The sequence below is a fragment of the Pelecanus crispus genome, chromosome 19 (assembly GCF_030463565.1).
Source record: "Pelecanus crispus isolate bPelCri1 chromosome 19, bPelCri1.pri, whole genome shotgun sequence".
NCBI lineage: Eukaryota > Metazoa > Chordata > Aves > Pelecaniformes > Pelecanidae > Pelecanus > Pelecanus crispus.
The window spans coordinates 4,008,283-4,074,658 of record NC_134661.1 but is presented as its reverse complement, the minus strand read 5'-3'; the positions used below and the strand labels follow the sequence as shown (position 1 = coordinate 4,074,658).

Sequence of the window (66,376 nt, the reverse complement as noted above, 5' to 3'; positions counted from 1 at the left end):
ATTCAATCCTTTATTTTACAGTCAATTCAAGTGCCTAAATGCCTAATTAGCTGAGAGGACAAGCTATACAGGCAGGCTGGAAGCCAACCTATTTATCATTTGCATTTAAGCAATTGCTTTCATATTTGCAGAGTGCTATGCAAATACCAATTACCGCCATGATGCAGCAGAGCTTATTAACACAAGCACAATGCTGATGTGATTATATTGCTTCCAGCTCTGGAGCTAGCTCATTTGCCAGCAGTCCAGCAGTCTCTGCTCTGCCTGCCTTCTGTTGCAGGGTACAGTTATGCTACGACACCCCCATCTCCCTCACACTGTCCTGGAAAGTGCCTGGAGTGAGAGTATCACAATACCTCAAAATTTGACTTCCAAAGCATGAAGCTCAGGTTGCACGCCCCCAATACTTGTGCTGCAGGGACAGCTCTGCAGACAGGCTACACAGCAGCAGGGAAGAAGTAATAAAGCTCATTTGACAGGATGTCCCAGTTATCCCCTGCTTTGTCCATCTTTTCACAAGGTTATCAAGAGCATGAGCGTACGTCGCACTTCACAGTCCTTTACCCTATTAAATTCAGAGCATCTCCTGTAACTGTGTTCACTTTGATTCCCCTCTTCTACTTCCAGAGAAAAACGTGGAGTACATGGCATTTGTCCCAGGAGAGGAGCAACCTCCTGCATCCAGGGAACCACTTGGGTCAGATCCACTACCGAAGGGACTCAATTTTTTTTTCCCTCTTGTCAAAAGCACAGGCTATCACCCTGCTATTTCAGCTCATTTGCTTGCTTATACTAACATTGTGCTTACCTGCATGTCACTTAAGATAGACCTCAGCCACCACCTACTTACTCATCATAAAACTTTACATACTGAGCATGGATTTGGTGACATAGGGAGCCTTTCACATTCATAGTTAGCTTTTTCACAAATCATCTCACCCCAGATGCATTCAAAATAATTGACTCTTGAAACAAAACTTAATGGCACTTGCAAGATCCTCTTTTGGTAAAAATCAGCATTAATAGCAAATATTTCTCCACGGCAAATCAGTGTGACTGACTGAAGCTCTACTCCCAGCAAAATATGTTAAAAGGAAGCCCAAGGACTACGCTTGCTCACATCTGTGACTAGTGCAGACATGCCTGTACACAAAAGCCAAATCCAAACAGGGCAAGCTTGGGAAATGCTTGTTTTAATATTTAAGCCATGTCACCTGGACTCATCTATATATGCATTTGTTCCTATGGACAGGACTCATCTCCCCTAAAAGCTAGGTATTTCATCTGAAGTATTCTTCCAGGCTGCTCCTTTATTCAGGCAGAGAACAGCATACCTCTACAGGGTAATTATTCTCTCGTATACGCCTAACACGAATGAGATGAATTGCTGTCTGGAGGTGCTTCTTTCTTCCTTTTGGCTATAAAGACAACCTGAGCGACTAGTGTAGCCTCAGAGTTCAATTAGATGAGCTGTATCCCATCCTAGGCAATTTTGTACTAGGAGATCTTATTATGTTTTGCAGCTATCAAGCAAGTTATGTGGGGAAGGGACACATGCAAATCAAGCAAGCAGAAAACTCAGGTCTTGTCCTTTCACTGGGACCTTACTGCTGCTATTGATTCTACTACAGAAGCACTCAGACTGTGGGGACCACCAGCTGTAAAAGCCCTGGAAAAGACTGATGCCCCCAGCAAACACTGGTCCCCTCTGCACCACTTCACACAGTAATGCAGCGAGTCCACCCTATTCCATCAGCGCTCGAGGTGGCAGTCAGAACACAGAATAGGCAGAACCCCTTAGGAGGGGGCTGTGGCACCGTACCAAGTTGGCACGACACTCAGCTAGGACCCCAGATTTACGGGTTGATCTTGTACAAGTCACTGCCTCTCTGTGACTCAGCTTCTCCACCTGTAAAGTGGAGATGATGCTCCTGACCTCCTTTGCCCATTATTATTACATCTACTGACGAAAAAACCCCAACCTGAACACATAGGTGTTATTACTCACTAACTAGGGGCATTTTACAAATGCCTTGAAGTATGATACCAAAAAGGCCCAGTTCTGTGACCTTCCTCGAGCTGAGCACAGTAAAAACAGATACCACAGACACGACTTCTAAAAGGAGAAGAGCTACAGGGAAAAATCTAAACTCGGCTAACATTTTCTATTTAAGATAGCATTTTGGAACTCTTAAATACAAATGCTTCACTAAAACAATACTACAAACCACTTAAGTAGATCTTGCATCTAACAAAACTTTGCATTTTTTGTGGATAGAATAGCTTTTTAAAACATTAACCATGCTATCCTGAGCCATTTCCAAAGTCAAACAGACTGTGAAAACTAGTGAATTTTTTGCTAGCCAAGCCCCAATCCTGTAACTTTCTATACTTCTTACTTAACTGACTTTATTCTAATTTGCATCGAACGAGCGGTTGGACTGGTTCTCAGCAGCAGCCAAACAATATCCAGTGTTTGAATCAAAGTCAAGGGCATTTTCCCAAAAGGAAAGTAGGTGAAAGGTAAGGCTGGATTTCCCTACAGCATTAACTGCCCCAAGACTGAAGGAGCAAGGTGAAAGCTGCTGACATCCAGGGACACGCTCAGCATTGGCGTACGGGGAGGTGATGGCAGCGGTGCAGGAAAAGCCCCACTCGTGCTGGCTTTGCGGAAGGCTGTGAAGAGAGTGCAAAGGCTCCTTCCTCTCTCTCTGGCCATTGCTCCCTTCAAGGCCACCACTCCACGCGTACAGACCTACAGCATATAAATCTTTCTCTTTCTCTGGATGGAGCAAAGTGGCAGGGGAGGTTTTTTCATCGTGATTTTCCGCATCATGGCAGAAGTACAAGTAACTTACGTTAGCACTGCAGAACCAAAATAGCTGGGCTTCTCGAAACTGGTGAGAATTGGCACTGTGACTTTCTTAGGCTCGTTATGCAGAGGCCCTACGTCATGGCACCGGTGCTTTCTCTAGTTCTGCATTTTACCCTTCAGATTGGTCATCTCCCACCCGCAACATCTCAGCCTGCCTGCGTGACTCTGAAGTGAGACAGAGCTACAAGTACAAAGGACGGTGTGGGACCAAAGCAGAGACACTGGCAGTGAGGGCATGGAGACTTGCCAAGCCCCTTCACGTGGCTTTGACAAATATGAAACAAGTTTTTCTTGACCCTAAGTATTTTCTGTACAAGGCCGAGTGCAAGGTCTGTACGGGTAAGATTTCACACTGCTCTGGGCTGTGTACAAACCCATGTGATTTTCAAATTCCACAGGTAAAATGCTGTTTGCAACTTCATATCACAACTCAAACATCCCAGTTGTGTAACACCTTGAACTATTTCAAGACCATTTTCTCTCACCCTAGAAGCCTTCTCTGAATTTTACTCAAGGACACAAATGTGACCATTCTTGCTAGAGGACAGAGTTTCAGAAGCAAATACAAATGAAAAATGAAATACATACAAATATCTCAAACGGTATGAGGAATTGAATAGAGAATGCTGTCCTTCCCTCCCCACCTTTAAAATGGCCAACAGGATTCCCCTGCAATGATACCACATGTCAATTGGGGGGGGAAGAAAACAGAAAAAAGAGGGGGACCCAGCATTCTCTATTAAATGCTTCAACAGATACCTACCACCCTGCCTGTTCTGGTAGCAGCTATATACAATCCACCCACTTTTCTGGGAATGCAGAAGTGTAAAGGCTAAATGAAAAAATAGTTTAAAACCAGTCATTTTTAAACATGGTTTACTCTTCCACTAAGCCACTGTAGCCCAGTTTTCAACATCCTTTTCAACTATTGGCCATTTAAACTTTGCCTCCTGCCTGCAAATCTGCTAGCGTTGTTACAGATGGGAATACCAAACACAGAGGTCAATCTGTATCAGAGCGATGGTCACTGGCTGTCAGCTCTTGTAAACCATGAGCCATCACTTTGTCAGTCTCAGCCTTCGGCTTTGCAAGCTGTGACTAAAGATCCTGACTTGCTCTGCTAGCAGCTGTTGCAAGCTGTGAGCCAGCATCTTGGCATTCTCAGCTGAAACACTCAGCGCTTCTGTGCTCACAAACTGTCATTTTCAGTTAGCAGAACCCTCAGGTGACACGGCAGCAATGCAAGGACATCACAGGGTAAAAAAAAGATCATCTGTTTGAACGACCCACATTCAACCGACTCATTTTTAATCACTTTCCAATAGAGGTCATCCAGACAGTAAACATCTGGCTGTGGCACCTCAGCCATCTATCCAATGAGAATTATCTTGCTCGTCAACATCTAGTCCCGCTGTATCAGTTGGCAATTACTCGTGCAGTCACATTAGTGCAATGACCTGCTTTTCATCATAAAAAACCCCAAAGGCCACAGGACCAAATTTTTCTAAACAAAAGAGCATCTTTGCCAAGTTAACACTTACTTTGTTTCCACGTGAAATTAGGAAATAATTCTTGCTCAAAGTGACTTTTGACAAATAATGGACAGCACCCTTCCAGAGGCTGTGTATGGAAACCTGTGCTGACCACAGACTGCTGTTTCCAGACAGCATTACTTACAAACATATAGCACACATACCATGTATTTTACAAGCGAGTCTACCCCAAAGCTTCCTTGCCTACATTTGCATAGGTGCTTTGGGGTAAACATACCTCTGCGTGACTGTCCATTTTCTCTTCCCATGTGTCTAGCTTTAGCTACACATAGGCCCATACTCACATTCCTCTTTTAACTGTCCCTTTTTCATCCTGAAGACTTAGCTTGCCTCTGATACTTGATAGGCTGCGATGTCTGTCAGGAATGAGGTTGGGTAGCTTGTTCCAGAGAAGTAGATTCAGGCTGCAAACTACAGGTTGGCTCTGCAAGTTGTAGATGAGCTGGTTTGGCACATTAACCGGCACATCAGACAACATTTTAAAAGGAAAAATGTATTGTTTTGCCTGAGAATGATGAAAGCATCAAGACAGCAGCTGTTTGAAAGAAAGACTAGAATTTACAAATGCGTATAAATCATTTATGATTGCAAATGAAATGTTGGAGATATCACCACGTCGAAAGAAAGTTATACTGTGTTTCCACACCAACTTCCAGTCCTGACTGTACCTTTGCACAGCCCCAGGAAGTTGCAAAGAGGAAGATGATCAATTTTCCTTACTGCTTTTATACCACATTCAATATGGATTCAGTAATGGTTCCTATTAATAGCACTAGGAAACAGGAAGATAGAATGACAAGATGAATAAGAAAGTCCTAGATGCTGTGTCTTGCTTGCGGCTTCTGTTTTCTTCTTCAGAGACAGAAGATTTCAATGAAGGATTGCTTCTAAGTAATATCCCCCCACAAGAAACGTCCAAGTTTTGTTTCTTATATTTTTGAACTTTCTTTAGGCAGAGAGCAGCTAGCTCGGCAGTTGATAGAACGCCCTGACAGACACACCTCTGTAGCTCACTATTTCAAGTACCCCAGGATTACTTCAGATATATTAGAGACAGTCACAGCCTCTTGATGACCCACGTGAAAATGTTTTGAATAAGCTCTCCCCATCAGTAAGTGACAGCATAACAAATACAGACCGTATTGGTGTAGAAATCTAAGTAGAAACTCTGTAAACAAGGACTAAAGATGAAAAGACCAGGCACTTCCCCCACGCCTAACTAGCTCTTCTTCAGATGATGTGAAGAAATAAATGATATATTAAAATATATATATGAAATGATACATTTCATCCATGTTACCTCTTTGTGGATATATAAAACTCACCTCATCAGCACCCTTCGAAAGGGTGAGGGTAGGCCAAATCCTTTTGTAAAACTGAGATAAAACTTCCGCTGAAACAGACTACAGCTGCAGTGACTGTGCCAAGTCCCTAGGGATAGCAAGTCAGTATGGTACTTATAGCGAGGCACACTATAGCTCACCACTTAAAATGCTGTTTTAAAGGCTAGGAACTAAGCCTATTGCTCCTCATAATTTCCTACTCACCTTTGGTTAACCAGAAATGTTAACCATAAAGGTTTTGTTAACAAAAACCCAAAAAATTAGAAAAAAACCACATAAATACAGCTTTCCATGAACTCTGTACAGTACCAGGTAAAACAGAATGTGCAATTCTCCGATCACGGGAAGGTGAATGCTGTAGGTACTCAGACAAGGAGTGGTTTACAACCAATGCCTAAATTACCAGTGTCAAAATACCGCCTAAGCTTTTGTTTTAATTTGGCTCCTGAGAGCTCTATACAAGTGCTTGGTTCATCACTTGCGGGCTGCAAATTATGGTTTAACATCTTTGGGTTAAATTAAGAAGGGAAAAAAGGTAAAACTTAGCACTAGTTTTTCCTCCTTCTGCTGAGAGGGGACTTTCTCCTCTCCACTGAGTAAGGAAACAAGGAATCCTCAAAACTTCCCACCTTTGCTAAGGGACGGACCCAGAAGACATTCTCAGCACCTTCTACTTGCTGTCACCAACAGGTTGAGATAGCTGGAGATAGCTGGCTGCAAAGCCGTGTTTTAAAGGCTACTTAAAGCACAAGGAAATCATACAGCTCATGTACATACCTGCCAGTACATGCCCAGCTCATCTGCCGTTCTATCCCACCTTTGCAAGATGATTTCAGCACCACAAAACTATCACCTGAAGTTCAGGTTTTGTTTTACACTTGGCCTCAAAGGAAGAAAAAACAAAACACTTCTTTATCGCTGGAGATGGGGCTGTGCTAGGACACCAAGACAGACACACAGTCTGCTCTCTGAAATCTTATTTTTGCTGGTGTGAAAGCAATGAATGAACAAGGAAAGCACTAAGCAGAGAGGCTTCTGTGCTCCCTCTGCCGGCTCCCCCTGAGGAAAGGCAGCAAGCCTGCACCACGCCTTGTAAAAGCAAATTTAAGCACAGGTCTACCACCCACTCCTGCATCCTCAGGTACTTCTACAGCTGCATGCTGCCATTTTTGCTAATTCAGGCCCCACTTCATGCAAGATAGAAGGCATATAAATAACAGCAAGTTCAACAGGCAAATTGCAGGCAAATGCATTACGTTCTCCTTAGCCCAAAACCCCTTACAAACATTTACACCCTTCCTTCACAACCTGAACAAATTTGAGAACCTGAGCACAGGTATCGGCACCTGCAGCCTTCACACGCTGCAAGTTAAGAAACGTGGTCTCTGTGTGTTAAACAACAGCAAAGCAAAGCGTTCTCTGGCTGTCTGGCTGTCCAACCATGGTACGTGGTTCATGGGGAACGAGATTTGTCTTTTTACAGTGCTTCTCATCTTTACTTTGTAAGTCACAGGAAAACAATCCCTTCAGTGGACAAAATTAATGAAAGTTCTGCCACAGAACTTTTTAACCATCAGTTTTGCACTTTGAACTTGGCAGTTCAATACAGATAATTTGTCAGCAGCAAACCCAGCTCAATACTTTGTAAATGTTGTTAAGCTATAGTCCTGTCTATAGGGCTTTCCCAGTTTAATTGACTTGCTACAAAACATACCCTTAAGAAGACAGATGCGTCAGTGTAAATATCGCATGTAGACCAGGGTGTATGGGGTACTTTGTTACCAAACAATTTTCTGATTTGCATTTCTAACATTTGTCCCCAGGCAAAAGAATTCATGATTTAAAGATGACAAATATGAAAACTGGCCAAATGACCCAGATAACATTCTAAATCACAAACCATTACTACAAAGTACAGAGTAGCTGTTTTTACAAATCTGTGAATAGCAGGATATAATGGTACACATTCTTGTTTTCCATCTATCAGCTATTTCTTGTCACTGGATTAGAAAACCCAGTTCCCAGTAAAAATTGTAAATGAGCAGAATAAAGTATGGTAGCCCTGTTTTCGCATTTTCCAGCCCACTGTCTTACCATCAGATCTGATGGACAACATTAACTGCATTCCTGGAAGGCATTTCCCTATTTCCAAGTCCATGTTTCCTTTCACATGGCTTCCAGCCTCAGTAGGCTAGTTTGAAGTCAAATACATTCACTGCACCTCTTGATCTTACTGCTCTAGTATCTTTTCCAGCAAGAGAGGACAATCTCAGTAATGGGTAAGACATGACACAGGCAGATTCACTGGATACAGTCAATATGTTACTGCTCTTGCATATGCCACATATTGTGAAATCCCCAATACTTATATACATATGAAAAGGTTTTATATTCAAGCCCCAGGACACAATCCAGTTCTTAATACAACAGCAGAAACTGAATGCAAAACCTTTCCAGATACACTTCTGTATCTTGCATAACATTCTAAGATTTAAGAATGCCATGGAAAAAGACCAATACACATAAACTGAGAAGTGGAAACGGCTTCGCTTTTTAATATAAGCAATGTTTAAGGAGGTATGATACTCGAATCACTGGAAACCTGTCCGTGATTTGAACATGAATTTATTCATGCTCCTGTTGTAGTAGTAAAGGCTGTTTCTTGGTTGTCTTCCCTACTCTAACAGCTTATACATATGGCTTGAAACGGGCAACAGTAGTTATCTCCATTAACACGTCGTATCTCACCACAATTTGAGTCATCTGCTAGCGACTGTGGTACCTCACAGCATCTCAAATGATGCAATTTGAAGCTCATGAATTATATAATGTAAAAGACCAACTGCTGAAACGCTATGTTGTTCAGGGAGACCAGTTCTGTCACACAGATGAAAGACAGTCTTCCCCCAAATAATGTTAAATTAGAAAATCTTTCACTATATTTGACTTAGTTTTTCTCAGTTAAATTTCAGAGGTAAAGAAGTTAACTTCAGTTCTAAGCAATGAGATACAGCAGATATTAAAAGTGTCATAAATCTCATTCTCACTCCAGTATGGAAGCTGGTAATTGGTGTAAGACAAACAATTTAAATAATCTGTTCAGGTAAGTGCTCTTGCTGAAAATGCACTGTGAAGTGCTTTTTTCAGCTAAGCATGAAGGTTAAAGCAATGCAACAATTAAAAGTGAAGTCCAAGCTAAGAGGCTTGAAGGAGCACCACTCCACTAAATCCCTACCAGTACCTAAACAGGGCAAGGATCTGAGTTTTAGTGACCCTAGGCAGGCAAACAAAACATCATGTAAACTAGCAAGACAAAACGTGCACAGACTTCCTTTACCCCACCATACGTTGCCACGATAGCTGGAAATCATAAAGGGAGTCCAGTGCTGGAAAGTCTCTGGAGGAAACTCTTTGCTTCTAGCAAGATGAATAATACACCTGTTCCCTAGTTGTGAGCAAACACTACAAAGGAATAATTAGAAACTATCTGACCTGAAACCCACATGCCCATTACTGCGGTATTTTTCCACCTACTACAGGTGAAACAGAAGATGGGCTGGACCTGGAAGGGGAGGGGTGGAGTAGCAGCACAAGATGCTGATTTATAAAGCACTAGCAAACAGTGCTCTTTCTCCACAGGCTTTGGACAACCAACTCGTCCTGCCTGAAGGATGCCAAAGTGCAAGCAGGATTCCAGCTAACGTCTGCTTGCCAGCTGAGAGGGAACTACAACCTCTGTGAGCGTTTACACGCCAATAGCCAAAACTGCTCTGAGCCACTTTATTCTCCAGTTGGGCTTTTGCTTTTCATCCAGAGACTTTAGCTTGGCTGTTTCACTCCATCAGAAAAGGAATAAACTCACCAAGATGGTAAAGGTGAGTACACTGTTCATGGAATTGCTGCTACTGCATATGTGCTTCTTCTTAAGAACAAGCATTAATTTGTTTTAATATACTAAGAACAAGCATTAATTTAAGTTTTAATATACATATGTATATTATAAATACAAGCTAAGTGAAAAATAGAACTAATACTAGACACTGTTGGGCATCCAGTGTAATGACTAGAATTTTCACTGTAGATAGTTATGCCCCTCTAACCCTAAAAAGTAAAGAGATCAGATTGGACAGGGAAGAATTCCAGGACTGGCTAGTTTCACAATCAACAGTTTCATCAACACTATCCCTTCTGCAAATGCCAAAATCTGAGATTTTATGAAAATTTGCAGGTTAAAGGTTAAACATAGATCATGCATAGAAGTGATCAATAGTTTTTACTAAATTCATTAAGTTTCTTTATTATTCTCCTCCATCTGCTAAGTTCTCACAATAGATAGCTGTTTTCTTTCTCTCCTGGTCTCTCTGCTTCATGGGGATTTGAAAAGCTGAACAGATTTTTGGGTGGGATAGTTAAAGAGAGGAGGAGGAGGAGAAGGATGCTGAAGGAAAAATCCCAATAGATAAACCAGATTGTGAATCTTCAGTAAGGTAGAAAAAATAGAACTTCTTGTAACAGACATATCCTTTATCTGGGATATGTACCACCAAGCAAATTCAAGTGCTTTAGGAAAAGGATTTCTGACTTTTAACTCCCCAAACAACTCACCAGCTCTTAGCTTTTTCCCTTCCTCAAGATACAATGTCAAGACTTCAACATTCCTCTAATTAAAGGGCATCTAAGGATAAGATGCCACTTTTGAGTTCAGCATAGCATTAAGATGTCCCAGTCCTTATTTTTTTTCCTTGTTGTTTCCGTTACTTGAGCTCTCTGGTTTAGTTGGTAAGATGGCTACTCTCAACTCATCTGAGATACTGCCTCTGCAGGAGTCCAAACATGGACAAACGCCCTGCAGAGTGTGTATGTACTCATTAGACAGACAACCGCAGCAGCACCCTACAAGCTCATCTGTCCCACTAGCAAAGCTCACCATCAGATAAGATCCAGTATGACTCTCATGAAGCTCTGCTGGTTAATGTGTAAGGAAGCCTCTGAAATGGGGTCAACCAATAGTTCTTCCAAGGCATGGCATGTAGTTTACAAGATAATTAGGATCTGGAACGTTATGATTATAGAGGCTGGTAAGTTAGCAACACAGGAAGTCTGCCCTTCAGACTACAGTATTAACTTAAAGTTAGGAAACAGCACAACCCCCAAGTTATCAATAAAAGCAAAACATTGTCAGAGGTTTAGCAGCTTCCCTAGGTTAACAGTTTCCTGTACCTGATACTAGATTGGCAAAAATGAGTGAGGAGTTTGCTAACTCCCTGTCCGTTCTGAGCTCTATGTGAAAAGAAAGGCTTGCTTTACCTTGGCTACCAGCATGGTGTTTGCCCCCATTTCTCACTACATGATTGAGTGTAAATGTGTAAATATGAATGTGCAAATGGTAATTTTAATTAAAAAAGAAAAGTAAATCTTGGAGTCATGTATTTAAAAAGTTCCAGGAACAGGCAAGTTCTCAATGAATATTTTTTCCCTCCCCTTTCCTTTTAAAAATCTTTGCTTTTACACTGATCTCTTCTTGGAGCTGATAAATGACTTAATGGTTTTCACTAGCAATGCTGAGATCCTGGGCAGTATTCCTACACTTTGTTTAGACCATAAACTACTGGAAGTGTTGCACATCTCTAAAGAAAGCACTGTAATTTACATATGCTGAAGACCCGACCATCATTACTGTAACACACACTGGAGAGATCTCACGATAAGACAGGAACTAGCACTATAAGTTGCCAGGAGAAAGAGACAGTAGCAATCTGTAGCTTGTCTAAAAAAAAAAGTAGATTTGTCAGAGTTTGACTTGTTTGTGGTGTTTTTTCCTGCTTCCTTCAAGTCCCAGCAGATGTTCACAACAATGCCAAAACCTTATTTCTTTTACAGAAAAAGTCTGATGTTTACTCAGTTGAGATCTATGGGACAAAAGATCTAGAAAAAACAGATACTGAAGATGAAGGGGAGAAGTACAAAGACTTGAAAGGCAACAAGAAAAAAAAGAAGACAGAAGACCTTAAGAAAGAACTGGACCTGGTAAGTGTTGCTAAGCTCCCATTACACCTGGCAGGACAGCCTCTACCCACAGTCTGAAGTCCGGTGAAGGGGCGTGAAATGCTGATGCACTATCATTTTAACAGAAGACCTGCTGCACTGGAAATCCTAACACAGGGAAGGATTCGCTTCCTCACGCTCCCAAAGTGTGCCAGAAAAAAAGTTGTGCAGGATTAATACCTATAATCAAAGAATGATTCTGGCTTAATTAAGCTACCAATGGTACGGAACTTTATCTCCCCAAAGAGGAGTTATGCCCTAGATGGAATAACTGCAATCAGTATTTGCTCTGAACTGCCACTTGCACAGTCAGCCAGGAAAGAGAGGGAAAAGTAGAAGCACAACAGTTGCTCCACAGATTTCTAAGTAGATCTAAAAGCATGCCTCAGCTTTGAGCACAGTTTTTTTTTTCCCCAAACTAACTGCACTGTACTTCAAGGACAGCGTGCTAAGCTCAAGAAACCTGTACTTTACTTCTGGCTTGCTACTGACCTGCTGGCTGACCTTGGAAAAGTTACTTCCTCTCTATACGTTTCAGTTTCCCAATCTGAAAAATGAAGGTAATTATACTGACCTCTTTTCTGAATTGCTCCAAGAGCAACTCAAAGGAGAGGCTATTTATGGGCTAGATGATATTTCAAAAGCAAGGAAACCCCAAAATGGGCCATCAGTTTACCCATCACGTTTCCCAGATCTACCCAGTACCAGTTAAAAAATTCTCAATGTATCTTATCTTTGCCACCAGGGGATGTAACATTACTCCCTTGTTTCTAAAGAGAAACCAAAGCACAGACAAGTTAATTGACTCATCCAAGTACCAGTGAATCATTCTGTGAAAACAATTGTGAGATCTCTCAAATTCTTGGCTTCCAAATCTCAGTTCAGCACAAGATATAATTAGGTCAATGATACCACAGAAGTGTCACTGCAGGAAAAGGAAAAGAGCTTTCAGATTTCCCTCTCCCACACCCTTTTTAACTGTGGTTAGAACCTGCTGCTTCTTTCTACAAGACTGTGGTGAATAATTTTACATACCCTACCTTGTCAATCAAGTGTCAAGATTGTTGTCACACATATTCTGACACCACACCCTTTCTTCTATCAACATATTGCCTATGGTACTGAATGCTCGAGTCCTCTAGTGTGTAAAGAGGAACTATTTATCTAAAAGAGCACAGACATTTGTGGCAAACAGGATTAACATGACATCACCATTCTGTTCTTGTGACAGATTTGCTGTAGGAGGGAGCTATTTACAAAAGTACTCTCAAAATCAAAAGAAAATACCATCTTCCAGTGGAAGATGTTTTGCTTATCAATATGCAAATTACATGTTGTCTATTCATGAAGATGGGATGTCATACTAGCAACTGGATCCATGGTCCCAGATGCAGGCTGTTTGAACATTCTCCAGATCCTGAAATAAAAATTTCCAACAGTGTGACATTCTACTCACTATTATTTTCTCTTTCTTTTGAAATCCAGGATGACCACAAACTCAGCACTTCAGAACTGGAGGAAAAGTATGGTACAAGCGTTGATAAAGTAAGTCCATAGGGCATCATTAAGAAACTGCCTGAATCAACTGCCTTACTTTGCCTCTGACTTAGCCAAGGCTTCCTAGAAGCAGTGGGAAAACATTTAAATCAACAGGTTCATACATATGTATGTGTGGATGCATGCATGCATGCACGAGTATGATGCACTAACTCCCAATAAAGCCTAAACCAGCAAGCCAACATGCAGCACCAACCTGGATTTAGACTGGAGCTTCTCTCAAATCTGAAGAAGTCTGATCTACGGCTTTGAAATCAAAATCCCTGCATAAAACGTGACCTCAAAGTTTGCACGAGGACCTCAGCTTTTCTGAAGTTTTTATCTGAAATTACAATTCCACTAGAATTCATTTTTCACTGGCAGGGTCCGTAACAATCTATAGCAAGAAAGTGCACTGAAACTGATTTTATCTTGAAGAAAACACTAGATTTGAGAAACTATACACCCAAGACCCTTTGACACCGAACATTCAAACATCAAAGCATTGCAACATGGCCAGAGTAGAGACAAGAATTTCAGGGAAAACATCTTGGTGGAAATGCAGAAACAGCAGCAAAAGAACCAATGTCTGTTTTTCCCCAGCTTTCCAAACACTTAGTACAGGTATACTTGACAGATAACTGACAAAATGAAAACTCCTAATGGACACAGCCCCAGATTCAATGCTCCAGTAAAGAAATACCTGTCTCTTTATAGCAGATAACTAGTAGTAGCCAACCTGGAATCAGAAAATTTGGAAATCAAAGATTCAGGTTACTGCAGCTGATCTGTGACACAAACAAAGTTTAAGGAAAAAACAGCATGTGAATTTTGTTCCGAGTTGAGACAAAAATCTGTTTTCTCTGACTTTATTTTAAACATGGCATCTACTTTTCCAGGGTCTCTCCAGTGCAAGAGCAGCAGAGATTTTGGCTCGGGATGGTCCCAACGCACTCACTCCTCCCAAAGCCACTCCTGAAATTGTTAAGTTACTCAAGCAGATGGTGGGAGGGTTTTCCATCCTCTTATGGATAGGAGCTGTCTTCTCCTGGATTTCATTTGGCATTCAGCTTGCTCAGGGAGCTGAATCACCCTTTGACAATGTAAGTATTTGAATAACCACAAAGTGACTATTTGACCCTTTGACAATCTAAGTAATTTAAATACTACTTCACAGTTATTCAGTAACTACAAGGAGGCCTTTTATTCTTTCAGAACTCTCCTCTGCTACCAAACGTTTCTGAAAAATGCTCAAATACCTGACATACCACTTCTGTCTAAGAGCGCCTATCCAAAGGTTTTATAACCAATACGCATAATTGTAATACTTGAATACTCGTAAGAGCAATATTGAAGTCCACAAAGTACTCCGGAGTCTTTGTCTCCCATTCCCTTATGAGTTACATTCTGCTAGGAATATAATTCGTTCGGGTTTGTGTCAGGTTTATTTAGAGAAGGCTTTTAGAAAGATGGGAAACTTGCCATTAAAAGCCCTTTCCATACCCCAAAAGCTTTACTAGATCATTAGCAGGGCAAAACTTGAAAGCTCTTTTCTTAAACTGTCTTTTAACCTGACCAATATCTCATTTAAGAGTCTCCTGAAACAATACAGAACTATGATTTAATCTAGCAGAGGAATTGCTGAATGCATGTCTTAAATTAACCAGATTATGTCTTTTATTGATTAGCTGTACCTTGGAGTAGTCCTGGCACTGGTTGTCATCCTTACTGGTATCTTTGCTTACTATCAAGAAGCTAAAAGCACAAACATCATGGCCAGCTTCAGTAAAATGATTCCACAGGTGAGAATAACCAAGGCATTTCATTGGAGACGAAAGTTCATTCTAGTAATGCACCTCAAAATGACAAAAGCACAATAAAGCCCATCTTGAATTTACCTCTTGCTAGGAGATTTAGAAGATGGCGCAATGCTAATTTTTATCTCACCTCTGTCTTTCAGCATGCCCTTGTCATCAGAGATGCAAAAAGGAAGGAACTGCCAGCAGACCAGCTGGTGGTCGGAGACATTGTGGAAATAAAGGGCGGAGACAGGATCCCAGCGGACGTTCGTCTGATCTTTACTCAGGGTTGTAAGGTAAACAGTACTTTGCAGAGCACAGGCAAAAAGGAAAAACATGGCTTAGAGACTCTTATTACATATAAAGAATTTCTGCGCACCCAATATGAGTTATTAGAGCTTTAATTAGACATATTCTAATTCAATCACAGAGTGCACAAGCTATACTGTGATGCTCAGCTCATCTAGGACTAACATGTCTGCTCCCTGAACATCAAAAGAAGCCATTAGGTCCACACCATGTTCTAGCAATGCTCTTTGCCAGGACAGGGGCAGAAATACCAACACAGTATATTAAGAGTTTCCACAGACCTGCAGGCAGATCTTCAAACCATGTTTTCTTTCAGGCTGCTACTGAAAATGCCACTGACAGACACACGACGTTGACTGAACTGAATTCCCACAGAAACAGATTCTCTCAGTGACAACAGCAACTCTCTCAGAGAAAAGGCACCGAGAGATTATGGCCCTGTCACAGATTATTAAATGTGCTTCCGCCTTACCTTCTGGGCTAGACATAACTGCATATTACTAACTTTAATATGGGCATGTCTCCGTTTCATTAAAGGTGGACAATTCTTCACTCACAGGGGAATCAGAACCACAGTCTCGTTCCTGCGACTTCACCCATGATAATCCCTTGGAGACCAAGAACATCGCATTCTACTCCACCACCTGTGTGGAAGGTGTGTACAGACAGAGAGAAGGGCCTCCAGAAACGGCACCTGTACAAGGTGCTACGTAATACTGCTAACTCATTTTAAACAATTCTGCTTTGAGGAATTTCAGAAAGGTTTAGTTGCTCACAAGAAACTATTGTCCCAAGCACACCAAAATAAAGCCTTAAGCACTAGGCTGGTCATACTTAGTATCAACCAGTGAGACGTTTGTTTCAACACCTAGCCTGGTTATGGGTGCAACAATCTGGTTTCCTTGTGGTCTTTCTGTCACTATCTTTAGGAATACCAAGTTGCAGATGCCTTTAAGTACTTGTGGATGCTTCTGTGTAAGGGCTCTGCACACCTAAAGGTGGTGTTCCTATTCTCAGGGCTAAAAGGTATGTTTGTCATACCTAACAGACTGTTTGCTATGAGACTGTACAGCGCACAGGACAATACTACATTCCTACCGCAATGCAATCAAAAAAGACTAATTAATGAAACTAGCTTACGTCTTTCTTCCCCTTCGCTGACAGAGCTATAAGATTTCTAAGGGGAAGAATGTAATTCTGGGGTGAAGTCTCAGTCACATTAAGGCTGAGCAGGGTCTTCAATCAGTACCGGGGTACAGAAGACAGGGTTAGTCTCTCCTGGAGCTGACAGTCTTTTATTTCTTTGCAGGCACTGCTACTGGCATTGTAATCAACACTGGGGATCGCACCGTCATCGGGCGGATTGCCTCTCTCGCATCAGGAGTAGGAAATGAGAAAACACCCATTGCTATTGAGATAGAACATTTCGTCTACCTGGTGGCAGGAGTGGCCATTTCCATCGGTGTTATCTTCTTCATTATATCTGTTTCTATGCGATACAAGATTCTGGACTCCCTCATCTTTCTCATTGGCATCATTGTGGCAAATGTGCCAGAGGGACTGCTAGCCACAGTAACGGTGAGTCTATATTCTATGTTTGAATTCACTGGTGGCCACTGTAGCTCTTCAGTCATTACCAAAATTCATCACTCACAAGTTCATTACAGTGTGACACTAACCAGTGAAGAACAGATTATCTATTACATACTTGGCTGAGTTGAGTTTTAAATAGGGGTGTTTTTTTCCATGAAGCTGAAAGGGCAAACATTTCATTTGGGAATTCTGGCATAACTGAGCCATTAATCTTAAAAGCTTCAGCACAATAATCCAATTTGAAATAAGGTTCTTCAAGTACTGTTCTCCCTCAATTGCTAACCAGGAGAATGATGTGACTCATTTCCCCACAACCTGTTCCTATTTGGAAATGAGGATATTGTACCCTAAAACTTGCATCAAAATTCCACTTAATAAGACGTATAAAGCATCACTAAAATCCCTGGCTGAGAAGCAGCACACCTGCTAAGCCCTGTTAGCCCTAAAGTACACCACCAACAAACAACCAGCAGTACTGCAATAATGAAGAGAATCATTTCAGGATCCATTAAGTTGGAGATTAGGAGCTCCCTCCCCGCCCCCCCCCCCCCCCCCCCTTGTAGGTTTTTCCATCTAAAACATGCTCTTAACTGATACGACATTCTTACTTCTATCAGCAGGAAAGCAGGTTCCCCTCAGCAGCAAATGTACTTGTGCTAGTTACAGCCAAACCTCTGACCTTAGTAATGTTCTTAAAAAAAAGAAAGCACTGCAGTCAACCAAAAGATAATTTTTTAAAAATGTTCTCTTCCTAAAAAAACAAACCAAAACAACAAACCCACAAAAAAATTAGCGGAAGTATGTGACCTCACTGCATCATTCTGTAACTGTACCTCACTAACAGTGAGCTGAACTTCTTTACTTTTGCCAGGTGAGTCTGTCTCTGACAGCCAAGCGGATGGCGAAGAAGAACTGTTTGGTGAAGAACTTGGAAGCTGTAGAAACACTCGGTTCTACCTCCATCATCTGTTCCGACAAGACAGGGACCCTCACACAAAACAGGATGACTGTTGCTCACCTCTGGTTTGATAATCAGATCTACTCAGCGGACACCAGCGAAGATCAAACAAGTAAATAAGGCAAATGGGGGAATCTGGGAAGGGGCAACTATTTGGATCAAACCTGTGGTGTTTCACACCTACTGGCTGCCAAACTGATGTCGATGGGAGTATCTTTTGATAGTGAACACAGACGTGTTTTCCTTCCACACAGAAGTGTCACGTGCAACAGAAAAGTCCCTTCTTAGCCATGTAGGGATGTGTGGGGGGGGAAGATTAATATTTGAACTCCACTCAAAGAAAATAAGTCTGGAGGAGGTTCTAATCCAGGTCCTTTTGCTGACAGTAAACTTAGTAGGGAAACAAATAGAGAAATATCATCTAAGCAACTTTGCCAGAACTGCTAACTGATGGATACAATGGTTTGTGTCAAATTGTTTTTATGTAACAGAACCTCTCAAAAGAGCAATCTTCTTCTGCAAATAATTCAATCCTGTTGTTTCAAACTTAAACTTCCACTTCCATCATGTAATATACTAAGGGATGCAATATTTATTGTGCTTTCACTCAGCCCAGCCTTTTGATCAAAGCTCTCCGTCATGGACAGCATTATCAAAAATTGTAACTCTCTGCAACCGGGCAGAATTCAGACCAGGACAGGAGAACCTCCCAATAATGAAGGTACTGCCTACTTCATATCAGCTTATTTCTCTTCCTCTGAAAAAAAGTTGTTCTGTTCAGCTTTAGTAATCTCCTTTATTTTACCGCATCAATCTAAGTGACTATTTATAGTAGCATTACTGCTATACACTCGCGAAAAGTTTAAGACGGGGGAAAAAAACCCACCACAAAGCCAAGAGCAACTGTCCCTATAAGGAAAAATACAATTCAGGTAGCAAAAATTTCTACACTAGTAATTACTACACTATTCATTTAATATAGCAAGCTAGAAAAGGTAAACAAGCAAGCTAGAAAAGGTAAACATGCCTTAACTAATATCTTTACACATGACTGCTGAAGGTAGTAAATTCTGGTGACTAGACTGCCAGAACGAATCCCCAATTTCTACTGTTTACTTCATCAATGCCTTCTTCAAAGTCACTTGATTTCGTGCATCAGTTAGCTCACCCATATATGCCTGCTGCTACCCTAGAACTGCATTACAAAGCTTCCACACAAACCTGAAAGTGATCATAAATCTTGCACTTTCGCAGAATCAAGCACTAATTTAATCTCTTTGCTGTAGCTTAGTTCTATCAGCAAGTGCAAAACAGAGGTCCCACGTTTTTACTGTAATAATTTTCCAGGACAACCAGGATGTAGCAATGTAGATTCATTGCTGCTTAAGCACACAACATGTTCTAGAAGCATGCAAGCTCTCCTGATGGAAGTGCAGAAGTGTATGTGCTATAAACTGTTTCTTCTTTTGTGCATACAGAGAGTTGTGGTAGGTGATGCCTCTGAAACAGCTCTGCTAAAATTCGCAGAAGTCATTTTGGGTGACGTCATGAGTATTAGAGCGCGGAACAAGAAAGTGGCTGAAATTCCTTTCAACTCTACCAACAAATTCCAGGTATATTTCATTTGTGGAAATTTTGCCAGACTGTTTCCAACTTAGACCCAGCGATAGAAATGGTTTAACGTGACTGTTTGTGACCTCAAAGTCTTAATAGGGTAATTCAGTGACAGAGGAAATCTAAGCTGTAATAAATGTAGTACATTCCATTTGATGTAATGTATGATATCCTCATGGAAAAGAAGAACCGTTACTTCCATGCAAAGTGATCAAATCTAGAAATAAATGAGGATCACGTATGCTCTTTCAAACCACTTCCTATTTGTGGCACACAGCTTTCCATTCATGAGACTGAGGATCCCAACGACAAACGCTTTCTGCTGGTGATGAAAGGTGCCCCAGAGAGGATTTTAGAGAGATGCAGCACCATCATGATCAACGGCAAAGAAGAACCACTGGACAGTGAAAAGGCAGAAGCTTTCCAAACAGCATACATGGAGCTGGGGGGCATGGGGGAGAGAGTGCTGGGTGAGTCCAACCACAGGGACTATCAGAGAACCGTGGATTTAAATCTTGGTACAATCCAGTGTGTCTGGGCTTCATTCCTCTTGCAGTGGAGGGGAAAAAAAGAAAAGTCTCCTATGCAGAGCGTTAAAACCACCCTGATGTGCTGTAAGCTCTCTGTGGCAGGGATGCCCTTACTGCTCTATGCTGATGTTGATCTGCCACACTGTGCAGCCAAAAAAACCCCATAAGCAATCCACAAAGTTCCCTGCTGGCAGTATCACTAGCTTTGCCACGTGAAACACTGACTCTATACGAACTTTGATGTGAAGGTTACAATGGCAGGTTAAAAAATCCTCCATGAAAAGCTAATGGTTAAATGCATTGGAGTTCTATGGACAAGAGCAAAGCCTGATGCTATATAGCAAGTTCTCTTCTTTCTCCCACTATTTCCTCTACATTACATCAACTTAAGTTTCTTTTCAGGTTTCTGTCATTTGTACCTGCCTGAAAACGATTTTCCAGACACCTACCCATTTGACACAGATTCCATGAACTTCCCAACCTCCAACCTGTGCTTTGTTGGGCTCTTATCTATGATTGACCCACCGCGTTCCACAGTGCCAGATGCTGTCTCAAAATGCCGCAGTGCTGGGATCAAGGTAGGGATTTTACAATTAAAAAAATACAGTGATTCTACAGAAAGACTCATGATAATGTAACTTTTAAGACCTTACACCACACTGTCATTAAGTATCTTTCTAGCAACAACTACCAAATGTTCATTAATACCATTCTACAACTGTAACTTAAAGAAACTACCTGAAGGCCCTGAGAAGCAAAACAGCTTAATTTATGTGGGAATTGGACTATAGGAAGTGCACAGAACCCCAAAACTGGAAATCCAAATTTGGAAAAGCTCAGATACTACCTGATCAGAGCCATTTCTAGAATATAGAAACCATGCCAGCTATGATTGCTTGCTTGTAAACAGTGTAATGTAACAGAAGCAATTCTTGAGGAGGCATTAGGACACAGGGCTACACCTGTTACGAACTCCTATGCACAGGAATCACTAATCTCAAAACTGTTCAAGTTGAACCTGAAGCAGTAATTTTCCTAATTCCACTCCCAGGGGACCCACAAGTAAACTTGCAGCTCTAGGCAGAGAGGCAATATAGCTAAAGAAAGGAAAATCAGTATTTGGAATTACTGATCTCAGATGAGATTAATCCCAAGTCCCAGCCCTGATGAAATTTTCTGTAGTCTGAAGACAGATCTGGCAACTTTTCTTCAAGGAAAACAAGAGAAAACAGTGTCTTATCTGTCAGGACACCTCAGTCACAAGGATCCATTTTAAGGTGCAACATTCTAATTGAACTCTCACCTTTAAGTATATCTGATATAAGTTTTTGTATAAAGGCTTCTTTATTCTGCAATATTGTAACCTTGCTGCCTGTGACAAGTTCTTCCTTTACAGCCCTGATAAAATAACACCAATAACAAGAGGTAGAGACCAGATGTCAATTAGAGCTAATTAGTCATAATCTGTCGTTATGTACATAGCACAGTTTTCCAAGTCCAGATTCTAAACTGCTTCCTGATCTACAACAATAGATACCTCACCTTATCTCACTGCAGCCATTGCATACACATTTGTCACTCACGCCGAGTGGTGTCCCTTCCTCAGGTTATCATGGTCACTGGCGATCATCCAATCACGGCGAAGGCCATTGCCAAGAGTGTCGGCATCATTTCAGCCACCAGCGAGACTGTGGAAGATATCGCTAAGCGCCTCAACATTCCTGTTGAGCAAGTCAACAGACGGTAAGAGCAAAGAGAGTATAGGGGATACCTACGGGTTCGTTTTCTGAAAGCTACGCCTTCTCCCTCCACAATGCTTTTACAGCCTATTTCTACATCACAGCTGCTTTTTGCTTTTCTGTTTCTTGATGCATTCCCAGCCATTGTGCCCATCCAGTGTGTCATCTCTACCTACATAACTATGTATCTAGGTCAGTGGCTCTCATCTGCACTGGCCCTTAAAAAAGAACTAGCAAATTATACTTTGCAGATCATGGTGGACTTTTCTGTCACTGCCCATTTGACAAAACACACTCATCGGAAAAGCAAAATTCAGAATCGCATGACCTACGGACTATCAGTCCAAATTCCTCTTTCACCCATTAAATGTGAAAAAAATGTCGTAAGAGAAAGATAAAAGCTCTTTACAGAAAAGATGTCTTCCTCCTCCACTGTCCCACCCTCCCACTCAGAGGCCTCTTTAAAATGCATTTTCTGCTGTTATGTCTGCTCAGGAGGAAGCTTCAATTACTCCCCTCTGTATCTAGGTAAGCATAATTCACTCTGAATTTCTACAGTGGCTTTCATTCAACACCGGCTGATTTACAACTAATGCTTTTGAAATTAACTCAATTTGCTGCTTGCCTTACTATCAAGCCTCATACATTCTATGAGTGCACTATTTTTATCTAAGCCTTTTGATTTGAAAATTTACCCAGCTTTCCAATGGCTCTTACAGAGAAGCAACAGCAGCAGTAGTTAATGGGATGGAGCTGAAGGATATGAGCTTGCAGCAGCTGGATGAAATCTTGTGTAACCACTCAGAGATAGTCTTTGCTCGGACGTCACCCCAACAGAAACTGATTATAGTTGAAGGCTGCCAAAGGCAGGTGAGTGAGAGGTGTAAAAAGTTATACACAGATATGGCTATAGGGCTTTCATGAGGCAGCAGCTTTCTACAGATATCATCCCCGAGGTGACAGGGTGAAAGCCAATTTCCAATGCTCTCTAGGCTCTGTTTATACTCTTTTCACTGTGCAAGAACGTTATCTAACAGATTGCCACAAACACCGTCTGGACAGAATCCAAGCTACTCAAATCCCTGTGTAACTCTGAACTCGTATTGACAAAATGAGCGTTTCCTAAGTTCGACTGGCTTGGGGCTGGACCGAGGGTCTGTCTTTTGCATGTAATTCTGAGAAGCTGCAGCTGAGCTGCACATAAAGCCTCCTGGGCAGAGACTGTACACTGTTCAGGAAGGAGCCTTCCCTCAGGAATTCTTTAAACCCAGATAAAAGCAACATGTTACCACATCCTCTCGTCTTATCTCTTGTGGCCATTTAGATCTATGCACTTCCTGCCCACAGGAATGTTTAAAAGTGAAACAAGGTACGAATCCCGCGAAGTGTCATAGCATGATTTATGTAGGACCGAGCCTTATCTATGCTACCTTCAAAGCCTGTAAAACAACCACAGAAAGCAGGTTTTAAAGGGAGTTTGTCCCATCCACAGGCAATACTATGTAAAGGAGCAGGGAGTGCAGCCCGCACAAGAGGCAGAAGGGAAAGACATGACATGTACAGAGCTCTGAAAAAGACACAAATTGTCATCAAAAGATTCTCCCCTCAGATAAGACACCTTCCAAGCAGCTGCTGCAAATTGAAAGGCACACTACTGCTGTGCCCGAACTTTGCAGGGAAGGACATGCGGCACAAGCCATTATTTTATTTTTGCAATTATGGCAGAGCTAAGCTTTCCAATCAGTATTATCAGCTCTTCAGGTTTAAGCCTGAACTGCTTTCAGGAGGTTGTGTTGGGTTTTATTTAAAAAAAAAAAAAAAAAGGATAATTAATTTTTTATTTTCTTTTTGAATGGCCTTTGGCAGACAGGGGATAAATGTATTCTGCACTGCTCAGACACCCACACTCTTAGTAGATTTGGCTCTTTAAAGGATGAAAAGGAACACCCTCCCCGCCCCAACTCAAGCCAGCTAGTCTACATGCTATGTTTAGTACTTAGAGCTCATAAGCCCTTCTGTACATGGCATTATTTATAGGTAGTGACACTGTGCTAAATCCTCACAGGGACAGGACATTCAGTATTTGTATTAATCGGTTTTTCAGGCTTTTTCCCCACTCGGAACACTCTGTATTGCTATCAAGCCATGAACTTTTGCATCAACTAGAACAGGACCTTTATTGCAGTAGATGGGTTTCATTAGAAGATAACAAAGAAGCTGAATTGAATAATCACGAGTTTTCCATCTTTTGGATTACTAGAGCAATTCTAGCATAGACTGGCAATGACCAGAAGTTGTTGGGATAGGATGAGAATGGTCGCTAACTGAGCAGTTACGTAATTCAGCATTAAGATGAAAACTGACTGATTCTATAAGCACTTTGCAAACAAAAAAAAGACAAGGACAGAACATGTTGTGTCAAGTGAATCTCCCACAGATGAGCCTGGGTCTGCTCAGACAGGGATAGACCGTATACATATAGACAGATGTCCAAATTTCTAAGCCCCCTTATATTCCACAGAAAGAAATGATCGGATTAATTGCATTGTAAGTGCATCTAATTTAGTTGTCTACTCTTTAAGATGTAGTAAGTCATATCCCTGAATTTCCTGTTTCTCTCTACTACGAGGGGAGTCTAGATGACAAACTCAGATACAGTTGCATTATTAATCCTACCTAGTGTCTTGCTGATCACTGGCTATGTTTTGTGTGGGTACAAAGAAGATTCAGAACTTCATATCAGCATCTTTCTTCTAGAGATTTAAAGACAGGGAGTGTGCTGAGAGCAGACTATCCTTAGGGGAAGATAGCACCATCTCCTCAAAAAACCCACATCTGGATCCTTTTGTGTGTTTCAGGGAGCAGTTGTTGCCGTGACTGGAGATGGAGTCAATGACTCCCCCGCTCTTAAAAAAGCAGATATTGGAATTGCTATGGGTATTGCTGGTTCTGATGCAGCTAAAAATGCAGCCGATATGGTACTGCTGGATGATAATTTTGCTTCTATTGTCACAGGAGTGGAGGAAGGTAAAAACAATGCTGCTATCCACTTTCTTAGCTGAAAGCTGCTGACAGCCAAACAGCACCGGCAGGTCCTCCTGATCCTTCCCTCCTGCGCTCACCCCCTGCTTTTTTTTTTTCTGGATTTGGAAATGTGATTTTGATTATTTAGAAATAAAAAAAACCCCAACAGGGAATTTAATTCCATTTATAGACACACGACAAACAGACAATAAGGAGATCATCCCCCTCTCTCACACACAGCATCAGTCTGCTATCGCTGCTTGTTCAAACTCAAGACAAAAGCACTTCCCATCTTGTTCCTATGCAGTTCTGAGCCTCACAAAGATACAAATTGTTTTCTCTACGTTTTCACTCTATTACTTGCTCACACATCACCTTCACCTTGCTCCACCTATGACAGTAACACACATTCCACTCTTCTTTCACCATAAAGAGGTTGTGGTTTCCATTAAAACTACAGCGTATTGTAGAATGGGACTTTTTCCTCAACCTTTGTCGTTGAAAGAGATTTTTTATTTTTACTTGAATTTTCAGAAGGCTCTAAGGGAAGGTAAGTTAGTAGTTTTAAAAAAAACCCCAAATGCATGAGGAAACGTACGAGGAAAATAGACATAAGCAATAAATGTTTTCATTTAGTTAAAAATTGAACTTTTTTCTGGAAAACACTGTTGATAATTAGCTTTTACAGAAGTGTTTCCTTTTCCTGCAGGCCGCCTGATCTTTGACAACCTAAAGAAAACAATTGCCTACACCCTGACTAAGAATATTGCTGAGCTCTGTCCCTTTCTCATCTACATTATTGCCAGCATTCCAATGCCCATTGGCACTATCACCATCCTATTCATTGACCTGGGCACAGACATTGTAAGTTGGGGTCTTTTAAGTTATTTCCTGCTGAAATATGACAAGTGAGAGGGGCTGGGTGCAAAGGGACATGCAGAACTCTGGAGGATTTAGTTGTCTTGCCCTGCAGTTGAATAACAAGCTAGTGAAAGAGTAGAGGGCTAGATTAAAAGCAGTCAGGTACAGAGAAAGAAGAGTAGAAAAAAAAACCTGCAGAGGGGGAGCGGAAAGAAAAGACTTCTGATCCATGCTGACAAGCAAAACTCAGCAGTGTGCAAAGTAACAGTGTGTTTCAGTCAAGAGATCATACAGATTGCTGCAGTTACTACAGGGGATGAATACCAGATGCTTCATCAGAGCCCAGTCCAAGGGATGCGAAAGACCCTTTAGTGTTTTCAGTATCCTCTAGCCCTTTGTATTGTCATATGGTCATCAGACCTATCAAACAGTTTCAGACTTCCCTCAAATCCTTTATACATGTCAAGAGAATGCTACACGGATCCTTCTTCCATTTGCTCTGTGTATACTGAAAAGGCATGTCAACAGAACCATTTGAGAACCCAAACTTTTCTGATAAGCATCTGAGAAGCAGACAAATGTTGCCACCACGACTCTGATGTTTATTTCTGTTATAGATCCCTTCTGTTGCATTAGCCTACGAAAAAGCTGAAAGCGATATTATGAACAGGAGACCTCGTAACAAAAGGAAAGACAGGCTGGTGAACGAGCAGCTCGCTGTATACTCCTATCTGCAGATTGGTAGGTTGGCCTGGTCTCTGAGACACTATCTTGTATCAGCAAACCAAGACAGAGTCACGTTGATTCATTTTTTAGAAAAGGGGGAGCTGAAACGCAACTTCTTCCTCTGCCTTCCTAGGCAAGCTTACTAACTCTCTTCTGTTGCTCATTATTGAACAATACAACATTTTTTTTATCTACAGAGGTCGAGAACCTTAGAGCACTAAGTGCTCTAAAACTACCTTTAGACTCATGGCAAGTTTCATGCCATAAGAGATAGATCAACACTGATATGCAGCACATTCCCCAGTGCGCCTAAGTTTTGCTTCTTCCTCATTTCTACCTCTTTGATTTTGCAGGTATCATGCAGTCAGTGGGAGCCTTTGTAACCTATTTCACCGTGTACGCTGAACAAGGCTTCCTCCCTTCCACGCTGCTTGGCGTGCGAGTCGACTGGGAAAACAATGCCATTAATGACTTTGAGGATTCATATGGACAGGAATGGGTAAAGAAGCACTGAAACATCCTTGCACTGTCTCTCACCCAATGGTTTCTTAAAAATTCTATACTCTCCTCCAAAATAAAGGATTAGGGAAAGAGAGAGATTGAAATGCAAAAATAACTAGTTTTCCTCTAATGGTCCCTCAGGATAGACTCTTCAGAGCTTCCCGCCACCTAGCTCTTTCATTCAGACTCCATTCTTTCATTCATTCTTCTACAATTTGCCGCCTTCTGATTCAATGCCTCTGGAGATGCACCTTCTTGTCTGGACTTTATGTTTAGACCCATCATAATCTCTGAGCCCTGCTTCTGAACAGCACTACTGTAAAGCACTTTGCAGACTCTCCCTCCCTCTTTCACTCTTCACTCCCCCTCACTCATTCTGCAGAAATCACAAGACACAGAAGACGTTAATAAATCAATATAAAAACCTCCTTACACCAAGCTCGTGCTTCAGCCTCATGACTCATCCACAGTAACTAGCGGACTAGAACAACTGGCCAAAATCTGATCATTATGTATCTAAATCTGCAGTAACTCTGCATTTACACCTTAGTGACTGAAATCCTACTATCAAGGCTTGCAGTCACTTGCACAGGATGAGTGCCTGATCTAACAGTATTTGATTTTTCTTTCACTTTGCAGACCAAATACCAGAGGATGTACCTACAGTGGACAGGCTATACTGCCTTTTTTGTCAGCATCACAATTCAGCAAGTTGCTGATTTGATCATCAGGAAAACACGAAGAAATTCCATTTTCCAGCAGGGTCTTTTCAGGTAAGTTTTGCAGATTCTTTACCTGACACATGAGAGGATAAGTTAGCCTACTACTAATTTTAGAAGAAGGTTAGCTCAGTGACTTAGCCCACTCACATTCAGTCTTTAAACAAAGACTAAACCTGGCTTCAAGCAATCGGAAATCTCAGACAAACATTTTATTACACCTTCCCTCACCCCCCTTCCTACTTCATGACAGGGGTTTTCTTTAAAAAAAGACGTTGTACTCTGAAAATGCATCAGCTTAAAACAAACTCTCCGTTCGTTAAAATGTCTACTACAAAGAAAGGGAGTTTCCTCTCCAGATTATTTTGTTAAGCTCTTTATGCAGTTATCAATAGATAGCACGTTTGGACTTCTCTGAGATAACTCTAGCCTCTGAGAAGGGGAGATACCAGCTGGTCAAGCTGCCCTCTGCAGCCTTCAATCCCATGGAAGCCAGGGATGGAGACCGCATGTAAAACCTGGCATTTAGTCAGAGTATTTCCGATAGGAAAGCAAATTGTTTTCCTTTCTTTATCTGCAGGTACAGAGCCTACACCTATGTATATTTCCTGCTTACATTTGAGTCACAATGCGCACATTCACAGTGCAACAGGAAGACATGACTAATGCACGCCGCATGTCTACCTAAAGCTTGCTTTAATCTAGGGAGGTCAGGAATGCTACCAGGAAAGACACAGGAGTATGCAATCTAAGCCAGTGCTACCGTCTACCTCTTGCCTCATGCTGCTGTGTCTGCAGCGCTCATCATCTGATGCAGATCATTCAAGCTAGCTACCAGAGCACGACCACAACTCTGACAGGGGCCCAGCCTTTGCATTATGCTGCGGCATCAGGTTTTTTATACATGGACAGAGGCATGTAACCCTTCCTCTTTGCTTTTCTTCTAGAAACAAAGTCATCTGGGTGGGTATATTTTCCCAGATAGGAATTGCTCTGATTCTTAGCTATGGTCTTGGACATGTTACAGCCCTGAACTTCACACCGCTGAGGTGAGTTTTGATGCTAGTGTACCTCCCTTGCCGTCCACATATAAACAGACATGGACTTGCCGTTCTGCCAGAAACAGACAAATGGGAGCAGGATGCCCATGCAGCACAATTCAAGGATAAATATTTAAGAATATGCATTATGAAGAACAGGGTGGACCATTTCTTGACCAAAAAGGGCATTATTTTCATAGTTTCCACAAAAAAAGCACGACTTTTTTACTAGATTTACTACCAAGGATCCAGAAACTTACTTGTGTAGAACAAACATTTTAATGTTTTTCCCAGGATCCCCAATATTTTGGTGAGATTAGATAGCATTTTGCTTAATTTTATGCAAGCATTTTTTATTTTAAATATATCACTGTCAGAAATGTTCCATTTTTCTGCCATCTTCAGAGACTGTAATACTACCAGGCAACACTTCCTTCTGAATAGTATCTGGAATAAATTAATTTAGTAACTACTTAAGACTGGGAGGCTTGCACGCACATCATCTTATTTCTAACCATGTAAGTGCTTAAATTACGAGGCGGAGGGGAAGCCAAAAAGGCCAGATTCTCTTCTAGTGACATCAAACAGCATAGACAGAGACCCCAGAAATTCAGCTGAGTGGTTAGATGCTTCCTGAATGAGAACCTCTCCTCCCACCCCAGGTTTCAATATTGGTTTGTGGCTGTACCATTTGCCATCCTGATATGGGTCTACGATGAAGTCCGCAAGCTGCTTATCAGGAGATACCCAGGAAGTAAGTAGATTTTTCCAGTTTAGTATTTTAATATAAGGTGTCCTTTCCTACCCTTTCCCTCATACACCTACCTCAGCTGCCGCTGACAGGTGGACTGCTTAAAAATGGACCATTTGTTCCCAATGATTACTTTTTCTTTCTGAGGAAAAAATAACTGATTCCCCTCCCCCCCGCCTTCTCCTACTGCAGGCTGGTGGGACAAGAACATGTATTACTGAAACAGTCCTCATCACTGGTTGTCTTCCTCCTCTGGAGAGCTCCTTCCCCACCTGACACAGCCTCTGCTGCTTTAAGGTCTTGTCTGTGCAATATCAAGCATGGGTTCGCCCCAGGAAGGGGTGAAGAAATTTCATGAATTTCATGAAGAAATGAGGACTTTAGAGGTTGATAAATTACCTCCCACTGTACTGTAAAGCTGACACTTGTCTAGAAATTGAAATGCTACCTATTTTTGTAACAAGCACAATTTTCCCTCATTCAAAGATGAACCTGGAGAGCACTCTGAGAGGAAAACATGCATGAAGAAAAAAAAAAAAAAAAGACAGAAAATCCACATAATCTAAGGCATTAATTTGCACTAAAGGTGGTGTTTGCCGATTTTCTTGTTTTGGTGGAACCGAATTCCAAGCGAGTGCATACGTAGATCTGTATTACCTTACCAAGGGTAAAAATGCTGTATACAAGTAATTTGATAATAAAACTTTTTCCAGAAAACAGTTCTCCATCTTATTTTCTTATAAAGACTAAGAGAAACTGAGTGGAACAGGAAAGGACCTAACCTCTGCCAGGTCAAAGAGCGAAGTAGTGCACACCCGCTTTTTTTGCCCCCCATTAACAGGCTATCATACTTCAAATACCTGTTCAGTTTTGATAAATGTATCTTGAAAACAAAAGGCACAACCAGTCGATTTGAACACTTTGAGATACCAAATTCAATACTTACTTTCCAAAGGCCACAACCTCTGGCAAAACAGACCTTAGTATGCATTAGATAGGAACAGTTAAAGTTCACATCTTTAATAAGGTCATTTTAGCAAGAACCAGTAGGTACCACATCTTGTTTAGACAAAGGCTTTACCAATGTTAAAGCAAACGATAAATAATGTAGGTTGATAATTCACATTCAAATACAAGTCTAGACAAGCTTTAGAGAAGAAAGAGGGGTAGAAAGAGAACTCCCGTTGCAGCAAACGTCAATAGGGATTACCAACGAGAAAGAAACCAAGAGAAAAACTGAGGGAGGGGAAAAAGAAGCGCGTTTTCCAGCCTAAAGCCTGCCTGTTCCCAAAAGTCCACACCCTTACGTGCTAGAAGCTACTTTGCATTTTGTGAGCCTCCCTCCTCAAAACTCCTCTCCTTAATACCTGGCTGGGTATTACAGTGAGTATCAATTATACTAGATACCAGTGTTTTTCACATATAGACACAAAGAACAGGAATTACAAAGGAAGAACAACAAAAAATAAGCATATAAACAATGGGTGAGTCCAAATTCCAGATACATGTGCTGCCTATCACTTGGTAATGCAACCCTGTAACACACCAATGACAAGTATGTGAGGTGCCAAGCTGACTCATTTCAACACCTTGTCATTTGTCAGTAGTCAGGACTGATTTGTTTTGTCTTCTGCTTAAAACACAGGAAAAATATGAGGAGAAGCTATATGGGCGAGGCAACATAACCTGCTTTCCACCATCTATAGATCCGCAGTACTTGGCCAAAATGACATGTTCGAATACAGACAGGAAGAGGAAAGAAAAAGGGGGGCAGGTTTTGCACAATGTGGGGGCAGTTCCCGCACAGAACCAGGAAAGAATATAGCTACGTTTGTTTTCCTTCAAAAACAAAACACATTTTCTTGAAAAAAGCTTGTGGGAAAGATAACAGGTTGTTCACTCAGAGAATATACAAGACTCTAAAAGCACTGAGAAATGCAGCGGTTGCTCTGCAAAACCATCTAAAGAGTGAAGAGTCTGTTTCCTCCCGCTGGTCGAAGACCAAATCTACAACAAATTCTTACAAAAAGAAATTTATCTTTTTGTGCTCCAACTTGTGGTAGTTACCACCTCATAAACACATCACTCTGGAAGAACAGGAGAGTACTATCTCTAAACACTGCCAGCAACAGGGCAGTTTTGTTTCTGGCCTCCCTTTGTTACTCCGAGTACTTCAGCACCTCTGACTACATTCACAGCCAACATACCATTTTGCTGCTAATGCAAAACAAAAACATACTCATGAAATTGTATACAGAGAATCTCAGAATCTCCCAACACAGCAAAAGAGACTGACGAAAGCACAGAGCTACAGAAGAGGAATCTTCCAGGATTTCAAGGCCAAGTGACAGTTTTACAACATAGGAACATTCTTCTTTTGCTGTATTACAAACCATTTAATCCTCCCCAGTACCAGAGAGAACTCTGACACATTGATGCCTCTGGCTTGAAGAAGAGTCAAACAAAGAAATCAGGAGGAAACAAAGTAATGCAAGTTGGAAAAAAAAAATCAAGGGGGGGGGAGAGGAGAGGAAGTGTTTTAATAGGAAAACTTAAAAGATGGATGTGATGCATCCATTTTAGCATCCACATATACTCGTGAAAGAAGAGCAAAAGAATTCTGTCATATCTGGAAAACTAGCAAATGTATGTCTCCATATCCCCTCTGTGAAAAAGTGAGTGGGGAGGAACTGCGGCATCACACTTCCTGCATGTATAACAATTTTAGGGAAAAATACCCACCTAGACGATCAGTTACAGAAAAAAAAAACCCAAAACCAAAAAACCAGCTGATGGTCTGGAGCAAAAACCTCAAAATCAGCAAATGATTCTGAAATAGTTTGCTCTCGTACTTGTAGAGTCAGTTTTGCTTTTAACAAGAGCTGCCAACAAATGCTCCTTTACATTTCAAATGTTGCTTTAGTTCAAAGCCCTTTTCAGAGGCTAAGAGTAGTAGGCAAACTAACAGCTCTATAGTTCAGCTGCCTATGACTCCATCACACCAACGTTTTGTTGAGAGGACAAGATGTACTTTGCAATCTGTTTTACTGTATCAATGCCTGAGCAGAAAGTCCAAATTGAAGGTTTGCAAAGCAACTGAAAAGACAAGTTAAGAAATCAGAAGATTAACATCATTTCCAAGAAGGGCAAAGCCCACAAACGCCTAAAGACAGATTCACCATTTCTAAATCTAAGAGACTTTCCAGTATTACAAAAGATCTCAAAAACATTAAGGCAAAACAGACAAAGAAGCCATAGGCGTGGAAAGAATGAATCCCACATTCACTCACTGGCATGCAAAATGTGTGTTAGAACTCGTAAGTCTGGGAATTACTGCACAAGACAAGACAGGCCATTGCATAACAGCATGTGCGGGGAAACAGCAGGTAGGACCTCCTGGTCCAGTATAACCATCCTCTGCTGACATTAACTAAGGCATGAGGTTATGGTATCTGATGCAAGCGAATGTGGAACTGTCCTCAAACACAGGCCTCCTTTAACCCAATAAACTCAGAGAACATTGCTGTACCCAACAATGTTAAGACTGTTCACAAGGAAAAGTGCCAAGAAGGTGGTAAAATCCAGTTGCAAACCGAAGCAACTCAGATACACACACAGGCATCCTCCCTCCAATCTCATAATGGGTTTTTAAGTGGCAATATCACACATCAATTCTTACACTTACTACTGCATCATTTATTCTATTTAATCTGGTTTGTATCCCATTTGTGAGCAGGTTAAAGATATTCACCACAGCATGACATAGCATCTTCATGTTCTAGTACCTCCCAAATCAAAAACGTTATAGACATTCAGTTAAATTCAAAATCTGGGCAGAATACACACTCTGTAATCCAGAATCTGAAAAACTAAGCTGGCAGGATCTTTATATTATAGCTGGGAAGGAAGATAATTTACTTTCCTGCTCAGGACTATGTACTGCTTTTTCATTTAGCCTTGCACCATCTTTATCACAAGGAGCCTTCAATCTTGCATAGGTTTCTTACTACTACATGCACACCATTATTATTATTATTATCATCGAGGGGTGAGAAAACATGTAGGAACCATAACCAGGGACCATGAGAAATACTCCTGTGCTAAACACTAAAACAAAAAGAAAATGCAAATCCTCCACTCAGTTCTTGTAAATTCCTTTAGTCAGTTCTGCAGCCTCAACAGGAATAAACATTGCTCTACCTCAGTCAAGTAGCAATAACTCAAAGATATACAATAGAGAAAAGCAGATTTTGAACTGTAAGTTAATATACCTTCAAGCAGGCTGTTTCTTTTCTGCCTACAACTATGTTGCAAGCATGCCAAGAGTTAATTTACTTAGCTCATAAACTGAGAAATTTTTCTTTAACACAAAACTGTGCTTTCTTGCTCCAGCCTCAGCCAGACTAGACAGGTCAGATGTCCCTACTGATTACACTGAACTTCATAGCTTTCCTTTACCTCCTTTTTTTGCTTCTTTTAACAACAGCTTCTTGGCACGGTTTTCTCTAGTTTAAACTAGCTCTCACCATCGCACCCTCACACCTCCAAGAAACCCAACTACCTTTCCCCTTTCACCTGCTATGTTACTAGACAGTTCCTGCATTCTGGTCAAGAAGCAAGCAAGATGAAAAGGGAGAGCTGGCTTACAGCAAAGTGCTACTCTGCAGCAAAGGAGAAAGGAATTTAAGGATGGCAAAAGCTGCTGTGCAATGTAGTACGTAAAAAGCTACACAGGCAGGCAAACTGTACTAGTTTCTCTGTCGTGAGGTCTGTCTCTTGGCCCTGTTAGTACGTTGCTCAAAAATTTATTCATAACTAGGCTCCGTACTAGAGTTAGACAGTGGAATTTTATATTATACTTCCTAACACACAGATTTTGAACAAGTCAGAGTTATGAGCAATTTATCTTGGGGTTAGTCAAGCTTCAGGACGGTAACAAATAGTAATACTTACCTTCCACCACAACTGTGTAAGAGCTAAAGTCCTTATGCATGGCAGGTCTGAATTCTCCCTTCTGCTCAAATGCAAAACTGATTTTGGCAGTAGCAGAAGAGACACATGTAACATCTAAGTGTAGTATGCAGACTTTTCAGTGATGACTATACGTGGAGCACATTCCCTTCCCTGTAAATCAGTTTTGTAGACCTCATGTAGGATACTCATCCCCTCTCAAAATAATTAACAACTAGGAAATCAAAGTATTAAATTTTTAACCACATAATACAATGCAAGAGCTGAGGAATTGTTTGAGATTTCAACACACGATGTTGAGGTTTCAGTGAAGACTGGAGGGATACAGTGCAGACTTGTATTCCTATGAGGTGGAGAGTGCCTTCGCTGTCGTTAATTCATAGGCAGGTTCACATTTTGAAACAAAAACTGTAGCCAAATTATACAGTGAAAGTTGTTCTTACTACCTTTTCTGGCAGCACCACCTCTAGAGTGCAAGGAACCTCTTCAGCAGACACCATGACACTGCTGGCCCACATGTATCTCCACTAGAAGAGGAAGGAAAACACAGAAATTAATCTTCTCCTGCAAACATTTGCAGCCCACTACTGTTCTCACTACAGTATCAACACTTACTGAAAACAGAAATGATCACAATGATGCTAGAAAGACACACCCAACTCACAGTCCATTTACTCTTGTAATTCAAGAGACTACTGCTGGTGCACCACCACACAAAGAACTCTGGGCTGGCTACTCATGAGGGTTAACAAATTCTCAAGGGCCTTACTGCAGATCTGTGATGTAGCAAAGTAAATTCACGTAAACATGCACGTAAGCCAAAAGGAAAGAGACAACATTGCACTTACAGAGTATGATTATGGTGCCACTCTTGGGCCTTGACGTAGCGTCTGAAATTTCTTTAGCATTACACAGTCTAGGGCATCCTGACTTACAGAGACCCCGATGATTTGTTCCAGCCCCATCCTCTGACAAAAACTCTCAGACATTGTTAAGCTGGCTGCATTAATTTCTTCAGATACTAGAGATTTTCGCAGATGAAAAACACCTTCTCCTAAGTCATGCCTTATTACACCTGCTTTAACCAGGTCAGTTCATGAACTTTTTCCAAAACATTATTTTGCAATGACTGAAAAACTAGTCCAGTGTGAAAGACCCCCCGGGAACAGATATTTTCTGGCAGTACTGCACACCCCATAATCACTCAATCCATCTAATTCCAGGTAACAGAACCAGAAAGCACAATGTAGTTTGCATTTATAATGACACTCAATTTCTTGCTCAGACTGTAGTTGAGTTTCCTTCAACTCCACATTGTGAAGTTTATTTTTAGGCTGAAAGATGAGTTTTAACTTGAAGGTGCAAAATTTGAGGCCATAAGTGAAAACAAAATAAACACAGAAATACTAGATGCAAAGGTATTTACCCCCAGCACTTGTCTACCTGGCAGATTCTCTGACTAACCATAATCACCGCATCAACATGACCTACCATTTGTTACCTGCAAGATGCTATCTTCAAAGCTCATTTGGCATCATTTAAATGCTCACATTACTAAGCATGCTATTTGGGAAACAAAGCTCAACTGGAATCAACTTTAGCTGGTTTGGTGCTGCTAAACCCTTGAAGTGTTTTGCTAGGAATTTCAAGCGGAAAGCCCACTAGCCCAGTCAGGGCAACACATTGGATTTAAGGACAAACATGGATTTTCTAGCAGACCTGTACAGCAAAGCAGCAATCCCCCCAAACAGTCCAGAACTATGTCTTTTATTTAACAACCTACTCTGAAACACCACCGTGTTTTTCAACTAATGCCACTTTAATTGGAAAATGAATTGCAACAGGCAATGATTCTTTCTGAAAAGACTAGAAGACTAATTCTTTCTGTCCTGTGTTTCATAAAAATTTCAAGCAAAAATCTGAAACAAACAATAAAAAGCACTGTTCTATTTCTTGAAAAAACAGAATGATAACAAGATGTCTGTGAAAGAGAGCTGGAAAGTGTTAACTGCTGAGGGTTTAAGAACAGCAAGGTAGCCCGCCTCTAGGACCTGAGCCTGGGGCTGCCTGTGCCTCCGGGAGCCGCTGGGGAGCCTGGCAAAGCCACGGCTCTTCCAAGGAAGATATCCCGACCTCAGGATCGCCACAGGTACAGCTGGCTGGTGGCTGCCCACGGCTGCTGTTAGTCATGGGTGAAGACAACTCGCGCTCCATTTCTCCTAAGCTGCACGGCCAGGCGGTGAAAGAAGGGCCCCAAGCTCACAGGAACCACGGCCGGCCCCTCACCAAGCCCTCCCTGAGGTGAAGGGCAGCCTCAGGTCACCACAGGAGGCTCTGCCACCGGCCCCCCCAAACCCTGCCTGAGGACTTACCACAACCACAGCCCAGAAAGCACAAGTGCAGCAGCACGGCCAAATATTCCTTGCCCGCTGAGACATACAGCAGGAGCGAATCCATCCAGGGCACTGCGGGTGCCTGGACAACAGCGCTGCACAGCTGTGCCCAATGCCCGCCAAGGAGTGGTGGGCTCGGGTGGGCTGCCCTGCCCGCCCGCCCCAGCCCGGGAGGCACCTGCGTGCACCACCTGTGCGCTCCCGCCCTTTCTCAGGGATGTGTTTTGCTAAATAAATACACTTTGGAACAGATACATTGCAGTATTTATACTCCTAAAGCATCCAGGTTATTAACTGAAGAAAGATAGACTTTTATATCTAGTATGAACAAGGAACTTCCAGAAGGAGGGAGCAGTACACCAAAGCCCGTTCCGATCAGCAGCAAGATGTGCAAATGCAGCAGAGATGGGCAATAAGCAAATGCAGCCTCCAATTCTGCGGGGGATGTGTTTAACTCCCTGCAGGCAGACAGCCCTGCTGAAACTGCAAGCACAAAACCAGACTGTGCACCAGCAAGACTTACAGCCATGAAGTAGAAGCTTTTCTCTGTGCCCAAGAGCTTCCAAGATGAATGTGATAAACATTCTTCAGGACAAGAAACATGCGCTTAGGTGTAAAATAGGCAGAAAAGATAAAAAAAAAAAAATCAGTAAAAATGGTAACAGATTTCTCTGCTGAACGAAGCGAGTTTGACAACTATGAAATCTCTCCCCTGCAAGTCAACAAACCCATGTGCTGTCATGGTACCTGAGGTCTGTTCAACTTAACAGATCATTTTTTAACGTGAAGAAAAATAGTGATTTTATAACAACTATGATACCAATAGCGTGGCTTTGAAGCTTCGCACACAAATCAACTACTGCTAAGCCTCTGTTCCTCCAAATTTCACCCCAAGAAAGAGTCTGTAACTGGCCCTTTTTGTACACTGTAGTGTAACCCCACTGTTAGATTAAAACCCATTTGGCCCAATCTCATTCCAATCTCAGCGGGAAAAGCAAAAGGTATTTTATCAGTCACCTACTGTCAGCAGGCAAGAAATGCCCTAACCTGAAACTATCTCACCAATAAAAATATTGGAAGTGATTGCATTATTTATTTTTCCAACCTATGAATTCTTCATTTATTCAGCACTTCTGTTCTGTCCCACTGTTCCAGCCCCACATAGTCTCCATACTTCTCCAGCCACCACTCTCGTAAAACGGGAAAACAGACAACTTTTTGGGCTACACAACTGAGAAACTACAAGAAAAACCACATTTTTCTGTACAAGCCTAGCCTCTCGGGCAGACATTCCTATGCTGTGCGTTTGCCAGGTCTGAAGCCCTGTATGACTGCCTCACCATCCTAGACCAGGCTTTCCAATGGAGCAGCTGCTACCCACACACATTGCTTCCTACAGTGCTGCATCTCTGCTGCTGGCCTTATTTAGACCAGTACAAGTTTGTTTTACATACTCAGAAACTATTCCAATTTTCTTTCATAGGTAGCACTAACACTTTCAGGGCCACTTCCCTCTGGAATCTCTGCTTGCCCTCACACGAAGCATCACTGTATGCTGTTCTGTGGACTCAAGAAGATACCTGAAAACTGTCAAGCTCTACCACAGATCTGCAGTTTGATGGCAAAATGTTGCACAGCAGAGTTTTGAAAATGTTGCATGAGTACAATACCTAATATTGTACCAATACAATACAACAACCAATACAAGTTGTCTGTCTTGAACAAATGATTTACAGGATCAGGGTGCTACACAAGTGATTGACTAGGAAGAAAATACACCATATCTATCTTTGTGAAAAGATCTGAACACATAGAATAGTCCCTGGCTGAAAGGGACTTCCAAACAAGAATTCCTTCTCTAGATATGAAACTTATTTTTACACAAGAATCTCTCACTTAGCTCCTCTTTCCCCTAGATACACTGGCCTTCTGTTAAGTCCGCATTATGTCAGGCAGGCTTGTCTCAATAATGCCACCGGTCAACAGCATACTGGAAGACTCCCCTTAACTGTCCCTTCTGGCCTTTCTGTGACAGGGACAGAAAGGGGACACAGCTCAAAGCCATGCCTTTGAAAAGGCTCCCACTAACAGGTGTCCTTCAGCTGCAGGAACTGGTGTGACCTTTAACTGTGTGGGAAAACAGATTATTTCATGCAAAACAACAACAAAAAACCCACAAACAAACAAACAAAAAAACCCCCAAAACCAAACCAAAACAAACAAAAAAACAACCCCCCCCTCACACACACACACCCCCCCCAAAAAAAAAGAAGAAGAAGAAGAAGAAAAAATTCTGGCACCAGCCTGAACCTGACTAAGGAGAATGTGCTGGTACCAGCAGGGGAGGGGGAGAGACTGCATGCACAGATAGCCTGGGCTCTCTCTCCTCCCCAGTACCAGCAGATCCTCTCACCTCCATGTACCACTGCTGCCCCAGGCTCTGACAGCTCTCTGGTCCCTCCCTGTCATGCAGGCTGAGTCAGCAGAGATGAAGTTCCAGCAGCATAGAAAAATCCTTCACAACTACAGCTGGCAGACATGAAGACTTTGTGCACTCAGCAGGGAAGTAAATGAAGCAAAATGGCTCAGGTAAGTCTATGACACTTAACTGTCTGCCTCCTATATTACAATCAGAGGCTTAGGGCGAGAATATGGAACTCAGTTTTATCACACCGAACTGACGCTAACAATTCACAGATTTTAAATGCCAGAGAGAATCACTCAGAAACCAAGATAACTACAACAAGAAGCTGAAAAACAGAAATGAATTAGGAAAATACAGAACAAAGGAGGGAGACACGAACACACGGCAAGCGACATGAACTGCAGGGAGACGGAAGAAAATGAAAGAAAGTAAGGAGAGAATTGAGTTATCTTTCTGTAACTTCTCTGAAGGGTTCTCTGCTGATGAAAATCCCACGAACAGTCCTATTTATCATGTGAGTAAACTTACTTCTGGTAGAATTCCTGGCATATCTCACCCAGTCTCTAGGCCCGTTTTCCAGGTGTTAAGTCAAAATCTCAATGAATTCCCTGGCAGTCTGAGTGGTCTGCAAATTTCAAAGAGCATGCACTTAAACAGGAACAGTCCTGATCCGTGAATCCTAACCAAAGTGTAGAAATGCGCTTAGCAGAGTCATGAGAGCGATAAGGATGGGGAGAAAGATGGACAGAGGGAGGAATGCAAAGGTGTGTTGAATGGATGGACTATATCAAACAGCTCAGCAGTGTATCAGTTCTGCACAAATAAAAAACAGAATATGTTGAGTAAGAGAGTAGATAAGATCCACAAGACAAAGTGTAGGAAATTCCCCCAAAGCAGAAAGCCCAACAGCCTGAAGAAGCTACCTTTACTTCTCCTGGGGGCAAAAGTGGTGCCACAGAGTCGGGGAAGGGGAAGAGTTAAAGTTCAGAGACCATTCACAGCAGTGCTTTGTATCTGTTTGATTTTGAGCTTGGTTCTGCTACCTGCCTGCAGGAAGGGCTGGGAGGAAGAAGCAGCCATGCAGAAACACTACAGTTATGTGACAGAAAGAGGAAGAAAAATACACATACAGCTATTTTTAATTTTAAAGATGCCTACAGCATTAGTTCCCTGTAGCCTTCTCCTTTCTTAAAGAAAAAAGAAAAGGCTGGTTTGTGAGAGGAGAATTTCAGTTTGTAAGTACTGCCTTATCAAGACAAGAAAAGGACAAGACTATGCAGACCTGAACAAGGGCAAGAGCCAAAGCAATGGCAAACTAGGCCAAGAGGTGCACAGCAACAGATCACAAAGATCACAATAAAACCTTGCAGAGAACAGCTTGGAGACAGCGAAAGCTTTTGCAAACTCCCTTGGTCAAAAAGAGTGCTAATGGGAGGGTCAGGTTATTACTTTCAACAACAGAATACTGAGACAGCCCAAAAAAGACAGTGCAGGGACATTCTCTCAGATTATTCCAGTCTCCAGGTGCCAGTTCCTAAATTGCAGCAGTTTAGTAACTTCCCTTGGATCTAATGTGATCACTTTGTTTGACCATCTTTGATGTCCCTAGTAAACAAAACCTCTTATCCATGAAGACCTCCCTTTTCCCCCTGCAGGGTTTTGATTTGGTAGGGTATTTTCCCCAAAAAATAAAGTCACTCCAAAAGAGTGACTTAAAGGCAAAGTACATTTCAAATGTAATTTCCTATGGGATTGTAACAGACAGTAACTGAAGTCCAGGCAGGGATTTTGTCCCAGGAAAATGGATCTGTTTCTTCCTAGTATATAATAAGGTGCCTGTGATCAGAAAGGGCTCAAAACCAGCCTTTTTATTAGTTTTGAAAGTTAACGTACTGTCACGCAAAGAAATATTCATTGGATGTGCTGATGGGGAGACTGCTAACTTACAGTACAACTCTGTACATCTAAGGAGGTCCGTGTGCTTTCTAGAATTGGAGGCCTGAATTCCCCCAAGATTTGGAGAAGCAACCTGATGTAATGCTGTCAGCTGGCTCCATTTACCTAAAAAACAGTTGTGGAGAAAGGAGAGCATAAACCTATGCTAATAGTCCAAACAACCTCAGCTCCAATTTTCCACCAAGGTTCAAAAGATTCCCAAAGCACAAACATTAACAGATTTACCCCAAATCATTTACCAGCAGAACTGGAGAAAGCAGCTACTTGTAGCAACTTCCCTATTTACATATGCAAGTCCTCATGTGAGGTCAGAAGCACAATGCTGTTATATTGCTATTTCATTTCAGGCGCCCAGGTCAGTCATTCTGTGAAACATTCTAGGCTTTCTCTGTCTTAACTCTCTCCACTCCTTTGCCATGCTGGGAGCAGTGCAGCCCTAGCTAGAACCAGTCTCTTCACCGTGGCTGAAATGAATTTTGTTTTAAATTCCCAGGGGGCTCAAGTCAACTGTATTAGATTAGGCTTGAATTACTCTATATTTCCATCTGGCATAGCCAGGTATGAGCTGCTTTGGAGGAAAGTTCATTACATCCTGAACAGACAGAATGTTCCCAAGACAAATCTCCTCCCAGTTCGCAGCTGGCCAGCTGTAACTGAACTTTCTTTACAGGGTACACACCAGGGCAGGTCAGCTGGGGTGCAGGAGAAGTGCCCCCGCTTCCCCTCAGCACCACCCGATGAAGTCTGAATAGTAACTCGAAGGGGAAGGAGCCGCTTGGCTGCACAGCCTCCTGTTCAGATCGCAGCTGGATCCAGCTTGCTTGCTGCCGAGATTAAACTCTTCCACAAGGTGAGTTTCTCCTTGAGTCCAGGATCTACACAACCCAGTCTCAAATTTCCTCCCAGTCCAGAAGGTGAACATGCCAGGAAGAAAAAAAAAACCACAAAAGAACAAAACCTAAGGGGAGTAATTCTGCTGTGCGAATACTTTTTTTCCGAGCTTAGCTAAGAGTTTTGGTAGTGCAGTTTGCTAAGAGAGGGTGGAGAAGCCAAGGTAAGCAAAGGGTTTATAACACTACAAAGTCTTCGTCATTCTTAGTTACTGCTGACCTACAAAGCACAGGTAAGTACGCTGCAGGAAAACTCCTTAGGGTGGTAAATCATTGATGGAAGACATTTGCTGATGGACTTACTATGGATCAAATAACATTTACATCTTAAATTTAAAATTATTTCTTCAGAAGAGAGTTCAAGGACTGCTTACCTAGTGTACAACACTTCTTTGGCTAGGAGAGAAAAAATTAATTCTGGCTTCTCTGACAAGACCAGAAAAACTCCACAGGTCCTGACCTTATCTATAGCAAAATATATTGAAATTTCATGTAAGCGGAGTAAATCCAACTTCACAGCAGCACGTAATAAGAGAGGACCATGTCTTTTTATAGTTCCAACGTCTAGGTTCTGCAGCAGTGTTGTAATGTAAAACCAAACCATGAATATCCACTTTTCCCTCTGATGTCTCCCCTGGTTATCATTTGTGAGCACATTCATTACCTGGCCCTTTTCCAAAAAGCTGTTAGCCCAGGATCTACACGTAGGACTGTGGTAATTCACCCTTCCTGCCTTTTAACATTGCAGTATAGCTCCGTCTGTGGATCCTAAAGAGCTTGGTGCTTCAGGCAAGCTGCTTTTGAAAACACTGTTTCTTACACCTACCAAAAAGCGACTGGCCTCAACATCCAGCATTACGAGACGCCTTTGCCCTATACAGCATGCTGACCTCCTTGGTGACCACAACCCCGTTATCAGCTAGCACCTCCCCAGCACCGTTTACAAAGGCCAAACTGTCAGACCTACGCACAATGGCTCTCCAGTAGAATTTACTAAGAGCTGGGCACCTGGAAACCACCAGCTTTTTTAATGCCACATTCGTCACTTTATCTATGTTTAGCTTGGCAAATTTGCTCCAAGAAGTAGGCTTATTAGCGGCTTTTCTCCCAGTAAGAATACCACAGGTGGACGCTTGGTATGGTTTTGGAACTACAAAATACAGAGTTGTTTGCTTTGTTGCTTAAAGGAGTCATGGGCTGCAGCAGATTTCTCACAGAGAGGAGTGCATATTTTCTGCTATTTTGGGCTTTGATTTGTCAGAACTTACACTGGCTGACAGATGGGCGAGGGGGAGACTGGGAATCAATGCCTGTTGCTTTTGGTAGATATAAATGAATTTTCCTGGTCTCTCTTTTTCAGGGTCTAATACTGCCAGTCAGTAAAAGGTAACAAAGAAAACCAAGTTTCCTCTTCCTCAGTTCAAGTTCCTTCCAGTTCTTCTAATGACTGGACTGGATACCTGACTTACTTTAAGACAAGATTTTGTCCTGCATTCCGTAGTTCAAGGGAAAGCAGAGATTTCCCACTGAAGTAACTGGTATTTCTGATGCTACCTTACAAAAATGCTGTGTCCCAACAAATTTTACATCTCCACAAATCCAAAGCAGACACCATTTTTGCACTTCCCTAGTATCAGCACAATCTCATTTTGCAGCTCCATTGCTTCATGCCTTTTGCAACTGCAGTCAACAATGCAGTCAGTAACATGATCTACGGTGACTGTTCGTCTATCATCGAGGTATTACATGTTGTAGAACTACTACAACAAATCTCTGCAAATCTCACAGAAAAGACGTACTACCTGCTGAATTCCAAGTATGCATTAAAATATGTCAGAACAAATGACACACACACAACAGGCATTATACTGGATGGATTTGAAGCAGAGGAATACAGTGTCTCCGTAACCACAGATTTCCTCCTTGAATTTAATAGAAATTAGTTGCTGCTTTTACTTCCAAAGCCAGGAGTAGGACTTTGAATTGCTGGGTAACTGAGATCTTCCCCTGAGCATCAGTTCCTTGTAGAAAATATGGATACTACTTTCCCATGACATGAAGAGCTAAATACTTCCAAGACTGTCATACAGTTCTCACGTAAACAGGTACACCTGAATTTCACTGTATGATCACCAGCATGTAGGGAATCTTACTGGAGAGTCCCAATAGCCCTTTTTGTAGTTGGGGGCCACCTAAAAAATACATTTTGGAGATGTTTTTCTTTAATTCAAAATATTTTCAGCAACAAAAGAGTTACATAAAACCAAGTGTTGCAACTTTAAAATCATTTGTGAATTTATCCGAGATCAATGTATCACTGGGTGTTGTACAAAGTTATGTTCTCACTGATTAAGTTTTACAGCCTTTTTTTTTTTTAAGAGGAACCTTGAAGATGAAACATTCATCTATAGCTTTTACAAGATGATCTAAATTTTTATACGCAGTTTTAATATGTTTCTCATTGTGCTGCATATACAAGTACGTAGCACAGCAAATCAGCAGGACTGCTGATTCAACAGGTATGTGAAAGATGGCACAGGGTCCATCCCATGGAGATGTGACCCACCTGAGAAGTTATAAAGTTATTTATAGAAGCTGGTCAGGTAAAAGTTGAGATAAAAGTACTAGGACTTGTTAATTGAATACTTCAACAATTCCAGAAATAAAACCACTGAGTTAAAGATGAACCAACCGGGGGCTGCAGCTTGTCCTTCTGCCAGTTCCTGTGATTCACCATACAAGCCCAGCATCTGCAAGTATCACAGCTTCATTTGGCAAAGTTATTAAGCATGTACCTGGCTTCACTCATTCACTGATGAACTAGCTCGGTGAGACAATTCTTTTCTCATAGGAATGAGGCATTTACTATTCCAGGCTTCTGGAAACAACCCAGCAAATTGTTTCATCAAGGAATAAACCAACAAGCATAAAGATGGCCTCCAAAACTCAGTACCAAGCAAATCCTTCAATTTGCCATTATTAGAGTTTCCCAATTTCTTTGGAAGGGGAAGCCACAGTTGTATTCTTGATGCTCTGTGGTGAATGACTCCTTTTACCTGTGGTAGAAACGCAATACGCTCATGGATAGGTGCTGGGGACCCAAAGAAAGTGTAAGTATTAATTTCATTCAGGTCAGGGGCTCACCTTCTGTGGATGGAACTTCCAAAAGCAAGATTGCTTGTTTGCCCTGTTTTCTGGACTTCACTCTGGTAGGCGGCGCTTTCAAATCTTCCCACTTCCCCAGTTTAGCTGCAGAGAGAAAAGAAAAAGTAGCTGGTAAGAGAAGATCATGTAATTCTTGTACTTCTGTGGTACACATCATGTCATCTATGACTCCAGTACCTCACACACAATGGGAAGATATTAACAAGCATTTTTGTCTTTAGTTATTTTTAGTTTTCTTAGTTTTGAAAATAAAGATTTCCCATTTTGACTATAAATTAAAAACCACCTTCTTTACTTCAGGCTTTTATTCCTTCCCTAGGAGCACAACTAATATGATATTTTCTCCTCTCATGTTCGAGAACAAGATTATAGAAACATCTAGTTCAGACTACCTACCCAGGAACTTTGGAGTGACAATGCTGTGATCTTTCAGCAGTGGTGTAAAAACAGCTTCTTGGGAACCTTCATGTCCTGTGAGAGATAAAAGCACAGTATTAAAACCAGAAACTTTCAAAAGAACATTTCCTGGAGGTAGAAAGGGGACTATCAGGAGGAAATCTCTGTCCTACATGGAGGCAATCCTGACTTCCACTAGAACATTTTCAAAAGCAGCCTTAATTTCGGTGTCCAATTTCTGGTATCTTAGCTCTGTCTTCAGTAAGTGTTCAACATCATTAGCTCCTATTGTCTCTGAGTGGGACTAAGGATGCTCAGAGGCTCAGGCTGGGAATCCAGAAGAAAAATCCTCCTTAACTTTCAACCTTCACCTGTGTGCGGGTATTTCTTTAGCTACAAAGGAAAAGAAAAGCAGCTCCAATACAGAGATTTGCAAATTTACATACGTGTGACTTTGAGTAGTACACAAAACTCTCTTTCACTCAGGAGCTGCGAGGCATAGTGGTCCTGGTTCTGGAGCAAATTCTTCACCTGGCCATTCTTATCCGCCAATTCAATTTCACCTGTAACATGCAGAAGTCTAGGTCAGGGTTCAAGGGCAGGAAGCTACTAAGAGCTATGGCAGTTAAACTCAAGATGTGTCTCAGCTATGCAAAGGTAATCCACATCTGAAAAACGGCCCAAGTCTGGGTGCATTTTAGCTGCGTACTATGATTCAGGACCATCTCAAAATAATTATCTGCTTCTCATCCTAGCGGTCAGTCAGCCAAGTCACATCGATGTGTATGCTTTTAGTTAAGGCAAAAACTAGGTCGTACAACTTGGTGCAAACCTCTTTTGCTGTGGGCTCGTAACACAATGCACTTGCTATGGTCTAGGAGAATTCAATGGATAGCCATTATGGTTACGTTTATTAGTGGCAACTTGATAAGCTTAATGAACATGACTGTATTCAAGGACTGAGTGTGAAAATCTGCAAAGAATCTGCCAGTAGATCTAGGTTGTTAGTACATTTCATTGTGTTGGCATAGTAATGAAATCCTCATTGGACATTTTCTTCAGACGGACATTTTCATTGAACCTTTTCTTCTAACAGCATTTAAAAGCACTGTATCTAGCTGTATATGTGTAAGAGGCAAGGATTAGCCAGATAATGAGCACAGCCAAGGGCAGCCTCAGTAAATGCCACAAACACCATCGGGAACATTATCTGGCTTTGTTAACACACTGGGAGGCTTGATGACAGTTTCACACTGGAAGACAGAATAGCAGAAACCACCCAGCTCATTTCAGAACTTAGAGCCACACACAGAGACATAAACCAAAGAGGTTCCTTTTCAGGGAACTCAACCATACCTTCCTTCTCACAGCCACAGCAGCGTTTGATGCTCTCCAAGAGAAGCTGAACTTTACACTGAATGTTGAAAAGGGCCTTTTCATTTTCTGTTAGGAGAGGCATAAGTCAAAGCAACCGAAGAAAAAACAACAGCCCTGTAACCCTTCTCCAAATTCCAAATTAAGTGACCCTGCACTCAATCACTCTTATCAGCAGTCTCAGGGAAATGGCACCCTTCCAAATGTGAGGGGACTTCACAGCTACTCCAGACAGCACTGGACTTCCAGAAGATTCCATAGAACACTAGAAAAAGAGCTATCAACAGTACATACTTCAGAAGTAGAATAAAGCAATGGTTGCACCACTCTTCTTTTTATTTGTTCTTTCCTCCCAAGGAACTATTAACAGAGCATGAAAAGAAACGCTGTGTGAAACTCTGGTTTTTTCATTGACATTCTTTGGTTTTGTGGGAAAAAAAGACCCACAACATTTTGAAGCTCAAAAATATTTACTTATAACTGAAGTGTACTTGTTAAGAAAACCACAGTGGGGAAAACCCAAAACTTCTAGCAAAATTCCATATGCATATCTTTGTTTTGATCTAAAACAGCAATTTTTTTTCATTGGAAAACTGTCACAATGAAAAATTTGACAAATTTTATTAACTACTGCCTTCCACCCTGCCTTTTACAAACATAACCTGGAACCACAAGTCACAGAGATAACTTTATCACCTGTCTGAGTACGAAGTTTCCCTGTGGATATTAGAGACAGGAGACGCTTACCTCCATGTAGTACCGTTATAAACATATCTGCTGATAACCTAAAAAAGAAAGCAATGAGGAGAGCAATGACAGTTTTTTCACTATTGTATTCTAGAACAGGCAATCACAGAGAGTGGCCTACAGGTGTTTTGTAGTGTCTGCCTGTAGGTATGTTTTGCTTCCTAAAATCCTCCCGTTTTCTTAAAGTCCCTTCAAAGTGTCAGTAAGTACCTAAATTCTCCCAAGGTGAAGCTACAAAGGAACCAAAACAAACCTTTTGTTTTCAGGAATAAACTCGGAAAACATGGAACCACCAAAATGAGCAGATGAGGGCACAAGACCTCACAGTTCCACTGGATCCAGAGACACCAGTTAGTGGAAGCAAAACTGAGAGCTTCTGTCTTGACTCCTGGGCACTGAAGTTTCACCCTCTTAATGCCCATTATGGTTATGCAAAGGCAGAAGAAGTAAACACAGATCTGTGTCTAGGAACCAGGAAGGACTGGGTTCACAAACCTCTCCACACATAAGCAATTCAGTAAATACTGCAATGAGAAGAGAACAGGCTTTGCTGTTGGAAACAGTTGGCTGAAGCCTACCTGTGGGGGTTGCCAAGGTAATGTGCTGGCTCACAGTCAAGAAATTTTACACTGCTGTACTTCACCTGGAGCTAAGGAATATTGTGCAGAAAGAGATGGAGCAGGTGTTCTGATTCCTCTCCTGTTCCACAGAAGCAAAACCCACTTCACAGCCAGGCTCTCTTGGCATCATACAGGCAGGCCAAAATAATAAGAATGGTAGAGTAGAGCACTGGACACCAGCAGCTACAGTGATCCCTGCAGTCACCACTGCAAGGAATAGTTTAAGTGTACTCTTTGCTCAAAAACCACATCTCTAGAGAACTTCACGGTCTCTGCCAGCAGACCTTACTGAGATCAACATGGGTATATTGAAAACATGCACAGGCAATATAGGGATGCTGGGCAAGGCTTAGAAGTATGCCTCTAAACTATACTTGAAAAACCCTCACAAATATCCTTCGTATCAGGTATCATAAAGGCTATACAGAATGCATTGATAAGTAGGGGCTCTTATGCCACCCATGACCTCACATATTTTCTGCTTTACTGACTTAACAATGAAAACTATAAAATTAGTAAACAACATCAAGAACCTCAGCTTCCTTCTCAAGCCTACAAATTATTGATAATCCAAGGCAAATATGAAAGTATTTTAACCAGGTTAAACAAACAGGATATGGATTATTCATTACATATTTGACCAAGTACACTTCTAAATACATATCTTTTCTGATACTTCAGGTACTGCAGCTCTGTCTGCAGACACACACACTCTCCCATAATCCACCTTTAGCCGTTGCCAAAGATAAGTCAGGTTCCTCAAGGAAACGAGCTGGTGGCTATTCTACTTTGCAGAAGATGAAACAGTTCTGCCTCTTCAATCCTCTGAGCAATGCAGCACCTCTTTATTTCCAACAGCAGAGTTTCATCCCTCTTTGTGGCCCAGCAGCTCAGAAGAGGGCTGAGCTCCCCACGCTTGCTTGATGTTTGCTCTCTGTTACAGAAATTCAAAACAAGCAGAGTGCACATTCAGTGGACAATATCAAGGGACTGCTATGCTACCTCTAAGGCAGCCGAGTCCAATGGGCAAAAAACCCAGGACAGGATCTACTGCCTGCACTATACGCTGACTCAGTGACTCTGGAGTATGTGATGAGCTGCACAGTACACACAGATAGCACATTCAGGCCTTCGCAAAGTTCACTGTATCTGAATTTCAAAATAATGCAAATGATCCACCCCTAATTACACCAAAACCACACCATTATTTAGTTCAAACTCTAAGCATTAGTCTAAAACTTCAGCAACAGCTTGAGGAAAACGTTCAGTTCAGAAGACATCCTGCTTATTTCAACTCTTTGTTTATTTACTGCTATAAACCAGTATACAGGAAGAGAACCAGCCGCCTTGTTCTCTTGCTGGTAAATTGCTCCCTAAGATCACAGATCTTGGCTGTATTACATTTTCCCCAGAAACCTTTTGTGATTAACAGAAAAGCTCTAACAAACTAATTTATAAGAAACAAAAATCCTCTGTTTCTCTAAGTACCTGCTGAGAGAAAGAAGGAAACAAGTCTACACATGTGAATTTCTCAAGCACTCTGGTCTGCTTATTGACCTTCCAGTGGCTTCTTTTTAATGACCTGCAGCTCAACAGCAGGCATTTCTGTGTGTGCGTTTTACTAAGGCACCAAGGACGAGAGACAACTTTTCTCCCCCCATTTTGTAATCTTATACCCTATCCGCTATAGGGAAACAGAAACTGCAATACAGACTAAGATTTGTTACCTGAATTAACAAGGTCTGAAGGTTGCTGCAGATTCACCAAAGCTTGCTTGATCTCACACAGAGTCTTGGCAATGGGGGAAGCTGCTATCAGGCCCCCCACCTCCAACTCAGGCAGACAAGCCAACTGGAGATCTAAACCTGAAGAAAACAAGGGGGCACTTTTAAGCCTAAAGGAAGAAGGGGCTCTTCATGGCTGGACGACTGCAACATACATGCTGCCACAAGGAAATACTGTATTGAGCATGGAGAATGCCTACCCAGAGGCTGTGAAGATCACAGAACTGGTGGTATAATTTTCATGACCTCCCCATATTAGCATTTAATTAGTATATTGACACCCAATCTCTTGTGGTCACTTAATATTTAGGTGTAAAGGGTCTGTGAGGACAGAAGTTCCTTGACTTCCCTCTTACAGAGGAATAGAGGAGGCAGAAGTGGCTTTCCCGAACTGAAGAGATTTCAGTTGTCCACCTCAGAAAAAAAATTTATGTGAAAGTAAGAAATAGCATAAATGGGAAAAAGTAATTATACATTTGCTCTGTTAGCAAACATATATACTCTCTCTCAACCTAGATTTCACTGAATCAGCCTTCTACTGCCATTTCTGAAAAGTACCCATGGCACCCACAACTAAGTCATTGCTCTTACCATGTTCTTCATGTCCAGGGAAGCTGAAAAAAGCATCTTTCCTACTCAAGAGCTCACATTGCTGAGGCAGGTCATAATCCTGTGGGACAAAAAGGGCCCAAAAGTTAAAGAAACAGGCAAGTGGAAAAACTAGCAGAAAGGTGAGACACAGCCCAACAACAGACATCTGCAACTCACCTGCCCTTCCACTACTTCTGATTTACTTTCACTAGCCAGGCTGTCCAGTGAGGGTACAACTGCCACTGCATCCTGTCCTTGGACCTTCTGCTCCATCTCTTGTTTCACAGCTATGTTCTTGTACAGAGCATTCCCAAGCAACATTTCCAGAGCTTTCATTAACTCTGTTGCCTCTTGCCACGGAGCACCTAATGAACCCAAGAAGCCATTTAAATGGACTTCTACAGAATCGCATGAAGAACTGTAATTATCTCCAGAGCAAAACCAAGAGCAGGAACCTTTCTTTGGAAATTCCGCAAGATGGCTCCAAGATGCCTCATGCTGTTACATTTCCAAATAACTCTGAGCTTACCCATTCCTAAGCTGACAGACCTGTCTTCTCATTAAATTCACAGGAAGACAGGCTGTCAGCTCTTATAGAACTACAACACTGGAAGACATGATCTTGTGGGATCTCTTCTCATGTGTACGAGACATGCTTTTTTTTAAATGGTTCAATGATGCTACCCTTACACTCTGCTTCTCTCTTACTCTGCACTCTGGTTTTCTCACCTGCTTGGAAGTTGTTGCTACAGTGTTCATCACATTGTTCAACACCCGCTGCTGCCCAGCTGCTTTCTGCAGGTCTATGCTCACAAATCCTTTGCCTGGCAAAGATTTTCAGGCCTTCAGAGTCCAGTGCTTCCACCATGTCCTGTTTACAGAAAGCAGCAGTATTATACTCTGCAAGCCTCACAATCCACCCATTCTACATTCTGCCTCTTGTATCAAAACAGAGATTAGCTTAACTATTTTATGCCAAAATAAAGTACCGAAAGGAGTAAGACTTTTCCCTCTGTAAACTGCCTCTTCAGGACAACTATTTCTCTTACAAATTTCATGGTTCCAAGACTCCCCTCCCTCAATTGTTTCTTCACACTGACCACGAGACTTTGAATCTGCTGGCTGATTCCGTTGTAAAACACCAACACATCCATCCTGTGCTTTGCCAGCTGCGATGCCAGGTGCAAATTCTGATCTTCCAGCTTATCGTACAGGGTGCGAACACTGAAATCCTCCAGAACCCTCAGTACAAAACGCTCTTCTGAAACACAAGGTAAGTCTCACACATAACCACTGACCACAAGTCTACTCTATTTCCCAGAAGGGGCACTGCCTGTCCATAGGAAGCAAGAGCATTTTGTGTACTGTGAAGAAGGAAAATGCATGAGGCAAGAGATGTCTCATTCCTTAGTGAGGGGGAGGATGATAGAGCATTTCTATCAACTCCTAACTTGTCCAGTAAACTGTCAGGGCGCTACTTCTCTGTAAGCTGTTCTCAGCATCACTAGATGGTGCCATCTGCTGGGCTCTGGACTTGCGGTAACCTGTGAACATCCTGAAATTCCCAAGATGAGGTCATCCTCAGAAGGCAAAGAAGGCCCATGAGTCATGTGCCTTCAGAGAACAGAATGACCAACAGAACCCAAGGCAATATTTTGAAAGATCTCTATTTTCTTCACTAGTCATTTGAACCCACTGTTGTTTTAAAGGACTTTTCGGGGCTCGCCACTTACCCTCCTAACTCCTAAAGAAGGAAACACTAACCCATTCCAAGGACAGGAGGTTACACTCCCCAACTGAAGAGATCAGATGAACCTAGAATGGGTGTGTGTGTGTGCGCGTGCGCGTGTAAATATGCACAAACATGTGAGTGCATAGCAGCCGAAGTGCCTGTGTAACCTCATGTCTGCGCACAAATTTCTGAGTAAGTAGGTATCAAAATATCATACTAGAGAGCTAACAGAAGACAACAGAATGGGGAGTAAGTGGGAGGAAGCCAATGGGAGAACACCTGGGATTGGCACAGCACTTCACCTGCATTATGCCCAGCTCCCTTCTCTCCAAAGCCAGCATCTTCTCCAGAACCATGAGGACCAACCGTCTGATAGAACTGAAGGCTAGAGGGAATGACAGAAGAGGGTGGAGAGCATCTCATTCTTCTCAGTGAAATCAGATACTGAAGTATCACCAGCCTAGTTCAAGCAGGATAGGTTTCTCATCTAGAGTTTGAAGTCAAAACATGCAGGGGAAGCCTAGGCCAGGTAATTCAGGCAGTAATACTCTGTGCAGAAGACACAACAGAGCTGTTATACACTACACTGGAAGAGAGCTGGAATACTGCTGGGGAACTGCTGGGGAACTCCTGGGTAATACCAGGAAACTCCCTGTGCAGCTAGAAACTCAGCATACTGTAAAGCTGGCAAGAAGTCCAGCATCAGGGACTGAGAGATTCAGTAATTGCAATAGGACAAGCTTTTGTACTATCAGGGTCTAAACTCCTGATACCTACCATGCAAGAAGGCGGTTTACCTGTCTTTAAGGAGGACATACTCTGGTGGGATGTGTGGTTCACCCAGGCTCCTCCATCGTGGCTTCCAGCTCTTCAGGGGGCTAATGATGGGGACAGCAGGCTGAAGCACTATAGCCAGGGTTGTCAGCACCACAATTAGGAAGCCCAGAACAAAGAGGACCGCTGGGGAAGCCAAAAGGGACGGCAAGAGATGAGAAACACAGGAAGCAGTGCGTATCAACAGCACAGTTTCCCTTTTACACTTTACTAAACACTCTCCTTCCCACACAAAACCAACATTTAGCAACTTTCATATTCATTACACGGGCTTCTGCTTCTCCCCTTGCTGATCTGGTGCATGCAGGCAAGGAGGCAAAATGTTTTCAGCACTGGTAGCTGAAGGTGACAGAACCAAGGATCACACTTGCAAGCCTCACTTTCACTTCTATTGCTTTACTGTCCTCTCACTGATGGACAAGGGACTGGTATGTGCACAGCACTTACACAGAGGTATGGCTTTGAGGAAAGACCTTAACTGCCCTTGTGTTTAGCCTTAGTGAACTTTTAAATGATGCATTCAATTTCAGTTTAGTTTATCACGGAAACACACTGGCACTTTCTGCTTTCAAGCCAAGGGAAATAAAGCCCTCAATTACTTGAATTCTTCAAACAGGGTGTGGGGAGAAACACAACTGCTCCTTCCCTCTCTACCCTCTTCAGCTCCTACACAGGCAGGTTCTTGGCTAGAGAGCAGTGAGCTTTGGGAAGGGAAACTCCGCAGGAGAAAGGGATTAAAGGTGACAAAGCCAGTGGTTTGACGGTATTTAAAAAAAAACAAAATAAAGCTTGTTTAAACACACCTGAAGAGGTACAAGAAAGGTCATGGCTAAACATCAAGGTTCAAGGTAGGTATCACGGTGTTTTGGCTGTACCTGTGATAGCAGCCCAGTTAGGAGCTAAGTTCAGACCCTGTTGCTTCAAAACCCCATGTCTGGCCAGCTGGAACAGAGAAGAGGGCTGGAAGGACACATCTCTGGGGTCACAGCCCACACTTGCTTCATTCACAGTCACAATCAGGAAGTGTTCCTGAATGGTCCTATCCCTGAAAACGTATGTCCCAGACTCCAGGAAAACATGGGCAAACCTACAAGGGAGAATTAAGGAAGGCACTCGTTGATCCAAGCTTCCTTTAGCTCCAGCTGTGATGACTGTTCAATACATGGGACTTGAACACACCAAACTCTAGCGTTTTCACATACTGCTCACTGCCAAGGACCTACCGATTCTGTGAAGGACTCACTCTCAAGTCCTGCCCATAACACATGCACTCTTCATCACACCAGATATTACCAGGAGATGTTGAGGTGAGTCTCCTGGATGAGGTGGTCTAGCCTTCGGAAGGGTCCAAAATCCCAGCTTGGGTTGCTGTTATATAGATGCTCCTTCTGATAAACAGGGTAATGGCTGGATGCACGGTCTGCGAACAGTTCAGTGCAGCATCAGCAACCCTGACCCACTTCAGTTAGGATAGCTGACACCGGTCTGGCAAAGAACTACGCAACTGCATTTCTTTTACGGGGCCATGCAGTGTCAACTCATTTAATTGAGGTATGCATTACTGCTCAGCAAAGACTTACGCTTTCCAACAGAGGAAAAATTTTATCTCTATTCTACAGAAATCCAATCAAAAAGTAAAAAACACCATGTAAGTCGCTGGCAGAGCCTAGATTAAAGTTCTGGAATCCCCTGAAGGCAAGAGAGACAGGGAGGCAAAGGAATGTGCTCATACATGCAGTACTACCAAATGTGGAGTCATTGCTCTAAATGGGTCTAGTCACGTAAATCTGCAAAGAGCACACAGACCCAAACAACACTCACTGTGGGAATTGATGCTAAGCTGGAAAAGGATCGTGTCTCCTGCTTCCAAACATACTACTGGGTTAGGAACGAGGGGCAAGACATGGGTATCTTTGGAGGAAGTCCTCTGGACTCGACGACCTTTCTGCAGCAAGTGATCTGATGAGAAATTTCCTGACACGGGCAGCAGAACAAAAGAGAATGAATGGCACAAAATGAGCAGCATGTGAAAACACCTAACCCTTGGCAATGAAGAACAATTTCTTTTCTATCTGTGAGCAATTACAGCTCACAAGGCCGAATTCTGCTCTCAGTCACACTACCATAAACAAGGAGCAACTGGAATCAGGAGCCAGCACACACTTGCCAACAGATTTGCCTCCAAACGGAGTTTCCTCCTAGTTCCTTGGAAGGCCAAAATCATCCTACAATCTTTATTTGGCCTGTTCCCAGGGAGCTAACTGTGCAGCCAGTGCAGGCACCCGTTGTTTACTCCCAGACAGAACAAGATCTCTCTCTACTTTGTAAATAGTATGGAGTGTCTGACAATAAATTCCCTCTTGAGGAATTCCATTGAAAGGAAATGAATGGCTTAAGTCTGGCTGGAACTTAGGTTCACTCTCAGGGACTCTCAAAGCCTTACCTGTGAGAAATACATCCAGAACATCTGTGCTGGAGACAATGAAACCTAGCACTCCACTGGGACTAAACAGAACCAAATGCACCCGCTGGCTTTTCTGCACATGTTCATCTGGGCCCAGAACGTTTGCCACTTCCTATTAAAAAGCAGAGGGGAACACTGATCACCGATACAATCAACCCTGGACTCAGAGCCTAGCTTCTGATCAACCTTTCCTTCAGCTGTGCAAGACTGCTCTGGTGAGGCTTTTTCCCCACCATTCAGGAACTGTCATTTCTCAGTAATGCACCAACCTCCTGCCTGATCAGTCCTCTGGGTAATGAGACATACTGAGCCTCTCCCTCTTTCTCTCTGCTCACAGCTTCATATGCCTTCTGTAACCTCAGCCCCCTAGAGTCCCTTTACCTGACTGTAATCTATAAGGGCTCCCTCCAGACTTGTATGTGAGAAGGCAGTCCCCCACTCCATACTTACCCTCACTTCTTCATTCATCCTCAGAAGCAGCTCTCTATTGATGCCAAATCCCAAGGAGATCCGTGGGGCTCTCAGCAAACACAGTTGGTCACAGAGCTCTTCAGCAGAGACATACTGCCTGCAGTGGCATCTATAAAGCAGACAAAAGGTCTTAATTATGATCCCTGAGCTAACAGCTACAACATACTGATGGTCAGGCTAGCCCCAGTACCTTACAGTCTACACAGTGAGGGGGCCTACTCTATATCCATGGAAAACAGGATAGAGCAAACTCACAGTCCATCTGACCCAGTACTGCATCTGCTATTCAGTGCATGTGAAAGGTCAAAATGTGATACCCCACTCTCTAACAGGCCTCTGTTGGTGCCTAATAGAGATCAACTTCAGTCCTCTAACAGAGAGTTATGCATCCCTCCCTAAAGTTCCGCTTTAAGAAAATGGTTGAAAGCAACAGAGTATAATTTTAACACACTGGATTTCTGTGCAGTCCTTGTCAGGAGAAGACTTTGTAATACAGAAGTTCATTCACAAAGAGAAAAAAGTAGCATCATATGACAAGAACTAGCTTAAATGTTTTAAGTCAGCGTAAAGGTGGGGGGGCAGGGAATGAGGATCAATTTCCTCCATTCTGGTCTAAATCTAATAGAGTTGATCATCCACTTCAGGGGGGCTCAACTTGAGCTATGTGGAAAAGGTCTACCTCAGAAAACTGAGCTCTGTCCACCCTCACCTTCTCATTCAGTGTTCATTCTGGTATCTCCCCCCAAGCATACAATGTCACTAGGTACTGTTGAAAACACAGCCATACTCTCCAGGTAGAGGAATTAGGCCAATGAACAAGGACTGAAGGCCAGTATCTCCACAGAAAGGAACTCCAGCACTGGAAAGTTTCTTAAAAACACCCCCCACAGCCCTACCCTGGAATGACCTTGTGGGATCAGTAACTCAGCCAGTCAGAACGAATTGTGAAGTGCTTCTTAATGAGAGGCTGGGCTGAGACTTACATGCCCAGCTCTGCATTAATCTCTCCATCTGCAGGCCCACAAGAAGGAGAGCAGTCATATCGCTCAGGAAAAACGCACTGGCGCATAGATGCTAGACGGACCTCTCCAGGAGCACAGAGCTCATCCACCTGGAAGAACAACACTCATCCAATGAGTGAAACCAGACAAGCTCTAGCACTTCAACTGAGATGGAGCATCCCTAAAATTCTCTTCCACCCCCACCCACACTGCTGACATTCAGCATAAAGGTAATCCAACAAGGGCCATTAAAAGACAACTTGGAAAGCACGGAAGAAATATCACAACAATTTCACTTCCCATCCAAATTCCTCAAGCAGGTCTGATGAAGAACTCCATAGTAACAATACAGAGCCTTAAATTCCTGCATCTGTCATCTATCTGAGACACTGCATTGCTCCCCATTGCCCCAGCATGGAAGTATCCTTTGCCTCCAGCCCTTATGAATTTACCCTGACAAGATTCTGGTAAAGATGACAAGTGCCATTATCCTACAAGGAAGGGACAAGGGTCTTAAATAAAACAGCTAAAGGACTTGCTTGTGTCTGCAGCAGTCCAGAGAATTGAGCTCAGATTGCACACACGCGCACACCCTGAGACAGGGCCTAAAGCACCGACTCACTCTCCCTCTCCTGCATGTCACACAACAACTTGGTTTTGAGGCCTAATTTTACCTGAGGTCGGCAGTCCTGATCGCTGTTGCTGTCAGGGTCTTTCTTGCCTCTCTCATCATAGTAAACATAACCTGCCTGGCAGATACAGGAGGCATCTGACTGCTGGAAAGCCCGGTTCCGCCCATGGCAGGTACAGCTGGTAGCACCTTAGAGAAGAAGCTGGATTTAGAGTGGTAATCAGGGTAGGAAATATAGTTCGCAAAAACTGCACTCACTGAAAAGAAGCAGTTCCTGGTTTGAATACTTTTTGACCAAATCACACTGCTCCTTTTAGTGACACACCTGGAATCTGCTGCCCTACTAGCACAGCTTTGAAAATTGAATCCTCCTTCCGGGTGGGACAGAGAAAGAGCAGCCTGGCATTGGCAGCACACACATCATCATGAGGATCCCAGGGCTTGTCGTTCATCGTGAAACCATGTGGGGGAATCACATTTCTAGGTAGTTTCCTTTTTAGCCTTTCTCTTAAAAGAGGTGAAAGTTTCACTCACAAACAGCAACTCACCAGGCTGAGAGAAAGAAGAGCTGCCACAGGGGAAGCAGGCAGCCTGAGCAGGAAGGTGATTGAAGGAGCCAGCAGGACAGGCCTGGCAATCCTCTATGTGCTTTGCAAAGTTGAGGCTCCCATGGGTCCCCGGGGGACAGGGCAGAGGGACGGATGCCAGGGGAGGGCAGTAATGGCCACTGGGGCAAGGCTTCTTGTGGAAACTCTCACTGCCTAGAGAAAGTGGTGGGCTCTCTCAGACACAGAGGCTGCTTAAGGACCCAAGCAAGTGCTAAGAGATAGGCAGAGATCACTTATTTATTCCAGATATATATACACACAAACCTATATGTAAATACGTACACACAAACAAATATATACAAATACACACATATGTACATATAAAGTTAATCAGCATTCCACATTTTTCAATTTAACGTATTTATATTTAAATATAAACCTATTTCACTGGACAAATTCAGTGGCAAGAGTGGATAGGCATCATCTCCTCCATGCCATCCAGCAGGAGCTAACATGTCAGTGAACATAACACCGGATCTCAGCCAACAAGAGACTTTCAAATGCTTGTAAAGCTATTCCTTCTGCATCCTAACCCAGCAGGATCCAAGCAGCACTAGCTGTCACACAGCAAACTTTGAACCTCTAGGTTCACTCTTCTACTTCTGGTAATACATTAACTCTGGGCCTCTCAGCTAAGCCACAAAATTAGAGAAAACAGGGCTCGCAAGGGCCTGAGAGATCATCCCCTGAGAGACAGGACACCAATATCCAAACCACTCTTGACCCATTTCTCTAAATTCTTATAACAACCTACCACAATGAATGTTCCACAAACTAATGTGGCAGCCCACACCAGGGATTTGTAACTGTAGAGGAATGAGAGGTTTGCCCACATGGAACTTAAAACTTTCTGGTTACAATTTAAGCTGCTATTCCTTGCCCCACTCCTCCATGGCAGCTCCATTTACCTTGTGAGCAGATGAAGCCTGCTGGGCAGGGCTGACAGGGTGCCGTGATGAGAGAGTCACTACGATAGGTGCCTGCATCGCAGATTCTGCAGAACCTCTCAAATGAATCCCTTGGACCAGGCAAGCTGAGGGCCATGTATCCTCCTTTACAAGGCAGTGGATGGGCACTGCCTGGGGGACAGTAGTAGGGAAACACGCACCTGGAGGGCAAAACAAGGCGGGAAGAGGGAAGAAAAGTCCTGAAAATGTTTTGATTTCTGGATTCAACAACAAGTGCAAACTGAGGGCAAAATTAAAAATTTTAAAATTAATTAAAAATTAAAAATCGGTTCTCATCTGGTTCCAGGCTCAAGCTAACTAGCAGAAATCATAAATCACCCTCTTCAGCCTTAGCAGTCACTAAATCCGTAACTGTAATTACAAAGAGACCTTTGCTTTTACACAATGCACAAAGACTGTGGTTGACGCATTAACTTGGGTTTTATCACAGGCATATTTCACAATATTCAGAGTTTTTAGAATCTTAAAGCTGGCTGCACCAAACATGCTAGGTACTCACAGCTGCTCAGGGCTATTGTACGTTGACGATCCTTCAGGACAGTAATACCCAGCGGGGCACACGGAAGGCACAGCTGTGCGAGCACCACAGTATAAGCCAGGCCTGCAAGGCTTTGGATTTACTGAACCTGGTGGAAAAAGGGGGAAATGGTGATTCATTATATGACATTCCCAGAACAAGAGAGCATGTACTGGGGAGACAGTGAGCATGGGGGTTTTATTAAGCATGACTGTCCATAAACACTGCACTTTTCCTATTGCTCACAAAAGGGCACAGATCTGTTGGGAACCAGTTTGCTATTTAGCATGAAATGCTAACACCTGAATGTCTAGCCCTGGATGATGAAAGACATCTGCTCCTTTTCTAGGCCCAGACCACTTCCTTTGGGAACCTCAGCTAAACGAGAACAGGAAGGGAGGGAGGAGAAACAGATGAGAATTCAAAGGACAAAAGCCAGGAAAAGGCTTCAGGGTAATAAATCCACTTCTAAAGCCACTCTATCAGTGACCGCTTCCTAGGAAGGCTGCTGCAAGAATGAGACTATAGTCACTGCTAAATGCTATGGCTGTGCCTGCTGTGTGCTGTTCAGCCATCTAGACTCAGAAATGGTTGGAAATAAAGAAAACAAAGGAGCACGGTCATGTCACCTGCTGGGCATTCATAGCCACGTTTACACGGTACTCCTTGGGTATTAGGCAGCCCTGTCTGTGCTGGATCCGGGCAATAGTATCCAGGTGAGCAGGGATCACACTCTTCCAATGATTTTGCACCAGGCTGGATCCTGGAAGTGCCAGCTGGACAAAGGAAAGCGTCCCCTTTACCAGGACACCAGTATCCAGGGGGGCACGGATAATCCTCAAACCTGGTCAGACCTGTTAGGAAGAGAAAGGAATGAAGAAAGGGAGGCTGAATGGCCAGGAGGGGTTTTAGAGAAGGGCTCTTAGCTTGCTGTGAACATCAATTACCTCTCCCTTTCCCTATCTCTTCTTAGGGAGTTTTGTAATCCGCTCTAGAGGTGGGAAAGCGCTGGCTTTCACCTGGCACTTACCTGATAAAGGGCAGTGGTAGCCTGGAGGACATGGCTGGCAATCTGTCAGGCTCTGAGCTCCTGGATGCTTGCGGTAAGTTTGCGGAGGGCATTTCTGAGGTGCCAGGAGACTGCTGTGGTCACTGCCATTGCCTCCAAAGCAATAGTGTCCTGACGGACACAGATAGGCCTCTGAATCCCCTAACAAGCAGAAAGCAGAGCTTTAAGGAGTCGCCTTTTCATTGTAATTGGAACATCTTTCTTCTGTGTTCTCCCTGGGTTCTTTGTAAACTACTGCACATATGTGTACAACCCACCTCCACAATCCAAGCCCCTCTTCTGACAGATGGCACACAGTATTTGGAGACCGGTTGTGATCTCAGGCTCTCCTACATTTCTAATCTTTGCCGGAACAGCACATTATATTAACAGTGTTAAACGTCTCTTTTCTCTGCAGACATTAGAACTCATCACTAGAGACAGTGTGTCCTACTGCAAGGACTGTTCCACAATGCAGTATCTGGTATCAAAGCTAGCCTCACCAGGCTCAGGGATGCATACAACTCTCTTGAAAAGCAACTCCCATTCTCTCCCCTTACTGTTCACCCCCAAGCTCCAACCTGCTTTGCACCAGTGACCCGCTGGACAGGGCAGGCAGTCTTCTCTCTTCACAGCCCCTGGAACATCTCTGATAGTATTGGTAGGACACGGTGTAGGTACCTCAGATCCCTCCAGGCAGTAGAAACCTACAGAAATTGATGGGAAAGAGATGAAAGTAAAATATGAAAGCCCTCCAATGGCAAAAATGCCTCAGCAAGTGCCTCCTGTTGTTGTAGAATGAACAGCTACACAGCTGTTGGGATGCTGTGCATATAGAGTGCCAAACCAACAGCCTTCAAACTTTTCTGGACTAGCAGTCTAGCACCACGAATTCAAGGTGGCCTTTTTGGTCAGTCACACCTCTTCATTCAAAAGATGTAAAAACAGAGGAAACCAATGAGCAATGACAACTTCAAAGAAGGGATCACAATATATTATGCAAGATAACAGATGCTCTCCAGTTGGTTAGAAGCAAGTCAATATTCTACATTTTATACTACTCTGAGATTCTCACCTACCTGCAGGACACAGCCCTGCACACACCTGACCCCAGCGGCACTCAGACAGGAAGCGCCAGGAAAAGCTGTGGCTCTGAGGAGTGGATTGAGAGCTCCCAGAGAGGCAGAAATATCCAGCAGCACACTTCCCCTCCAGCCGTCCACGCCTGGAGCAGAGAGGACAGTAAGAATTTATATACGACCTACTGCTAATGATTTGGTGCAGAAGCAGAGCAAGTGCTGATGCAATAAACTCTGCAAAATCTGCAACAAAAAATAAGAACTTCTTTACATTGATATGAGAGAGAAAACTGACCATTTTTTCCACTTATAAAAACATGCAGATTACTAGAGTGAGCCAGGCACTTTTGAGTTCAAATTCCACGAACATGGGCAAATTGCTTTCGATGAAATTGTGGGTGACTTTCCACTGGGCGGGACTTTCTGGATTACTTCCACGTTTTCACAAATGCTACCTACTATCCCTTTCAGACATTTCTTTGTATCATGACAATGACGTCAGACTGCTTTAAGATGTCAGATGGTTTGAGATGAGATTCCCAAAATTCACAGATCCAACACCTCTGTACCCAAAAGCTGTATCTAAGCTTGTATTTTTTTCTTTGAATGAGAGAGATGTGATAGAGGAGCTGGGAGGAACTCAGCATCAACTTATGAGCACAAAACAAGGATGCCAAACTGCTTAAGACAAAGTGAAAAATGCCAGATTGAAATGAATCATAACCTGCAGTAGTGACCGGGTAAGCAAGGCAGGCATTCCTTCTCATTCCAGAGGCCAGTCATATTTGCAGGAGTGAAGGTGCCTTCGGGACACGTGAGAGGAATCCGTGTGCCTGAAAGGGAGACCACAGAGACAATAAAAAACCCTAGGAAGACTGTTGTGATCTGACGAGACTCTGGAACTGTATCAGAGCATAACAAATGACTCTCAGAAAGCAATGCGGCAGCTATGCCACATTTGCTATTGCCACCTCCTCATCACCTGGCCTACAGGAAGACACACATTAGGTTTGTACTCTGGGATCACAGCGAGGCACACAACGTTTTGAATCCTTGGCGTAGCTGATATGCAAGTTTAAGTGTACCTGTAGGACAGTAAGAATGTGGCGGGCAGCGCTTGGGGTCTCCTGCCACCAGCTCCTGGCAGTAGAATCCTCTCTGGCATGGAACACAGGATGCAGAGCCCCTATCCGGCTGATATTCCCCAGCAGGGCACGGCGTTGGGTAGGCTGCCCCTGACCGGCAGAAGTGACCCTGGCAATGATGGAGAAGGAAGAGGACTGCATGGAGATGGTGGCAAACTTAGGGTCTGTGTAAAGGGTGAATCCCACAATTACCAAAGCCTAGGGCAACATTCCGTATGGATGTAATCAACATTTCAATCAGGTGTGTGTGACCCTTTGTCACTGTGGAAAACGAACACCTCCTGCCCAGAGCTGAGACCCCCCTCCTTCACTGCCAGCTGTCACCAAGCCATACCTTAGGGCAGAGGAATGCTGTGGGACTGACGGAGCTGAAGTTTTCTGGGCAGTAGAACCCCTCAGTACAAGGTCCTGTTGGAGAACTCAAACCAATGCCAGCACAGAAAGACCCAGGATAGCAGGGCACACAGCTCTCTGGGGAGGTACCACCTGAGGAGGAAAACAAAAGTCAAGGTCAATGAGAGAGAGATGAAAGTACACCCCATACAGTCACAGCATCATCAGCACTTGTTTGAATTGTTAACACATTGCCACCATGAGGCCTGGCTGAGCGCACCAATCCTTCAGTGACCAAGGGGCACCCCCTCACCATGGCTGCCAGCAATGAAGCCCCCCATCACTGTGAACCACAGGAGAAACTTGCGGGTGAAGGCACACTCACCTGTGGCATTGTTCAGGGTCCCAGCTGGGCAGGCAACTGGGAAATGAGTACCCTCTGGACAATAGTGCCCAAGAGGGCAGGGCCCACTCAGCGGGAATGCAGGTGTTGCACGTGGAATGGCATCAGTGGCTCCTCCTTCACAGTAGTACCCAGCTGAACACGGACCTGCCATGGGAGAACAGAGAGGGTGGCAACCGCCAGCGCATGGCACTGTGGTCAGTGAAGAGGCACCTCCCTGAACCCTCAGAAGTAGGCAGATAACTCAAGAGAAGCTGAAGCCCATCCTTATCTTGTTTTATCACTGCTGATATCCTGGGCCGTTCACCTTTGGTTTGCCTTCCCTCCTCCCCATCACTCTTTCGCCTCTATCACTTGCTGTCTTTACTTGCACTGACCTCATCTGGCATTTGTTTACCTTCTCACTTATCTAACTGGTTCCCCATATTTTGTTTTCTGTGGAAAGAGTTCTGCCTCTCTTCTTTTCATGTGTCCAACGAGTGACAATTACTCTGTGCTTAAATGGGAGGGGAAGGATTTAGGAGGACAGAAAGAAGAGCAATAAAAGGGTTAAAAGCAAAGAAAGAGAAAGTGGAAAAAACTAAGGGAGACAAGGAAAGTAATGCAGTAACACAGAAGTAATGTCCAAAACAAATGCTCAGTTAAAAGAATGAAACAGAGAAAAGAAATGACTGATAGACATAGGGTAGAAGGGTACCGTCCAATAGCCTTTACTACCTCTGTTCACTGACCTATGTTTTCTACTTCCCTGCATCTCCAACCCTTCTGTTGTGGGTGGTCTGTTATTAACCAAACTCACCATCAGGTTCCCAGTTAGCATCTCCTCTGCAGTACCTGCCCACTGGGCACAGCTTGCAGGCAGTGGGGGCCACTGCCCCCTCCAAGGTGTTCAGCGTCCCTTCGGGGCACGGCAGGGGGACAGCAGTCTGAACTGGACAATAGTAACCTGTACATTGAGAGAGGTGAATGACATGCCGCTCAAGTAAGAAAGGAGAAAGACGTGGGAACGCTGAGCTAGCTCTAGCTAATGGCAAATATCCCATCCCCTGGAGTTCAGCCAGAAAGAGTTGTGCAGGCATCCATCACGCCTCTTCCCATCTGTGTGTTAGGGAGTTTGCTGCACATGTGCATAGCTCACCTCTGGGGCAGCGGAGCGGCTCGACAGTGGCAGCATTGCTGCAGGCCATACCAGCTGGGCAAGGGAAGCAGACACTTGCTCCAGGCCCAGGGCTGAATGTGCCAGGCTCACAGGGCAGTTCCAGCCCAGTGCCCGCAGGACAGTAGAAGCCACTGGGACATCTGTATCCATGAATCCCATCAGAAGGGCAGGGAGCAGAGTTTCCTTCCAGGCAAACATACCTATAGAGACAGAATTCAGACCTGAAACAATAAGGTCAGAACCCTGTTCAGAGGCAATAGATGGCGGAGGCACTAATTGAGAACCAAGGGTCAGCACATTAAGAAACATCCCTTGAAAATGCAGTTTATTTCAGTTTTGCTAACAACTTCCCCCCTGAATCTGTAATTTAGTGTCCACCTGAAAATCCTGGTAAAAGGCTTTTTTGCACTAAGCTGACTGGAAAGTGTTCTCATTTTGGAAGGAAAAGCTTTTGAAAACTAAAGTTTTTTTACTTCAATAGCACAGGACCCAAGCATTCAGTCCCTTATGTGTTTGCTTAGCCTCCTTTTATTCCCAGTCTTCTTGTAGGCCTCTGCTTTAACGCCATCTAGTTCTACATTGACTCTTCCCTTTACCACTTCCCTCCCACAGCCTCACAACAAGTAAAGATGAGGAAATACACAAACTATTATGGTAAGAGCTAAGCAACAAGGAAATAAGAGCCATGATCCCACTGCATGCTGTAGACAAGGATTCAAAGGCTGTAGTTTCTGAAGAAAGAATTCCTAGTCCTTAAGGCAAGTAACTGAGTGCAAAAGAAACAGCATTGAACAAAGGAGCAGCAAAGCTGTGGGTTTTTTGCCTGGAAGCAAGACTATTTAGACTGAGCAGCAGGCTATGAGGAGTGATGGATGCTACAAGGTAGAGGAGCTGAAAAGCAGCCTGGGCAAAGCACAAATTGTACCCTGTTGGAGGACAAGGACTTCACAGACTTTGGAAGTCAAGGGTCATTTATAATCATGTAATAGTCATTACCACACAGCCCTGAAAACCTTAATCAACGCTGTTACAGCCTGGCTGTAACATCTTTCTAGGGTTCAAGGAATTTTTGAGGCAGCTTAAAATTCAGCTAGAATGTGGCAAATCCCTCTTATTCCCAGGAAGTCTGTTTCTGTGGCTAATTATTTTTAGTCA

The 66,376-nt window shown here is 42.9% G+C and overlaps 2 protein-coding genes across 2 annotated transcripts; one reads left to right on the top strand and one right to left on the bottom strand.

The window, feature by feature from the left end:
- Positions 1-10,716: 10,716 nt before the first annotated feature.
- ATP12A (ATPase H+/K+ transporting non-gastric alpha2 subunit) lies at positions 10,717-29,737 on the top strand. Its single transcript, XM_075723401.1, has 23 exons — positions 10,717-10,849; positions 11,605-11,798; positions 13,302-13,361; positions 14,252-14,455; positions 15,041-15,154; positions 15,313-15,447; positions 15,998-16,115; positions 16,770-17,038; positions 17,925-18,123; positions 18,623-18,732; positions 19,490-19,624; positions 19,903-20,095; positions 20,558-20,733; positions 21,762-21,898; positions 22,614-22,764; positions 24,753-24,921; positions 25,628-25,782; positions 26,397-26,520; positions 26,859-27,004; positions 27,646-27,779; positions 28,673-28,774; positions 29,428-29,519; positions 29,709-29,737. Exons 1-23 carry the CDS (start codon positions 10,717-10,719, stop codon positions 29,735-29,737), a joined length of 3,279 nt encoding a protein of 1,092 aa, XP_075579516.1.
- A 15,541-nt stretch (positions 29,738-45,278) lies between these two features.
- LOC142595402 (uncharacterized protein CXorf65 homolog) lies at positions 45,279-47,858 on the bottom strand. The gene is made up of 5 exons (XM_075723399.1): positions 47,834-47,858; positions 47,069-47,155; positions 46,159-46,275; positions 45,713-45,787; positions 45,279-45,400 (listed from the first exon to the last, which is right to left on the bottom strand). The coding sequence occupies exons 1-5, from the start codon at positions 47,856-47,858 to the stop codon at positions 45,279-45,281; spliced, it is 426 nt and encodes a 141-aa protein (XP_075579514.1).
- Between the last annotated feature and the right edge of the window lie 18,518 nt (positions 47,859-66,376).

What these genes read in the sequence shown, in the direction of transcription:
- ATP12A (XM_075723401.1), top strand. Translation starts at nt 10,717, where the DNA reads ATGACTCTCATGAAGCTCTGCTGGTTAATGTGTAAGGAAGCCTCTGAA. An exon ending in CTCCACCACCTGTGTGGAAG is followed by an intron (nt 16,116 to 16,769) that starts GTGTGTACAGAC and finishes ATTTCTTTGCAG; the next exon opens with GCACTGCTACTGGCATTGTA. An exon ending in TATCAGGAGATACCCAGGAA is followed by an intron (nt 29,520 to 29,708) that starts GTAAGTAGATTT and finishes CTCCTACTGCAG; the next exon opens with GCTGGTGGGACAAGAACATG.
- LOC142595402 (XM_075723399.1), bottom strand. Translation starts at nt 47,858, where the DNA reads ATGTTTATAACGGTACTACATGGAG. An exon ending in TATAACGGTACTACATGGAG is followed by an intron (nt 47,156 to 47,833) that starts GTAAGCGTCTCC and finishes CTCTCCTAACAG; the next exon opens with AAAATGAAAAGGCCCTTTTC. An exon ending in CTGTGGCTGTGAGAAGGAAG is followed by an intron (nt 46,276 to 47,068) that starts GTATGGTTGAGT and finishes TGCATGTTACAG; the next exon opens with GTGAAATTGAATTGGCGGAT.